We start from the raw sequence: 72,089 nt of genomic DNA on the forward strand, positions 1-72,089 counted from the left end.
GGTTCATCCGATGAGATCATCGTGGAACATGTGGGAGCCAACATGGGTATCCAGATCCCGCTGTTGGTTATTGACCGGAGAACGTCTCGGTCATGTCTGCATGTCTCCCGAACCCGTAGGGTCTACACACTTAAGGTTCGATGACGCTAGGGTTATAAAGGAAGCTTGTATGTGGTAACCGAATGTTGTTCGGAGTCCCGGATGAGATCCCGGACGTCACGGGGAGTTCCGGAATGGTCCGGAGGTAAAGATTTATATATAGGAAGTCCTGTTTCGGGCATCGGGACAAGTTTCGGGGTCATCGGTATTGTACCGGGACCACCGGAAGGGTCCCGGGGGCCCACCGGGTGGGGCCACCTGCCCCGGGGGGCCACATGGGCTGTGGGGGTGCGCCTTGGCCTTCATGGGCCAAGGGCACCAGCCCCAAGAGGCCCATGCGCAAGGAAACTTGGGGAGGGAAGAGTCCTCAAGGGGGAAGGCACCTCCGAGGTGCCTTGGGGAGGATGGACTCCTCCCCATCCTTAGCCGCACCTCTTCCTTGGAGGAGGGGGCAAGGCTGCGCCCTCCCCCTCTCCCTTGGCCCTATATATAGTGGGGAAAAGGAGGAGCAATCATACCTAAGGCCTTTGGTTGCCTCCCTCTCCCTCCCGTGACACATCTCCTCTCCCGTAGGTGCTCGGCGAAGCCCTGCAGGATTGCCACGCTCCTCCATCACCACCACGCCGTTGTGCTGCTGCTGGATGGAGTCTTCCTCAACCTCTCCCTCTCTCCTTGCTGGATCAAGGCGTGGGAGACATTGTCGAGCTGTACGTGTGTTGAACGCGGAGGTGCCGTCCGTTCGGCACTAGGATCATCGGTGATCTGAATCACGACGAGTACGACTCCATCAACCCCGTTCACTTGAACGCTTCCGCTTAGCGATCTACAAGGGTATGTAGATGCACTCCCCTTCTACTCGTTGCTGGTCTCTCCATAGATAGATCTTGGTGATTCGTAGGAAATTTTTTGAATTTCTGCTACGTTCCCCAACAGGCAGAGCCACCATCCCAGGCAGATCGTGGGCATCTTGCCGGCCAGCTCGCCCGAGGTCTCCGATGACAAGGACGACACCACGATGGAGACGGGCCTTGACAACACCGCTCCGGCTCCCACGCCTCCTGTGCAAGCCGACTTCACCATGGAGCAGGCACAGGCGCACTACAACGCCACTATAGCAGAGGTGCGGCCTGCACCGGCGCCTTTGTCGGCGTTCCAGCAGGCACGGGAGGAAAGCGGTACAACCTATTCCTCCTGGAGTAGGACCGGTTAGCGGAGGGCCAGATCTATGACGAGCACGTGAGTGAGGAGGCCATGGAGGCCATGGCTGCGGCGAACCCCAATTACATCGCGGAGCAGCGTGACATCTATGATGTCGTCCGCGCTCAAGCCGTCGTCGAGGCACAGCTCCGAGCGACCACAGAGGGGAACAACGCCAACTGCGCCTCCTAAGCGCCGCCGACGAACCATCCGGTGGCCCGGTGGGATGACGACAGCACGGGTGCCACCATTTCCATCGTGGACCTCACGTCCACCGGCGACGGACAAGTCGTGGGCTCCTCCGAGGATGAGTAGGGAACGAGAGGTGGCAGGGCCTTGTGTCCCATGTGGGCTGGTCTGTCTCCCATGTTCTACTCTTTCTCGCCGGAGACCGCTGCTTCACTTCACATGTCTTATCGCCGATGGTCATGGAGACAACGTATGGAGGACGACAAGGGGCTGGATGCCGACAGGACGCCGGCGTAGGATAGGTTTAGGGTCGGGTCGGTTTTTGTTTTGTTCTAAATGTTAGAAATCTCACGAAAATCCGTCCTGTTTGCAGGAATGTCGTCCGGTATGAATGAAATCCGTTGTGTTTGTACGAATTTCGTCTGTTTGTTGCCAAAATGTTCGAAATGTATGCGAACATCGTTGGATGGTGGCCTCCCGCATCCATGTGTGTGGACTGGTTCCTCCCGGCGCGCGGACAGATGCGAGAGAAAATTTGTGGGTTGCCGTTGAAGATGCCCTAACAACATAGTAATATGATGAGGTAATATCACCGGGAGTCATACAACTCGCACTGGATGTTTAGTTTTTTTTGCGGAAAAACTTCCAATCTATTCATCTTCAACCATGGCAGTGCAACGAATACCAGAAATTAAAATTACATCCAGATTCGTAGACCACCTAGCGACGACTACAAGCACTGAAGCGAGCCGAAGGCGCGCCACCGTCATCGCCCCTCCATCACCGGAGCCGGGCACAACTTGTTGTAGTAGAAAGTCGGAAAGTCGTCGTGCTAAGGCCCCATAGGACCAGCACCCCAGAACAGCAACCGCCACCTATGAAAAATAACGTAGATCGGAAAGATCCAAACCGAAAACACACGAACATAGACGAACAACGACGAGATCCGAGCAAATCCACCAAAGATAGATCTGCCGGAGACATACCTCCACACGCCCATCAACGATGCTAGACGCACCGCTGGAACGGGGGCTAGGTGGGAAGACTTTTATTCCATCTTCAGGGAGCCCCCGCCGTCTCGCCTTCCTGAGTAGGACACAAACCCTAACAAGATTGAAAAAAACGACTAAAAATGGAGCTCTCCCGCCGGCCCTTGCCAGGATCCACCGCGCCTCCATGGCCCTAGGGCCACCGGAGACGAGGCGGACCTGCGCCGGCGCCGGCGAGAGGCACGAACCCTAAGTTTCTTTCTTGAAGGAGGAGGAGGAGGAGGAGGAGCCGGAGCCCTTACAACTGTTTAGTTGGATGTTAAAACTTTGAAAATACGGATTTATAGTAATCTAACTTGACATCGCGTGCAATACGGTCACAAAACATGTATGCGCAAGTATAAGCCGCTTGTGTGGCATGCCACGTGCGTATGGCCAGACTGTCAGCCAGCGATGGCACATCGCGACTTATTTTTTCAGAAAAAAAACCCTCGTCTTTTTTATTAGCGCAAAAAAGCGCACCCTCAGGCTAGGAAAAATAGGAACTAAAAAGCTGCGACCGCCCAGATTCGATCAAACGACCCTCAGCGCATAGTACCTCACACACCAACCACTCGAGCAAAATTTTGTGTATAATTTAAATAATACAAATATTTCCAAAATTAAATTTCTGAAATATTATTTTACTTAGAAAAGCATTTCAATAATTACACACATATTTGTATAGCTCAAGCTTTATTTTTTTTGTTTACTAATCATCATTTTTATCTATAATATTTTTAACACACAAATTTTGAACATAATTTTATTAGTTAAATTTTACAAATATATTAGATGTTTATTACTTATGTTTTACTAAAAAATTACATAATATATTGGTTTAAATTTAAATATTTTATTTACAAATCATCGATTGTATGTATACTATTTTTAGCACACAAAAATTTGAACATAAATATATTACTTATGTTTTAAAATATCTTTGTAAAAATAGTGCGTGCATACTAGCCGCGGTACCTTAAGCCCATTTAAGGTCCAGATGCGTCCTAATCCATTACATATATTGTTGTTATCCATTCAATATATCGGACTATTGCTGGTAGATTGGCTAGGCTGACTTGTCTGGAAATTGTACGTCGGTGGTTCATCACCTAGTAACGCCTGTTTTTTTTACCAAACTAGTTACGTATTTTCAGAATTTTAATACCAAACTGAACATCAAACGCAAGTAGTGTGACTACTGATGATATTACCTCTAATATGATACTCCCGCGCCTCGTGGATTGTGCTATCACCCAGGTCTCGTGGAACTAAGCTACCCATAGTCTAAGGCCCTGTTCGGAACGTAGGTGCTCAAAACAGAGCAATAGAAAAATCTGCAGGAACAGGGTGAAGTACAAAGTGAAAACCTATAGGCTTGAAATTGGACGAAATTTTTTAACTAGAGATGTAGCTGTATAGAAGACAGGATGCGCTTACCGCCGGATTAAAGAAATCAAAAGCAACCTGCTGTGCATGCGACTAGGTGAATCGTTGTTACGTGTGGACATAGACCACATGCACCACCACCGTTTTAGCAGCACAGGTCCATCATCCATGCATGGTCCATGTAAACCAGGTCTACCTCACATCTGGAGCCAGACATGTCAAATCTGGAGCCAGACATGTCAAATCATGTACTACTGCACTGCGCCAGTTTGCCTCGGGCCTACGCGAAAAATGAGCTTCCCTCGGATGTTTTAGTTCCCCTGAAAAGCTCAGCATAAGAAGCCTTTCCTTAGGAATTGGCTGGACTGTTACCTTTGTACGGAACGCTTCTAAAGAAAAAAATTCCGCAGGAAAGGAAACCTCCACAATTCCCGTGAAATTCCTTCATCCCGAACAGGGCCTAATTTTAGGATAGTCCTAGATTTATGAACCTCATGAATGGCGTCATGGGCAGTAACAACACTCTCAAGTATAAATCTACACTTCACAAAAGCAAATTGGCAAGGGGAGAACAGCCTATGGCCAACAGGAGAAGTTCTATTAGTCATGGCCTTACTAAAGATTTTCACGGAGCAATTGCTTAGACATATAGGTCTAAAAAAATCGTGTGTTTTGGCATCAGTTTCTTTGGGAGTAAGGGTGTCAATAGAGTAATTAAATCTCTGGATATCTAGGGCACCACACTCAAAATCTCTAACTAAGGTCATAAAGTCTTTTTTATAACATACCAAAAAAGTTGGTAGAAAAGAAAAATTAGCCATCTGGGCTAGGGGCCCCACTAGCATAAGATCCCATGATGGTTTCCTTAAAAAAATTTCTTAGAAAAGGATTTTCAAGCATTTCATTTTCACTATCAATTACTAATTCTTCAGCAGACCAAAGTTGGTCACCCAGGTGAATAGTAGGTTTTGGTTCAAATCCACAAAGATTTTTGTAGAAATTAGTTGCTACGTCAAGTATATCTTTAGTGGAGTAAACACGTCCATCAGGGCCCTCAAGGACAGAGAGATGATTTTTCCTCCTACGCTGATTAGCGACAACATGAAAGCACTTAAGTTGTGTTTTAGTCCCCTTCCAGGATTTTTCTATCTCTAGATCTCTATCATGTGGCAGTGTTTTTCTTTCTTCCAAATATCACGAAGCTCCTCTTTTATCTCTTTCATTCTGAGGATATCCCCAGCAGAAACCTTATTTTGCAAAGAAAAACTTTACAAAAGTTGTAAAGAAAAACATATACATCTAGAATACCAAATATGTATCATTAGATACATCACAAGATGTACTATATATATATATATATGTATATATATATATATATATATGATATTGTAGATATATATAATTTTCTCTATAAACTTGGTCAAAATTTGGTAAAAAAATTTATATGCACTACATTATGAAACAAAGGAAGTACTAGAAGTAGTAAACTACAATAAAATGTTATCCTTCAAAAAACACCCTAGGTAACTTTGAATAAAGCAACAACGTTCCCGTAAAAAAAAGGTAGGTCTACGAAGTAAATGTGGCGAAACATGTATAGTAAAATGACGAGTTACGACCAAGCGGTCAGCTTGGTAAGTTACCAACAAAAATTGCAATCAATGAAAAAAATGACCAGCAGCAATGTAGCTTACCGTAGGCATGGAGAGCCGCGGCATGCAGTGCGTTCTGTCCATCTGGACCGGAGTAGGACAGGTTACCGCCACTTCTTCTGTACAACATCCGTGGGATGTCTGTGAATCCCAAGGAGACAGCTAGGTATAGCGGTGAGGTGCCCTGACCAGGTGGAGGATACTGGGCCAGCTCAGGATCCACCAGCATCAGGAACTCAGCCATGTACAGGTCTCCCTGCCATATCGCCCCGTGCAAGGCCGTCTCGCTACGACCGTTGAGCCTCCTCAGCACCTGTGCCACTCTTCCAAGGCCGTACGACTCATTGCCGATCAGACAAATGAAATGGAAAAGCATTTTGAAGACGATCTGGTCGACAGGCACTGCATCCGAGACACGGTCACCAGGTGATCCGGCGGTGTAGCATCTTCAACAGGCGTCGGAGGCCGGCTAAGATCTTCGAGCTGCCCGCAGTGCCCGCAGGCGACGGGCTTCAGCATCTGAGGGTGCATAGCATTGCCCTTGAGCTGACGGGCAATGCTATGCACCCTGATCATAGCATTGTCCGGCGCTGGTTCTTGATCTTGCTGGGGCTCGGGTTCTGCCTCCCCCGCCGTCTCTCTGTCTGGCTTTTGATTGGCCTTTGCCGCCGCATCAGCCGCTTGCTCGGGCTCTGCCGTAGCCGCCACCTCCTGCACGAGGTGCTGGATCTTGGCGCACTGGAAAGAGGAGGAGCTGTCCTCGAAGGGGTCCTGGTCGAGAAGCGACACGGGCGACAGTGTTGCATCCTCGCCACCGATGCCTTCCTGCTCCATAGTCAATTTGTCAGCCAAGCACGAGCTCACCGTTCCTCCAAGGGTACCCGCGCCCGGCCCGGAAAGGGCGGATGCAGGAGGCTTCGGCTCCGTCAGTGCCGCGCTGCCAGCTGGCCGGCACGGTGGATGATGGTGGTTGCTCTCCGCCTCCGGTGGGCGAGTGCGCGAGGGATGCTGGAGGTAGGTGCCCAGATTGACCAGTGCCGCTCAGCGCCATGTCTCAATTTGCTCTGCAAGCTTGCACTAGTTGACTCTAGCTTCGTGTTCAACTCTTCCTAGCTTTAGCTTATATCAGGTTCATACTACTGTAATTTTTGCCCCATGTTATGTTAGCAGGCTTACTGTAATATTTGCCCACCTAACGACCACACCGACAAGCACGCAGTATTTTATTTTATCTAGACTTCAACTCGATCCAGATTCAAACTCTAACCATGTGCGCCCACTTGTTTGTTGTATAGTATTTGTTTTGTTCTTTTTGTCTCCAACCATTTCTTTGCCTCGAGGCTGTCAGATTACAGCTTCATCCACATGCCTACCATATTTGTTTATGCCTCTGTCATCAGCCGCCTCAATCCACTGTCACTATCGTGTCTAGAGCAGATCACAAAGGCGTAAGGGCGTCTCCAACGCCAATCCTCAAACCTCTCACGTCTAGTTTTTGTTCGCGGTGCGATTCGGTCATACTTTCTTTCGCAAACTTAATACAAACGTGGGGGCTTCGCGGGAGTTCGGACTGCTCACATGCCCGTTTCTGACCGCCCTGTCACACCCCTCCTCCCTCGCCGCATGTGTTCTCGCACGGCGCCAGCTGCACGCATTCATACCGTTGTGCAGCGCGCCGCTCCATATTGAAGACGGCTCAGGCCATACACAACCTCTCACTGCCTCCGCGATTGGAGCGGCACGTCAGCCGATGGCGCTGCCCGCGACTCATCTCCGGTGTCCGCGTCCGTTCAACGTCGGAGACGCGTGATTGGACGGGTCGGGAAGGATATCTACCACGCTCGTTCAATGCCCTTATCCGTCCGTATGCTGCCATTAAGCAGGCTCGCTGGTCGAGAAATCCACTCCGGCACCGCGCATATTAACGCACCCGGACGCCTTGCTTCACCAGAATCCGCTATTTAAAGACGGCCATACTCGTCTAACTCCACACCAGAACACAAGTCGCTCCTCATCCTGCTCCCTTGCACTGCATCCGTCATGACTGCAGGCAACAAAGCTCTGTGGGAGAGTCTTTCCATACCAGGCGGATCGAAGTCGGCTTGCCGGCCAGCTCGCCTGAGGTCTCTGACGACGAGGACGACACCAGATGGAGACGGGCTCCGAGAACACCACCCCGGCTCCCGTGCCTCCTATGCACGCCGATGCACCATGGAGCTGGTGCAGGTGCACTACAACGCCACCATGGCGGAGGTGCAACCTGCGCTGGTGCCTTTGTCGGCGTTCCAACGCCTCCTATGCACACTGGTGCATCATTTCCATCATGAACCTCACGTCCACCGGCGACGGACAGGCCGCAGACTCCTCCGAGGATGAATACGGGAGGCGGCAGGGCCTTATGTCCCATGAGGGTCGGTTTGTCTCCTATATTCTACTCTTCCTTGCCGGAGACCACAACTTCACTTCAGGGGTCTTATTGCCAGTGATCATGAAGATAGCGGATGGAGGATGACACGGGCTTGGACGCCGGCCACCGCCGCCGTAGGATAGCTTTAGGATCGGTCTTTTTTTGTTTTAAATGTTGAAAATGTAATGAATCCGTTGTGTTTCTATGAAATCTGTCATGTTTATATAAAATCCTACGTCTTGCTTTGATTATATTGATGGAGTATCGAGTATAGAGTTAATCTATCTCGAGATCATATGTTATGTTCTAATGAATATAAGATTCCATCCCTTATCGACTAGCCTGGCCTCGACTTATATAATATGCTGGAGGCCTATGAGTTCTTGTCTTGATCACCAAGTTTTATGAAATCCTTCTCATATATGTCATGGGCTGCTCAAAGTGGCTCATTAGTGAACCGTCATGGGGGTCGAGAACCCGATCCACCTGATTGGGAGACGACGTGGTGGCCTAATACTACTGTATATGCTAATGGCCAATGGCCGTAGTTAACTACTCCAGTAAAAGAAATACATTAAGGCCCAAAAACTTCCGTAGCCTGAATCACTTACGTACCGAAGGCCACAACAGAGCCCATATTTTATCTTTGGAGTATTATTATTAGGCGATGGTGAATTGTGACCTAGCGCAAGCCGTTCAGATCGATAAGCGATCTGCTTGCTATGCTCGTCACCAGCCGTCGCGGCGTCATCTATCCAAGCCTGTCGCCCTTGCCTTTGCCTGAGTAGATCCTGCCGGGATGAGAAGACGCCGACGTCCATGCCATCGGGTATGAGTCCATCGATGAGCTTATTTATTCCTCAAGCAATCAGGCACCACATCCAGGGTAGTTATTTTTCTAATAGATTTCACAGTTTATTGTCTAATTAACTAGTGCTTCTTGATTCTGTCAAATTAAGGGGTTTACCACACGGCGCAAACTACCACTTGCATTTGTACGCCACTTTATTAATTTACATATTAGATGCGTTTCTTGGTTCATACGAGATGACTTACTTGGACATTATTGCTATACTCGAAAATAAATAACAACAAATTGTCATCGGGATGAGATTATCTCATTGTTAATGAGCACATAGTTATAATCTAATCATTTGAACCTTTTTCATATTTACCAACATATTTTTGCTATTTCTTTTATCTCAGTGGTATTGTTTAGATATATTTTGTTAGATGTTTTGTGCTTTATCATCAAAATAAAATTTTAATACTAAACGACACACGATTACTTATTTGTTTGGAAAAGAAAAATCTATTGTGTGACCCTCGCCCTCCTCATGTAGAAATCCTGGCTCCGCCCCTGACTCTGCTTATCCTTTTTGGTCAATTGGAACGTAAATTGGATGACACCATTACTGAATGTACTTTGTTTTCTTTCTGCCACCGAACATATGTTACCCAAGAGATTCCATGCCACAACTCCCAGATTAAAAAATGTTTAAAAAAGATACTCCTGGATAAAAAACATGTCCTACAGGCTACGGAGACACGATACGTGCATGCGAAGGCACCAGTGTTGACGAAGTTGTTCGTTGGCGCTAATAAAGTGGGGATCAAGCTGCGCTTGGCTTTCGCTTGGGTGAATAAATCGTGCTCCTAGCCTCGCACCTTCATCACACGCCGAGGAAAAAGTCTTCGACAAGGCGAGGAAAAAGTCTCTAGATTCTAGAATCCACGCCGTCTACTCCAACCCACTCCTGCGGCACGCCTCTCCGGCTCCTCCTCGTCGCCGCGAGCCCCAGGCTTTTATGGCCCCGTTCTCACATTCTCCATGACATCAGTCATAGTGCATCTCTAGCAGACCCCGTATAGTGTCGACCTGTAAAACTTATCTACAGTTCCTCGAAAACGGTTTTGCGGGCCGATGTAGGCTGCGGCCGACCAGACCCCGCGTAGCCGACCCGTAACACATGCTGTTTTACGGGTCGGCTACGCGATATGTTGTTTTAGGGATCGGCTACGCAGGGTCTGCTCGGCCGCAGCCCGCGTCGGTCCGCAAACCGAAAACTCCCGATTAGCGAATTTGACAGCGATTCCGACAATTGAGTTCAAATTCGAAGAATAAAATATAGTTCGCACGCAAATAAAAAGCATAGTTTTGTACGATAAATGCAAAAGGACTTCATGCAAAAGCTACGACCACGTCTATCATTATCTTGGTCACTTTTCACCCGTCGTCATGATCTTCACTCCGCACCACCCCATCAATGCCATCGCCGCCCCCGAATCCATCACCGGCACTTGTTCCAACTCCGACACCGAAAGCATCGCCGGGCGCACTGAATGCATCAGCGGCACTGATTCCAACCCCTGATGGGAAAACATCACCGGCACCGAAACACCCACCGGCCGCCGCTAGCATCCTCCTCTTTAAGGTTTCTCTCCTTGCCATATCATTGCCATTCTTTGGTGATGTCGTCCATGTCATCGCGGTTCAATGTCATGATCTTATTCTCTTCGGCAAGAAGCTTGGCCATGGCTTTGGTCTCAGCGGCATAGGCTCTTCTCTCCTCAATGGCCGCCTTGCGCAACCCCTCGTCCTTGAGCAATTGCCACTTCTCTTGCATCTCTCGTGCCTTCTTCTCGGCCAACTCTTTCTTTGCCTCCAATGTCTTCGCCAACATCAACTCATTTGATTGCACCATGGCATCTATCTTGTCTGCAAGCTCGATGCATCGTGTTCCCTCTTGATCTTCTCCCTTGTCTTTTTGTCTCCATCGGGCTTGTTCAAGTTCGTGGGCCATCATCATCTTCATCTTCATCTATGTTCGTAAGTGAACCTCTCTTCGGTGAGGATTCTTTGCCAATCAACTTCCACTTGTCACACCCTTTTAGCAATTCCCAATAATCCTTTAGTTTGAAAATTTTGCCTTCGGAAGCTTCCATGTCTTTGTATCTTCGTTGGGCAATTTTCCCCTACACAATTAAAACAATGTCAAATGATGCAATCACTTCAAATGGTACAAATGATTTGCACAACTTGGGACGTGAAAACGAACTCACATAGTCGGATTCCACGGTTCCACTTGGAGGTGCATTGCGAACTTGTTCCAAGCAAGCAGCCCAACGGCTACAAATTGGCTTGATCACGTCCCAACGACCTTGGAGTGGCCGAAAGGTGCGTGGAGTCCCATTGGGATGCTTTCCCATCATGCGAAAGTATTAATCTTCGATCCTTTGCCAATACCTCTTGGCGGTTTGAGATGTATCGGTGCAAGCATCAAGAGACACCGCACTTCAAGCCTTGATCAAGAATTGGTCTTCCAACATCGTGTAGTTCTTCGATCTCGTGCCTTTTTTTGCTTACGCTTGCTCATACACCCCCTCGTCTATCTTCTCCACTTCATATTCACCACCGTGATCATCCACGCCACCCTCCATTTCATTGTAATCAAAATCAGCAAACGGGGTTTGATCAATGTCGACAGTGTTGGTGTCCAACAAGTTGACGAACTCGGTAGTGGCATCGTTCGAACCACCGCTACAGTAAGTGACATCAAGTCACGAGCTACCACAATGGCGAAAAGCGAAGCAAGTAGAAGGAATCGAAGAAGCATACTTTCCGGTCATTCCATCGAGCACCCCGCCTGCGATGGAAGCAGCGCCGTTGAACGGCATCGCCGGGGTACCTCCTGCCGGGGCGGAGGGAGAGGATGAAGGCGCCAACCTTTTTGTAGGAACCTTCTTGTGCTTCACGCCTGAAACCTTGCCCATCTTCTCTAGCGGCGGTTGGGCAGATCGCGCAGCGGCGGCAGCGTCGGGCGCGCGTGCCCTCCCGGCGGGGCCAGCCGGATTTCCACCCTGCATGACCACGTTTCCCTGCCGCTTGCGGGCAGGCGCGGTGGTGCCTTGAGCGACGGTGGGGGCGACATGGCCAGCGATGAGATCTGCCGGAGGGGATTGCGCGTGCGCGACATCCACGGTTACGGGGGATGGCTAGGAGGCTCCCATGGCGGCGAAGAATGGCCGACGAAAACGAACCGGAGTGAGCGGAGGCCGAGCAATGATGGCGAAGGGGTGGGAAGCGGGAACGGCCGCGCGGAAATTTTCCTCGCGCCAAATCTCGCTGCGGATAGGGGTTGAGCTCGGGTCAGCCTCCCATCCCATGAATCTAAAGGTTGAGGGCAAACTTTTGCCGCGCCCCGCAAAAAAATTTACGGGTCGGACGCGTTTGCGGGGTCTGATCGGGCAGCATATTTCATGCAGACCCGTATTTTGGCGGTTATGTTATTGGTCGGGGCATTATATGGGGTCTGCTAGGGATGCTCTTAGGGCATCTATAACCAGACTGAGCAAATTTGACCCCTCAAACGTCTGCAGACGCATTTGACAAATTTGTTTTGACTCTTTATTTATCCGTTCATGTAATCATGTTTCTTAATTTTTTTCCTAGGCCTCATATGCATGTCATTAATGGAGGAAAGGGAAAAAATTAATAAAGAGAATAGATGCTCCGTGATGGGTCAAATCCTATGTGACGAACGTAGGACCACCAAACCGGACACTCCTAGGCGCTCCTCGTACTCATCTCATATGTGAGGGAAATATGAGAAGTGTTGGACAACCCGGATATTTAAGGAGGGTTTGAGGGGTCTGGGTGGGTCAACTTTTTTCTTCTCTCATGTCCAGTTAGTGGTCCTGCGTCCGTTCGGTCAATTTAGGGAGTCTATGTAAAAGCTACTCCCTCCGTTCCTAAATATAAGTCTTTGTAGAGATTTCACTATGGACCACATATGGATGTATGTAGATGCATTTTAGAGTATAGATTCATTCATTTTGCTTCGTATGTGGTCCATAGTGAAATCTCTCCAAAGACTTATATTTAAAAACGGAGGAAGTACATGGCTAAACATCCTACATTCCTTGTTTTTTCAAATAGCTCACCACCCAGGGAGAATGGTTAAAACAATTCGCGGTCTGACTTGGCTCTCAAATCTCAATAATGTTGCCTCCAGTCCTAATGGTATTAATTTTGTATTATAAATGCTGATATATTTTATATATGGTTGATCAAAGTTTTACGAACTTTGACTTTAGAAAAAATTATATACGAAATAAAAAGGACCGGAGGGAGTATATGTTGTGAAGTTGACCAAATTTAGAGAGAAGTATGTCACGAACACATTTTAAACTAGACGGTTTTTTGTTTTGTATTGCGAACAACGACCACGCGAGCATCAACACACCGCACCCCATGTTCTGTCAGAGGAAATTGCACAAACCACGAGCAATTGGTGCTGATTTTGCACAGAACATCACATATTGGTGTAACCTGTTACAGCTAGGGCTAGTCCAGCATTTCGGTACACGAACATGATTTCCGATAGGTGGGCCACGCTAGTTATTGCACGCATGGAAAGAGAATGGACATATAACTCGGCCACCTTTTTTTTTATCTTTTTAGAACGAAGACGTAGGAAGCGTCCGGCTTTAAATTAATAAAGTCCACCAACAGGCAGCATCCAACAAGTTCGACACAATACTACAGCAGAGGAAAATGGCCGAAGCCGAAGTACGGTACATGCAACCGGCCTGAGCCTGAAAAGATAGAGAAGAAACTACAGCTCCCAAGCAACCAGTCCAAAATAACACAGCTAGCAGTATCCTAGTGACGGGCTTCAATCTGAATCATGCGAATCCGCTCCATGGCCTCCATCATCCGGTCTGCATCACACCGTTTCCCGAACGTTGTTCATGTGTGGAGAAACAGTGACATTTGAAGATAATGTTAGCAGGGTGAGTAGGAAACTTGTGCTCAATAGTCATCTTATTGCGAGTATTCCATAAGGCCCAGCACAGCGCCCCTACGCATCTCCAAAGAACCCGCCCAAAACCACCCCTATGAGCGAGGAGGATCCCACGAAGGTCCGAAGCCGATTGCGGGTTCCAATTCTGCCCAAACGCCTTGCGTACGGCACTCCAATCAAATCAAGCAAGGTGGCATTTGAAGAAGATGTGATTAGCATCTTCGTGCGCACCACACAGCGCACATGACCCATCAGAAGGGTCGTGCCTTATAGCGATGTTGTTAGAGGAGGGAAGGCGGTCACGAAACATTTGCCAAAAAAAAACTTTGATCTTCAATGGAATAGACGCTTTCCATAGCCCCCTAGCTATGTCCAGTGTCGGTCCCTCAGTCAGCATGTTGTATAAAGACTAAACTATAAACTTCCCTGAGCTCAAAAGGGACCACAAGACCATGTCGGCCTCAGTTCGAAGAGCCACCCCATCCAAAGCAGTTAGGAGCCCGTCCCAACATGCCCGTTCGTGGTTGAGGAGAGGTCTTTTGAAAGAAATGGCGGGATGATTTGTTCTAAGCGCATCAGCCACAAGAATGTCAACGTTAGTGGCTAATTGGTAAATGACAGAATGACTGCGCCAAAGTGGTTCCGCACCGAGCCAATGGTCGAGCCAGAACCTCGTGGAGGTGCCATTATTAACGCATAACTTGGCTCCTAACATGAAGGCTGGCATAACGACCTGGATCCCATTCCAAAAAGGCGATCCCTTAGCCTTAGAGGAGAGGAAATTCCCATCGGGAAAGTATTTAGCACGGAGGATATCTGCCCAAAGCCCTTGTTCGTTCTGGGAAAGTTTCCAAATCCACTTGTGAGGAGCGCAACATTCATGAGTTTGGAGTTTAGGATCCCTAGGCCACCAAATTTCTTGGGGCGACACAATGCCGCCCACTTGATCAGGTGGTATTTCTTTTTTGTCCCAGTTCCCTCCCAAATGAACTTGGAGCGAGCAGTGTCGAGCTTGGCGTGAACCCCGTCGGCTAGCAAGAACATGCCCATAGTAAACATGGGTAAAGAGGACAGACTAGTATTAGTCAGAATCAGCCTAGCAGCTGAAGATAGAAACCTGCCTCGCCAAGGGCTAACCCGGTTCGCCACCTTGCCATACAAAGGTTGCCACTCTAGTATAGAAATGTGTTTGTCCGAGATGGGGAGACCTAAGTACTTAATTGGGAAGCTCCCTAGCTTGCAATTTAGCAGGTTGGCAATACGGGTGGCAAGGGGTGAGTCCATCAAAATGGCTATCACCTCACTCATTAGAAAGTTGATCTTCAGGCCTGAGATGATCTCGAAAGCGAGGAGGATGAGCTTAATCGAGGCTACACTATGGTCATCGGGCTCGAAGAGCAATAGGGTGTCGTCCGCATATTGGAGGTGCGTGAGCCCACCGGGGATGAGGTGAGGCACGACGCCACGGATGTGGCCGACGCCCTTAGCCTTGTTCACCATGGCCGAAAGGGCGTCCGCAACAAAATTAAAAATCAAAGGCGAGGAAGGGTCTCCCTGCCTGAGACCTCGTTTGTTGCGGAAGAAGTTCCCGACTTCTCCGTTAATCGACACCGCAGTCTGCCCCCCCCCCCCCCCCCGAAACTAGTTGCATGATGCGGTGCACAAAACCTGACTCGAATCCCTTCCGAATCAGCACCTCGTGAATGAACTCCCAGTTCACTCGGTCGTAGGCTTTCTCAAAGTCGAGCTTAAGGAGCACGGCCAGCTGTCGCGTGCGTTTAAGCTCATGGATAATCTCTTGTAATACTACCGGCCCTTCGAGAATGTTGCGGCCTTTGAGGAAGCCCGACTAGCTACGATCAATCACGCGCTGCGCTATCGAGGCAAGTCTCGTCGCGTAGGCCTTGGAGCAAATTTTGAACGGCATGTTAAAAAGGGTTATGGGACGGTATTGCTTGATAGAATCGGCCCCTTTAACTTTTGGGATGAGGCTGATGACACCGAAGTTAAGGCGCGAAATTTCTACCGTACCTAGCGCAAAACCATTGATAATATCGTAAAAAAATGTCTTTGAGCGCAGGCCAAAAGCGGCGAAAGAAAGCCACCGGCCAGCCATCCGGCCCAGGTGCAGTATCTATCTTCATCGAGACAAGCGCCTCGTCAACCTCCCCCGTGGAAAAGGACAAGGCCAAGGAATCATTCTCGGCTTACGACACTCGTGCCTCTTCCCCCCAGAAGTCAGCACGCAGACGGAGGGGCTTCTCCTCCGCTGTTCCCAACAGGTTATGGAAGAAGCCATAGATATGGGCCGAAATCTCGGCTTGACTGACCAGCAACCCATGCTCAGACTGCAGTCTCAAAATCGAGCACTTCCGTTTTCGACCGTTGGCGAAGGCATGAAAATAACCCGTATTCGCATCACCCTTAGTAATCCACTTGACGCCGCCCCTACGGCGCCAATGTTCCTCCTCTTCCCTGAGGATGGCAAGCACTTGGTTTTCGAGGGCGTAACGGTTATCCCACTCCGCTTTCGAAAAGGATCTGGAGTCAGCTTGCACGTCTAGGGCTTTAATTTCCTCGATGATAGCTTCCCTTGCACGTTTAGCTTCACTCCCATGGTTTGCACCCCACCCTCGGAGGAAACCACGCAGCGCACTGGCCGCCGAAACCCAAGTGTCAAGAGGACCCCTGGAGCGGCCAACCGCAGCCCTTGCTTGCTCCCAGCGCGCAATGAGCATGGGGCCGAAGCCATCTACCTCGAACCACCCAGTTTCAAAGTAGAAGGGTGGGCTTCGCTTGATCCTATCCTCCCCTGAGGCCAAGATCAGCGGAATGTGGTCCGACCCGATGCGCGTTTCAGCGACCAACGTACACATGGGAAAGAGCACTTCCCAATCTGCCGTAACAAAGACTCGGTCAAGAACGCTACGCACCTGAGCGAGTTGCTTGTTAGTCCACGTATATCTAGCGCCTGTCCTAGCAATTTCCCATAGTGCACAAGCCGCAATAGCATTGTTAAAGAGAGAAACTCTAGGCCAGTCGATGTTGCGGTTGTTTTTATCCGCTCCCGAGCGGATAAGGTTAAAATCGCCCCCTAGCAAGGTTGTCAGAATCGTGATTTTGAATCAGATCGGAGCTTCGATGGTAGGATCGCAAATCGTAGAATCTTCACTATCAGGATCGTAGAAATGTAGATTCTATGAACTAAAGTCGTAGAATCATAGGGGTTAGTTTGGATCTTAAAGTCATACAATCGTATAACAGAATCGCGATTCTGACAACATTGCCCCCTAGAACGATGGGGATATCAGCGGCTTGCTTGGCCCCAACCAAGTCTTGGATTTCACCCAAGAAATTTGCCGCGCGCGAGTGGTCTGTCGGGCCGTAAACACAAACAATTGCCCAGGAAGCCAAAGAAACTCTATGCTTGATCGTAACAGAAATGAAAAACGAGCCCACGTCCCAATTTACAACATCACACACACATCAGAATTACAACCCAGAAGGAGGCCGCCCGAGTGGCCACAGGAGGGAACCCAGCCCCACACAAAACGATGAAGGGGATCGTATGCCGCAAGGTCTCGATAAGAAAAATCAGCTTTGATCATTTCTTGTAGCGCCACAACATCAATCCTTTCCCGAGCAATATACTCTTTGAGTTGCGTGCGGCGACCCGAGTGCTTGCAACCCCGAATGTTCCAGAATAAATAGCGCATCAAATAATACGATTGCGGAGGCGAACCCCTTTGGAGGTCACCAGTTTTGCCACACATTTTTTAGCCGGGGTGCGGCTCGTCGAGGGTGCTGCCTCAACCTCCCTAGTTTCAGCATCCCCCTCCGACAAGTATAACGGGATGGAGTTAGCCACAATTCATGCAGATCCAGGAACAGACAATGCCATGGCGTTGGCCTCCCTGGCCTTGGCCACTGCAACTGCCTCAGCCAGAGCCGCTTGGGCATCCTCGCGAGCGTGAATAAGGGAAACAAGCTCACCACGCTCCGCACCTACCTCAAAACCGCTGTCGTCTAGGATAGACACATTTGCAGATCTGTAAACGCGTTCAAAATCTTAAAGGAGGGAGGGGGTTACCTGAAGTCTCAAGATTCTTGTCCGCCAAGCGAAGCTGCGCACTCTCCAGGGAGGACAGGTCGCCCAGTGCAGCCTTGGCCCTAGCACTTGGAGCACGTTGAGAGACTGGGGTGGCCCTGGAGCGCCTTGCCTTGGTCACGCGCCTGCAACACCCAGTGCAGCCTGCAGATCCACGCACACCGGCGCAACAGGCGAAGGAAGGGACAACACAGCTTGGTTGGCCGATGGCTTCCGGCCGACCGTCTTCTTGGGTGCCCGCCCGGAGCCCCCCGAGCTGCGCGGCTTGACAGCGGGGTGCCAATGGAAGGTTCATTGAGCAGCACTCCCGTGTCAGAGCCCAGCAGGCTGGGGAAGGCTGGGGCGACCGCAGAAACATCACGACCAACGACAGGCAGCGCCAACGAACCAACCTGATTGAAAACCCCCACCAAAGCACGAGACGGTGGCGGACTGCTTCCAGCCGTGTCCGCAACTGCAAGCGACCCAGGCTCCGTGCCCTCATTCACCGCGTCAAGAGCAAGCTCTTTGATGCCCAGTTGATTCCATGTTTCCGTGTCGACCGACATATCCGACATACTGTCCTTAGGCTCGTCCTCACGGCAGGCCATGTCCACGTCCTTAGAACGACCATCATTGCCATTGCTCTGCCCTTCCTGGGGCCCGGGGTCAGCCTGCTGCTGCCCAACTGGCCCCCCGGTCCCCAAACCAGGTGGACCAGCACTCTTGTCGCCCGGGTGGGAGGGTGCACTGCCAGAGCCAGGCGCCGCTGGCCCGTCTCCAGAGCGCTTCGGGAGCCTCTCCACCTCAACCCTGATATCGAATCCCTCATGGTTAAACCAAACTTGCACGAAACCGTTCATCTTGTCAGGGGCTTTGCATCCAAACTTCATCCTCACCGGTCCCACCCAGATGAGGGAAAGCTCATCCACCACGATAGGTCTTCCCAGCATCTTGAGCCCCTCCATCAGACAATCAACATGACGATGCCTCTTAGGAATGCCATGGAGGCGGAGCCACACCTCCGGCATGGAGAGGGGTAGAATTGTCTCATGGATCGAGTCACGCACCAGCACCGTAATGTCATTGATGGAGAGGAAGAGCTTACCACTTGATTTGGCCATATGCAGCAGATCCGCGGAAGGGAAAACCACCACAAAGTCATTGTCACCAAGCTGCACAATCTGGCAGTCCTAGTCGCCAGCCACCATGTGCTTCAGCTCCTGCTTGAGCGTACACAGCGAGAGCCGCCCTGGCTCCGCTGATAGGATGGCGCCGTTAGCAACCTTAAGGCCATCACCCTCCACCACCTCTTCTTCCTCAAGTTCCAAGCAAAAGAAACCTTCACCCGAAATAGCACTGCCCATGATCTGGAGGTGCATCTGCTTGCCCCTCGATGGGCAATAAGCCGAGGCATGGCCCTCTTGCTTGCAGATCACGCAGAGGGGGGGGGGGAGGTGCACTTGGCCTGAAAATGCCCAGTCCGACCGCACTTGAAGCACTCCCCGCCCTCTTCCTCAACCGGAATGGGCGCATCCGCCGACCCCCGCGGTGCCTCCGGCAAGGCCACCGCCAGCAGGACAGCCGACGCCCGCGGCTTCTTGGCCAGCGGATCCCCATGGCCCCACCGTAAAGGGGGTGCTCCTGCGACTTGCACTCCGCGTCCCTTGCTTGCGCTTCTTCTTCCTCTCTTGCTGACCCCACCAGGGTGGAGGAGGACCCAAATCCCCCTCACGCCCGTAAGGATCCAGATCCAGAGCCTTGACCCTGTTAGCCTCCGTAGCCACGACCGAAACCACCACCTTGGCCATGCTCGAAACCGCCGCCGCTGTCAACATGCCCCGCCGCCTTGGCCCTCTGGCCGCGCTTCGCCTACTCCCGTAGAGCCTTCTCATGCCGCCGCTCCTCCTCGAAGATCGGAGGCTCCATCGGCCGCTTGTCCGCACGCCTATCACCCATAGCCGTCACCGCAGCCAAGGACAGGGTGAGAGGGGGAGGAGGAGGAATGGGGGAGAGAGATCTGGCGGAGAGACGGTGGCGCCGCACCTCACTGGGATGAGCCGGAAACCCTAGTGAGGGGTCGCGAAGGCCCCTGCGCAACCATAAATAGCGCCGTCCAACCGGGCTCACGGGCTCACAGGCCCCTCCCGGGGCAGGCCGAGCGGCGCGGGAACAGGCTGGGACGGGCCCAGCAAATGAGCCCAAATGCCCCTCCGCAGCCGCCGAGGGCCCCACCCCAGGAGGCACGAGGGCCTCAGGACGGAACGGGGCCGTCCCAGGCCCAATGGCCGCCACCAGGCCCAGAGGAGGGGCGACGTACGTCAGTGCCAACCCTAGCGCATCAACCCATCTCTGCCACCCGCTCCGCCTCCACCGCCATCAACGCGGGCAAGGGCAAGACAGGGAGCGCGGGCCACTCCTCAGGCGCCACCGGAGCCGCAACAGGAGCAGATCTCAGAGGAGGCTCCGAGGCCGCCACCCCCCCCCCCGCGCGGGCAGATCCAAGGATGACGAAGGTCGCCAGCGGCGCACCGTCGTCGCCCGCGGACCACCACCGCCCGGAGCAAAGCGACGACGGCGTTCTCCCCGACCGGCACAGCCTTGCGCCACCACCAGAACGAAGTCGCCCAGCGTCGCCCCCGCCGAATGAGGAGCCAAACGCGGGGAGGGGATCCCATCCTCCTCATCAGACGCATCCTCCGCCAAGGCCCAGAACCGGCCACCGCAGGCCGACCGTCCCGACCCAGGGAGGCACACCGGGGCAGGGCACGTCGGGGCGCCATTCGGGCCCCGCCGCACCTGCACCCACGCTTCAACTGCACCAGGATCGCCGGGGAGAGCGAGGGTGCCGCCCGCGTCGCCCAGAGTCGCCCCCAACGGCTCGCACGATTCGAAAGAAACTGACATCTTTTCGTTTAATCCCCCTAACTCGGCCACCTAAATCTGTCAATATCTTCAAAACATTTGGTCTGATTGAGCTGGAATTTTTCAAGGTTAGTATTGACTAGAGGGTGATGCGCGCTTTGTCGTCGTTCAGACATGAGTTAAGACTTTCTTTTTGTCCAACATAATATTATGATTGTTGGCTTCGTTGTATGTTTCACATGAGTTAAGCTGACTTTTAATTACGATGATTTTCACTTTTGTTGGCTTCCCTGTTTCTCGATAGAGGCAATATCTATCTGTGAGGTGAACTAAATTGTTTGTTGAGTGTTTATGGTATTCTCATGTGTAACACAGAAATCAATGTATGAATGTCACGTTTGTTTTGGGGTGGACCTAGAAAAATCACGCATGAGCGATCCACTCTCTTATAGGTGGCCCTGCCAGCTCCCCAATGCCCTGATGGATCAGGAGCCAACATTCTTAGAGAGCTTAGAATCTTAAAAGATATGATAAAGTAACAGCAAAAGTATTTGAAAAAAAAAGTTCAGATCCGCCATTCAACATTCGGCAAAACATCTGAACAAACAAAGAAATTTGAAGTAGACATCAACATACGAGCAAAGAGCTATTGACGTCCCTTGCAACAAGCAGTTGTTGACATAGATTAGAGCAACTCCATCCTGCTGATCAAAACTATCTGCGTGTGTCCGTTTGCATCCAAATAGATAAAAACATCAGCCATATGCGATGAACCAAACCCAAAAGTATTCTGCTCGCTGTCCGTCTGGACGCATTTGCGGCCCAAAATTTTGCCCGATTTGCTTCCACGCTGACATGAGATGGATGCGCCACACATCCGCTCGGTGTCCGCCTCAGGCCCGCATGTCGGCGCCACAACTACCCCACATGGCCGTAGTGAATGTGTCCACCTAACCCGGGCCCGCATGGCAGCCTTTGGAAGACTCTGGCATGCTCGTCCTTTTTAATGCAAGCGTGGGGGGGGGGGGTAGCCTCATCTACTTCTCTTCCCCTTTCACATCTGGCCACGCCCATTCCCCTCGCCATCGATAGCGCAAACACTAGCGATGGGTATCTTCGGCAAGAGCAATGGCAAGCTCAACGCCAGCGCCAGCTCGGCCCACACGCTGCATCCGCCTTCACTGCCGCCAATGTCGCCACCCCCGTTAGCCTATGTGATGGATCAACGTGCGGCTAGTGGTTGCCGGCCATGGGACCGATTATACATGCTGGTGTACCAAGGGCACTGGCACTACCGTCAGCCGCTACCGTGGTCGAATGTTAACCCCCAGGACGGCTGGCACCTTGACCCGGACCGCATCCTAGTGCCGCGGTCGACGTGAGCGTACGCATAGGAGGTGTGCAAGCATCGCGCGCTCCTGACGCCCGAGCAGCGACACGACCCTGCCTACGTGCCAGACTCCCCAACTGGGAGGCCTGGTTCACCACGGAGCATGACGTGGCCCGCTGCGGCAGCGTGCAGCTCAACCCTGGTTTGTGTCGCCGCCCTCGGAGGTGGTGCCGGAGGAGGAGGAGGGATCCTAATAGCCGCATTGGAGGCGGCGCTCTAGCGTGCCCTGAAGGAGAGCCAGCACGAGGAGGACACGCGTTGGGACAGCTTGGAGGAGGCCCTCGCGCTGTCAGCGGCGGGGGACTGTGCCTATGCTTCTCCGCTGCCCGAGCCCAAGGCCGAGCCCGAACACATGTTGGCACTCATGCTCACACCCACACCCACGCCTACGCCCATGGAGCCGGAGCCAGAGATGTATGCATGGACCGACATCTCCGCGAGTGGGTGAGCACGCTGGCCATCACGTTGGACGCCATGCCAGAGCAAGAGGGCTTACCTGGAGCACTAGCAACAGCTCCACCTGTCGGAGGAGCGCGTCCATAACGCGCGCCAGATGCCAGCCGGGTGCGTAGAGGAGGAGGAGGAACGTTGTGCTCGCTGGGCACGGGATGTGGAGGAAGAGTGTCGGGAGCAGGAGAAGGAGGAGCGCGCACGCCGCACAACAATGCTGCCGGCAGAGCTGACACTCGAGGCGTGTGTCACCACATTCCCGCGGGCTTGGATGCCGTCAACCTTTGTCGTCCTCACCGGCGATGACGCCTAGGGCAGCGTGCGGGGTGGTTGGGAGGCGTAGACTTTGACCGGCGGTTGACTGGCCATTTAATGTTTAATTATTTTTAATTTGGATGCATGTTTTCAAAATTATCTTTTAAGTGGGCTGAAAAAAATGTGTCAGCCAAAGTTGGACGACCCGGCCAACCCAGATAAAAAGGCGGATAATCCGGTAAGAAAACCAGCTTCCCTTTTGCTTCTACTAAGGGCAACTCGAATGCTAGAGCCCAAATCGTCCGCGTACGGCGGCGGTTTGTGTGTAAACATACACATGTAACGACCCAATACACATGAGCATTCTCATTTTTCGTCTGACCCATGTCAGTTCTGCTCCATTTCCAGACCAAATTCGATCTAGGTTTGCGTCCAAAGCGAACACTGTCGAAGGCTTTCTGGGCGTTCCTCGTCCGTTACTTCTCCGTCTTGACCCGCCGTCCATACACCCACCCACCTCCCACCTTTCTCTCTCTCCCCAACCACCCACCCACGGGAAGCTGGCAAGCGGGCACCGGCTTTGACTCGGCGCTGCTGCGGGCGCACTGGGATGGGGCAGCCGGGGCTCTAGGGCGTCGGAGCAGGGCACGAGCGAGCGCGGGCGGCACAGCGGGCGTTGCATACAGCGCGGCGCAGGCGGGACGGGGAGGGCACGAGCGAGGCGCGGGTGGCACAGCGGGTGTGGCATAGAGTGCGGCGCAGGCGGGACGGGAGGGCACGAGCGAGGCGTGCGTTGGCCGCGCGAGCACACAATTGCGGCCAGCGGTTGCTGCAGGGCAAGGAGCGTCTGGCATTGGTGCACGCACGGGCGGACGACGGCCAGGGAAGCGGGGCATGTCTGCAGGCGCGACTGCGGGTGGTGCGGCGACAGATGGGGGCGGGGACGGAGCAGGCGGGGCGGGGAGGGTGCAGATGGGGCGGGGCGCGCGGCGACCGAGCGTGGCGGCGGGCCTGCGCATGCGTGGTGGGGCGCACGGCTACCGGGCGTGGCAAGGGGCGCGCGGCGGTTGGCGTAGCGGCGGGCGCGCGCGCAAGGGAGCACCGATCCGTGGTGGCGGTGGCGCACGGGGGCACGATGACTATCATGGCGCGCGGACAGTTTGGGATGAGTCTGCTGTGTTGAGTGCACGCATGGTTTCCGAACTAAATGCGGACACAGACATTCATTTTCCTGCCTAAAACGTATAAAATGCAGACAAAACGGACATCCGTTCTAGGTCTAGCGTTGGAGTTGCCCTGATACGTTGCCACGGAGTAATCATTGGCTAGGCAAACAATCTGTTGCACACGCTCGAGCCACAGATACACAGAAAGGCAAACGGATCATTTCTCTTTTCTTTTGGCGGGGTCCATCATTTGACCAAAGCCCACGATCAACCAGACTGCTCCATTTCATGTAATTGTATAGATTACATGTATGATCTATTTTCTAGCATGTTTTAAAAGATCTCAAATTTGAAAAAAGTAATGAGCTAACTAAATTTTCCACGTTGATGTGGCTAGTTTTCTTTGGCACGCGTACACTTACAAGCAGGACCCATCCAACAGAAATTATACCACCGTGCCTAAACACTGGATTAGACGTTGCTAAACTTGACAAAAAATAATAACACAAAACTTGCGCGTGCGTGTCAGAAAAGAATCCAAACTCAACACTCGTTTTCAGTTGGTCCTTGGCCGATCGTGAAAAGCACGGGCACGGCAGAAGCGCCACAAAGGGAAAAGGGCGACCGTCGCGCCAAGAAAGAAATGCCGACGGCCCCACCCACCTGACCAGCCGAGGCCCGCGCCACCCCCCTGGCAAAATTTCGTGTTTTAACCCTTTTCACGTCTAGAATCGGGGTCTGACTCCGGTTTGAAATTATTTCGACATTTGACCATTTTGCTACCGCCGGGCTCCGTGGCGGTAGATATGTGCAGGCTACCGCCGCTCCTCGTGGCGGTAGGTTTCCTGACGCCGTCTGGCCGTTAACGGCCGTGTACACGTGGCAAAGGGACCTATCGCCACACCCAACGGCGGTAGGCTATTTCAACCTACCGCCGAGATGGCTGACGGTAGGTTCCTGGATAAGGTTGTGAAGGAGGGGGTTGTACTGCTCCCCCACCCACTCATTCACCCCACTCTTCTTTCGAGCTAAAGCTCTCTCCCCCTCTTCTCCCCCACCAAATCACCCACTAGATCCCCCTCCATTGCTTGAGATTTGGCCGGTAGATCGAGCTCATTTGCATCACCCAAGGTACCTCCCCCATCCCCCCTTCATTTGGTTGGTTCAAATCATGCATTTTGCTCATTTGTTGGAATCACTAGTTCATGATTTTGTTGTGGTGAAATCATTGTATATGATGCATTTAGGGTAATGTTTGTGCTTTGACAATGTATTGTGTCAGTAGCATTGTTTGGGTAGTAAGAAATATCATTTAGGGTTTTGTTAGGGTTAATGACATGGTTAGGGTTAAGGTTGGGTTTATGGTTATGTTTAAGTAAATGCCTATATGACAAACGTTATGGTTATAGTTTAATTAGAGTTTTGTTAGAGTAGTTTGAATTATAGCTCGATCTACTCCTAGGGTTCAAGTTTTTGTCGAGACACGGTTAGGATTTTTACCTTGGATGACCGTTATAGTAATACCTCGACTTGTAGGATGGGATCGATCATCTTTGTTGAGAGTTCCGCGGAGGCGGCGGTGAAGCGTGAATGTGCAGTCATTGAGGAAAAGATGGACTTGTGGGTCAAAGCCGTTGATGCATTGAATGTGGCTTGTAGAAATTTTTCAAAGTATTATGTGTCGAAGTGTGACAATGCCAGAGTTAAGTTATACCAAGCTAAAGAGAAAAACATAAGCAACCTCAAGAAGGAAGAGAAAATTCATAGACCCGCTCTTGCAAGGCAAATTGCATTGTGTGGAACAAGGAATGAAGTGAATGAGATGGACTTTAACAACCCTGGCCAGATCATTGATTGGCTAGTTAGGCAACCATCATCGGCGATACTTAGTCGGGCAACTCGTTGGGCTTGGGTCCGTGAAAGAAATGATGTCATTTGTTGCAACCCCGGGCCATACGATGAAGATGTCTTATTGATGGACTAGTAGAGGGAGTTGAAACAAATGATGTTGTAGTGTCATTTAGACTGTAATGGCATGTACCCTTATCGTTTATGTAACCTATGTCATTTGAACCAGTGAGAACATTATGTAGCCTAAATAAGTCATGCTTTGTGTTTGTATTGTATCATTTGATTTGAGTTTTGGTTTGTTCCATTTCATGTAGCATGGAAAACATGATGGAAAACATGACCCCGGAGCAATTGAAGAAAGTATATGAGAAGTGTTGTGGCATTGCATCTAAGAGTTTGGCTGCAGCGTCTAAGAAGATTGTACCGGAGCGAGAACTTGCTATCAAGAGGGAGGTTGAAGCATGGTTCAAGAGCAATGATGAGGAGTTTGCTGCCATGATGGATTTCCAAAAGTATCCATTCATGGAGGAACCTTCTGATCTTAAGGAGAGAAAAGTTTTTTGTAGGGTTGTGAAAGAAAAACAGAAGATACTTGATCTGCTGCATGAGAAGGCATATGCTAGCAGGCATTCTTTGGCAACGGAGATCTTTTTCTCTGTGAACATAGAAGAATTCCGCGAGCTGGACTTGAGGAAACCCGGACAGGTCATTGGATGGGCAATCACACAAGGCAAGTCAGAGATTCCGGAACGCCGTGCTCGATGGGCCTGGTTCGGCGAAACGAAAGGTGTGTTGGAGAATTGGGCGGGATCGTCGGATTATCAACTGAAGCCTAATCCTGATCGTGACGCACAAATTGAGTGTGTTATGAGTTTTAGATCTTATTTTCCGAAGTAGAAAGTGTATGCTCGTGTTTGAGCTTTGTATTTTGAACTCATGTCATTCGAGTCTCTAGATGTTTGAAGTCAGTTGAACTACTGTCATTTGTGGATGTAATGAACTATGCTCAGTTATGTATGTCTTTGCTACTCCATAACTTTTGCATGTCATTTTGGATGCTTAGGTCACAGAAATTTGTAAGAAATGCAAAGGCAAAGGGCTAAAAAAGATAAGAAGAGGGAAAAGGAACAAATTGCCCGATTTGGCCACAGAAGAAGCAAAGCAGCAGACCAGGCGTTTGGGTGCCCAACCCTACCGCCATAGGCACCGGCGGTAGGGTGGCCAACCCTACCGCGGAACAGGGGACCGTTTCGGTCACAGAACATTTCGCCACCCTATCACCATAGGCTACGGCGGTAGGTTGACCAACCGTACCGTAAAAACAGTGGCCGAATTGGTCACAGAAAAAAGGCTGCTAGGATGGCCAACCCTACCGCCATGCTCCCTGGCGGTAGGGCCTACCGCCAAGAGGGCCGGCGGTAGGGTGGCCAAACCTAACGCCAGCAAATTTCCCATTCCGGTCACAGAAGATTTCGCCAACCTACCTCCGTAACCTCTGGCGGTAAGGTTTCAAATCCTACCACCATGGGGTCTGGCGGTAGGTGGCAAAGCAGAGCAGTGTTTGTTCTGTATTTCCTCTTCTTCACTTGAAGACAAATCAAGTCACAACAACAGCAAGTTTCATCTAATCGAAGACGTAGTTCATCACAAGTTTCACAAATCAAAGACGTAGTTCATGACAGGTTTCACAAATAAAGTACATAGTTCATGATAGGTATCACAAATCAAAAACATAGTTCATCACATGTTTCTCGAATCGAAGGCATAGTTCATGACTAGTTTTTTGAAACGAATGTCTTATTGGGTCACACGAGGCCATTTTCCTTTTTTGTCGTGTGCCTCATCCTCCTCTTGGGCTTCACGAGCCCTTGCAAGCTTTCTTGCTCTCTCCTCTTGACGAGCAATCTTCTCCTTGCGTGCCCTCTCCTCTTCACGCTTCTTGCGCTCCATCCTCTCCTTTTCACGACGCTCTTCATCCAAGCCTCTCTGAAATGCTTCTTCAAACAACCGCTGCCTCCGTAGACAATCTCGAAGTTGATCTTTCTTAACATCTTCTGGCACATTTTGATCTATCCATGTGAAGTACTTACAAAGTGGAGGCGGCGACTAGGTACGAATAAAGAACAAATGTGGTCATTAGTAAGATAGATTCAATGGTTGACGACATGTTTGAACTTGAACAACTCACCGGCGGTACATCATAGGCGTGAGCTGGACGAGGATGATCGTAGGAATAGTTGGGACAAACAAAATATCTTCTTCCTTCCGTCCATGATTTGTTGCGGTCGGTGGATACCTTAACTTTGCAAACATCTCCACACCAACATGATGGAGTTCTCATATCTTTATCCTTCACCTTATCCAACTCGGCGTCTGTCCACTTGTCTGGCATATCCTCGCGGTTAGCACACGGTGGCCTCATCACGGAACCGGAAGAATCCATGCCTATAAAGACAAACTTGGTAGTTAGTAAAGTAAAAAACATGTATGTATGCAAAAAACAAATAAACAAGACCAAATAACAAATACCATTCACCTTATTTCAACCATGTGGGTTAAGCAAGATGTCAATATGCCTTCCTCTATCAACCCTTCTCGTCCTACGACCACGGCCAGCGGTACCCGACCGCCCCCACGCCCTCTAATACTGTCTCCTCATCCACTACCGCCAAGATTTGTCCGTCCTCCACGCGCACCACTCCTGCCTCCTCGTCCACTACCACTCCTACCTCCTCGTGTGCCACCGGTACCTCCTCTTCGGGCACCACTTTGACTAGGATCCGGAGTGTTGGCATCGGTCCGTGGCTTTTTGGTGCATTTCCTAACATTGTGTCCCGGCTCGTCACATTTACCACAACTGTTGATCTCTGGTGCCTCCATGAAATGGCCGCTACCAAATTGTTTCATTCCGGTGTATCCAGCTAGGTCATCCATGTCACCCCTAAACCTCTTCTTTCTTCTTCTTCCCTTTGTAGGCACCATGAGTTCGGGGTCGGGGACGATGTGTGGCCCATGATACTCAGGCCACTGTGACTGATCTAGGAAGGGATGAAACCTAGGAGCCCATGTCAACCTCGTTCGTTCCAATGTGAACTCATGCAACCGAAAGGTGGTACCATCGGATACTTTCAAGTTTCTGAACCTTGTGGCGGTCATCACATGCGAGCAAGGCCAATGATACCTGTGAGGTCTCTCGCACTGACACCACCGGGTCTTGAGGTGCACCTAATATGCTACTCCACCGTATGTCATGCCATCCCTTGTTGTGCCACCCGGCTCATCGACTTGGTAGATTTGTTCTTTTTCATTGAAACTAATGATTTGTTGACGCCAAGACTTGCGCGCTTGATGCTTCAACCAATCCTCAACTTTGAAGGGAAATTCCATTTTCTCACCTATCCATTTGGCCGTCTCTTCTGAATGCCTCAGAAAGTACTCGTTGAGCTTGAGGAAGGTATATTTCACTATTGCAGTGACCGGCAAAGAACGGACACCCTTGAGCACATTGTTGAAGCATTCCACCATGTTAATTGTCATGTCTCCGTATCGCAAACCTCCTTCGTCGTAAGCACGTGACCACTTATGCTTCTCCGGAAAATTCCTTGTCAAGAATTCTCTCCCTCCTTTGTTCTTTTTCAAAGCCTCGAATAGCTTATCATAGCGGCTTTCGAATGTGGCGGTGTTGAATGCCACACAAACATGGGTAAGATCTTTGCAAAACTCCTTACTCTTGCATGCACGGTAAAAGTTTGCCACGAAATGCCTCATGCACCAATGTTGTTGGAGCTTTGGATAGCCTGGAATATCAACTTCTATTGCTTTGAGAATCCCATGATGGCGATCCGATATGATGCACACCTCTCTTTTGGGGCCAATCACCTTCGTCCTCACATGATCCATAAACCACTGCCAATTATCATCGTGCTCGGAAGGCACCAACGCAAATGCCACCGGCAACACATTGTCATTGGACGAGTGGGCCATTGCTACCATCAACGTGCCCTTGTACTTTCCGGTCAAGAACGTGCCATCAATTGATAACACGGGGCGGCAATGCCTAAATGCATCGATGCATTGACCAAAGCTCCAAAAAGCTCGATGAAACACTCCCTCAATTGACTCCACCTGATGGCGCATTCCCGGGTTCCGATGAGCAATGGCTGCCAACATCTTGGGAAGAATGTTATATGCGGCCTCATAATCACCATGCAACATCCTTATAGCGTTTGCCTTCGCCATCCACGCCTTTCCATACTTGACCGGGTACCCGAATCTTTCGAAGACCGAACTCATGAGGAACTTCACCTTCACGGTTGGGTCATGGGATATCTCATTCAACAATTTATAGCCTAGATACTCGGACGTGAGTTGGCGGTGTCCCTTGCTTCGGTCCGCTTTCTCCGGCAGTATGCACTTGTGGGTGGCCACACAACTCTTCAACTCCCATTGTCCGGTTTCCTTGATCTTTCTTCCACGGACCTTCCATGGGCAACCTTCTTTGTCACATTTGATTGTGTAGCGCAATTTTTTGTTGGAATGACCAACAACGAACGGCCTATGATTCCGAATGGCATAGTCACTCAACCATATCTTGAACTCTTGCAAACAACCAAACTTGATCCCTTTCTTCAAATGAGCATTCTCGTCCTCACCCGGTGGCCTTGGATCACCCATCCTCGGGCAAGGCGATGGTTCAATCAAGCCCAACCTCATGCCACCATCAACAACGGCCTTGTCGGCAAGGCTTAGATCACGGAACAAAGAGGGTCCTCTTTCCTTGCCATTGACCTTCTTGTAAATTTGATTTTCTTGCGGCGTGAATCCATCCTCATCCAATTCTTCCGGTGGACCCTCATCATCCGACTCATACCTACACATACGGCTATAAGGTAGGTTCCGGTCCATGTCTTGTTGATGCACAATGACATCCAAGTCACCAATGGGATTGTAATGAATCTCTTCTTCTTCCGCATACACATCATCTTGAGCAATAGCATCTCCATCAACATGAGCAATGGCATCTCCATCAACATGAACATTTGCATGTTCATCAACATGAGCAACGGCCTCATCTTCAACATGATCATCACCTACAAGAACTATTGCTCTAGCATTGATGATGTCCTCTTCATTTGGTTGGCTACTTGGTGGTTGGCTAGCCGCATTGTGGTCAAACACCACGACAGCATCATGTATTGGGGAGGACACATTCCGGTTCAAGTCAAGTAGTGGCCGAGGAACTTAAACCTTGAATTGTCTTGTGGCAAATAACTCAAGTGACTTGTCTTGTGATCCCTCAACTTTCTCCTTATACACATCCCAATGCAATTGAGAGGTGATGGGCATACTCTTTAATCGGGATCTTACTCCCACTCCCACATCATAACGTCCAATAAGCTTCACACCATCACTTGGGTTAATCCAATTAAGGACGTTTCTCACTTTCACGACAATATCATCATAGCTCGGGCTTGTGTCAAAAACCATGGCCTCCTCCCCTTCATCGGCATTTCCATGCATGAAAGCCGCCTTGTCCAAATAATGCACATTCACTAGTTTATCCATCTAAAAACAATGGAACAAAATTGAGTCATCCATGGACCGGTCATTTCATATGGATGAACTATCTAAAATATAAGGTTTTGAATCTAACAACTAGTTTACCTTAATCATAGCACTAACCCTAACCCTAACCCTAACCCTAACCCTAACCTAAATATACCCCTAACCCTAACCTAAATATACCCCTAACCCTAACTCTTAAGCTAGCTTGCCACAACAAAGAGTGACACATATTACTTAGATCAACCATGAATACACCATAAATGCCCCATAAATGTGCCATAAATGCACAATAAATGCTAAACTAGAGGAAGAACTAGGGGGTTGCAAAACTAGTTCATTCCAACAAAAGTAGATGATTTGAACCAACCAAATGAAGGGGGGATGGGGGAGGTACCTTGGGTGATGCAAATGGCCTCGATCCACAGGACAAATCTCAAGCAATGGAGATGGATCTAGTGGGTGCTTGGGTGGGGAAGAAAAGGGGGAGAGAGTGTGAGCTCGGGAGGGAGGAAGAACATGAGTGGACTGGGTGGGTGGTGAGTGGACCCCACCAAACATTATCTCCAGGACCCTACCCCCGGGGACCTCGGCGGTAGGGTGTTGGAGCCTACCGCCGAACCCTGCGGCGGTATGTCCCTTTGCCACGTCAGTCCCCCGTTAACGGCCAGACGACCGTCAAAGTACCCTACCGCCAGCTAGCATGGAGGTAGCCTGCACACATCTACCGCCACGAAGCCCAGCGGTAGCTAAAAGGGTCAAATGTCGAAATAATTTCAAACCGGTGTCATATCCCGATTTTAGATGTGAAAAGGGTCAAAACACGAAATTTGGCCACCCCCGTCTCATCGCGCGCTCCTTGGAAGGAAACCACTGTCCACTGTCCACCCAAACGCTGCACCGTCGTACTACTCTCGACAAAAACGGCCGCCGCCACCTCCTCCCCATCCATGACCTCCTTCCGCCCCGCGTCCGGCAGCCGCCGCGATGGCGCGCGCCCCGTCGCCTGCTTGGCTCGCTCGAGGGTGGCCGCGGCGCTCCTCGGGGCCGTGCCGCTGATGCGGGTGGTGCCCGAGTCGCTGCAAGCCACGAGCGGGTCCCTCGTGGGCTGCGGGGCTGGGGAGCAGGATCGGGTCGCCGACCTGGACGGGCCCGGACGAGAAGAGGAGCTGCCACCACTGTTGGATCCGGAGCCACCGGATGGCCCGCCGAGCCCATGGACGGCGAGGACCGTGGCCGGGGCGTCGGCGGTGCGCTGAGCGAGGTTTTCCTCGGCGAGCTTCAGACGCGAAAACACGGTCTCAAACGGGGGCAAGGGAACCGTGTCCCCCAGCACGACCCGGATCGTGTCAAGGCGGCCGTCGATGCCGTGGAGGAACTGCGTGGTCAGATCCACCTCGGAGACCGCATGGTCGATGTCGGCGAGGCCCGCGGTGAGCAGTTTCATGCGGCGCGCGTATTCGTCGACGAAGAGGTCGCCCTTCTTGAGGTTGCGATACTGACGATTGAGCATCATGTACCGAGCCGCGCGATTTGCGAGGAAGTAGTCCCTGATCCGAGACCAGAGATCGAAAGTGGTGGTGGCGCCGATCACGTGGTCGACGATCTGATCCGAGAGGGTGGCATACATGGCGAGGGCGACGTGGGTGTCGGGCTCGAGGTACTGGCTGTTGGCGTTGGGTGGGGGTGGGTGCTCGATGAGATACATGACACCGTAACGAAGCAGAACCATAAGGAAGAAGGATTTCCACTTGTGATAATTGTGCTCGGTGGGATTGAGAAGGAAGCGGATGTGGTTGGTGAGGTCGACGTTGAGGATAGGGTGCTTGGCCGGGGGCGGCGGCGGCGGCGCGGTGGAGGAGAAGAGGGGGGCGAATTGAGAGGAAGCGGGGGCAGAGGCGCTAGGGTTAGCCGGGAGAGTGCCAAAGATGAACGGGGAGGTGCCCGCGCTGGAGGAGGCCGAGGAGGGAGCAGTGCCGGAGAGGGAGGGCGACGAGGTGGCGGAGAGAGTCGCCGCGGAGGAGGAAGAGGAGTGCTGCTCCGACATGGCGGCGGCCTGGAGACTACTGATACCAAGTTGGAGAGTAAACTTGCTCTCTTGTATTGATTATCACACATACATCAGTGTTACATATATACACCCCATGGACAAGGCACGCAGGCCGGGATAGTTAGTTCAGATCCTACAAACTAGGAGGCGACGTGCGCACTACATACATACATGTTAACAATTTACATACCTAGGTAAAATTTGTTTCTTATATGCATAGGCATTTTCATTCAAGTTGAGGGGTGCATATAATATGATGGCAAAGCTCTCCCAAGAGCAGTTAAACAACGGCGTTATCTGCTCCTCTGCTGGAAACCATGCTCAAGGAGTTGCTCTTTCTGCCCAAAGATTGGGCTGTCATGCCGTTATTGTCATGCCTGTGACAACACCAGAAAACAAGGTTATTGATATCTCGATGACTTTACCTTAAATATGCCGTTTGTATGGTATATCTAAGTTATTATCAGCAGCTATTAACATATAACTTAATCCAGTGGCGATCAGTGGAGAAACTGGGTGCGACAGTCGTTCTCAAAGGAGATTCATATGACGAAGCTCAATCATATGCAAAACTATGCTGTGAGGAGGAAGGCCTCACATTCATAGCTCCTTTTGACCATCCCGACATTATTGCTGGACAAGGAACTGTTGGCATGGAAATTGTTCGCCAATTGCAAGGTCCATTACATGCAATATTTGTACCTGTGGGAGGTGGTGGATTAATTGCTGGAATTGCTGCCTATGTGAAACGGGTCTGCCCTGAGGTAAGCTTTCAAACACAGGAGTGTTTTCTTTTTCTATGTAAAACATTACAAGACACCGAAGTTCTTTTTAAATGCCATTAAAGTAAATGGCCCTATTTTAAGTGCATTTGGGAATCAATTGTTTTTCATCCAATCACCTAACTGTAACCCTTCTCCAGATTGAATACAATACTCATTCAGGCTGTCCTTTCTTGTATGTTTACAACAATTCTGGTGCAGGTCAAAATAATTGGAGTGGAGCCCTCAGATGCAAATGCCATGGCATTGTCCTTGTTTCATGGCCAGAGGGTCATGTTAGAACATATTGGAGGGTTTGCTGATGGTGTAGCTGTCAAAGTTGTAGGCAAGGAGACATTTCCCTTGTGTCAAGATTTTGTAGATGGCATTGTCCTGGTCAGCCAAGATGCTATCTGTGCTTCAATAAAGGTGAGAGTGATCAACTTATTATATGTCTGATCCGCCTTGAATAGAAGTTTTCAGTTTCATTTGAATACAAGTGTTATAATGGTGTGTATTATGTGATAATGTGGCCTTGTTTTCTAGTTTTCAGTTCTTGCTGTGGATATTGGTATATTTTTAATGTCTTCTTTAAAATTTACTACACATAAGCATTGTGATGACATTGCTCAAAAATAGGATGGTAGAAATTCTAGCTCTGCAGTTTGTTCTATGCCAATCTTACCGTCATCATGCTTGTGGATTGTTGTGGATGTTCTGCACTAACAATATTATTCATACTGAAAATGTTGGTTTTCATGGGCACAGGATATGTTTGAGGAGAACAGGAATATCCTTGAACCTTCTGGGGCCCTTGCCTTGGCTGGGGCTGAAGCTTACTGCAAATACTATGGTTTGAAAGGGGAAACTGTGGTTGCAATAAGTAGCGGTGCAAATATGAACTTTGATACACTTAGATTAGTAACCGAGCTTCCTGATGTTGGTCGAAAACCAGAAGCGGTATTACCTACATTTTCGCCGAAGGAGCAGGGAAGCTTCAAAGAGTTTGCAGAACTGGTATGCATCATGATTTTTCAACCAACACATGATAGTAGATATTCTATTTCTTTTCTTGTGACTTCTTGTTGTGCAGGTTGGCCGGATGAATATTACCGAATTCAAACACATATATGATTCTCATGGAAAAGAAGCCCTTGTTCTACACAGGTACTCAAAGTCAAACAACACTTTCAGTAAATACATTGTTCCTGTACCGGGTTATTATTTCATGATTACTTTTTCTAGAACCTTTGGTGGGAGAGGAATACTCATACATAGAAAATGTGACTTTGTACATTCTCCTGTCTAATCTCAGTAGGCAAAAAAACTAATTGAACGTCTGTGTTCTATTCATCATCTGTACTCCTGTGGAAACAGTTTGAGACCGATTTGTTTGTCATGTATAACCCTTGTATTTTTATTTTATTTTGCAGAAAGTAACCCTTCTAATAAATTAGCTTAACTTGACACAGAAATCCTGCTCGAGTACATTCAGATAGATATATACAGTTTTTAATTTAAGGTAATTTGAGATCCCTAACCATTGGTCGTCTTTTTGTTCCAGCGGAAGTGATGACGTCGGAGATGAACCGGTCGAGGTATTACTTGGATAAATTTGATATTTGTTTCTTGTTACTGCAACTGGTTTCCTTTTCTTTTCCAGTTGTTAATTTATTGCTACTAAACGACATCATGGCCCCGCAAACTTGTAGACCAAACTTGTAGAAGTTGGAGACGATGGCAAGGAATGTGAGGATAGCTGTAGACCGTACGGAGAGGGGGAAAAGGTGATCATTTCTGCCTCAGTTAATATTGATCGGATCCGAGGGAGTAGTATATATTGTTTAGAAAGAAGAAAGAAATAAACATGTGATGAGTGACGGAGATGACGGAGCACCACCCCTCATCGTGTATGTGTATAACTGGGGCATGACCCAGAAGGCAAAACATGTATAAGAATATATATAAGTGGGGCGCCCACGCTGCAATAAGAACTACAGTCGTAAATCTCCTCACTTGTTTGTCTCTTTCCTTTTCATCATCATTTATACAGTAACTTACTCCCTCCGTCTCATAATATAAGAACGCTGTTGACACTATAGTAGTGTAGAAAACGTTTTTATATTATGGGACGAAGGAAGTATCATTTGTTTGTCTCTTTACTTTTCATCATCCCACAACACGTGCGAGCACAGCGCTTCGTTCCTCTGCACACCAGAGACAGCTCTAGGCCTAACTGAATGGAAGGCTCGCCGCCAGAGCTATTCTAGTGTAAGTATTACTCAATAATTTGATCTGTTCATGCCAACAGGTTTGATTCAGATACATGCTCATTCATGCCAACTTTTCTGTTCAGTTCAGGTTAAATACCCAAAGAGACAGGACTTTAAAAGAGAAAGAAGATGAGAGACAGAGAACAACAGGTTAGGTTAGATTCAGATACACGCGCATCCATGCCAACTCCTCTGCTCGATTCTGTTGTGGGTTGCACGAGACGTCACAACGATACTGTATCAGATTATATAGTGTACACAAGGTAAGCACGAGACGACACACGATACTATTGGTTTATACTATCGTTCTACCCGGCGTTTCTTCTTTAAAAAGGTTACCCGTGAATTATCTTGCACAGCACAAGACGTGACACAATACTATTAGTTTATTCTACTATATGAGTGATACTTGGTCAAAAGATCAATCAACAAGGCCGGCAATTAAGAAAGGAGCAAAGGAGACCGATGTTGAGAGAGTAGCAAAGCAAAGCAGCAGGAAGGGAATGGCCGGCTGCGGAGAGGACCTGAAGCTGTTGGGCATGTGGGCGAGCCCGTTCGTGGTGCGGGTGCAGATCGCGCTCCGCCTCAAGGGCCTCAGCTACGAGTACATGGAGGAGGACCTGCAGAACAAGAGGGAGCTGCTCCTGAGGTCCAACCCTGCCCACGGCGGCAAGGTGCCGGTGCTCATCCACAACGGCAAGCCCGTCTGCGAGTCGTCCGTCATCCTGCGGTACATCGACGAGGCCTTCTCCGGCGCCGGGCCCTCCCTCCTCCCCGCCGACGACCCCTACGGCCGAGCCGTCGCTCTCTTCTGGGCCGTTTTCATCGACGACACGGTAGGTACATATTGCTTGAGTACTACCTCACTCTCACATGGCCGCGTTCATGTATACCGTTTTCAATATGCAGCTGTTGAAGGCGCCGAGCCAGGCGTTGAGAGTCGCGACGGGCGAGGAGAAGGAGGAGGGGAGGAAGAAGGCGGCCGCGGCCATGGAAACCTTGGAGGGGGTGCTGAGGGATTCCGAGGCCAAGTTCTTCAGCGGGAGGGACTGCCCTGGTCTCGTGGACGTCATGCTCGGCGGCCTCCTTGGCTCGATGCGCGCATCTGAGGAGATGGGTAGGCTCCAGACCTTCGACTCGACCACCACCCCGCTCCTGGCCGCTTGGGCGGAGCTCTTCTGCACGCTGGACGCGGTGGCGCCGGTCATGCCGCGCGTGGAGAGGCTCGTTGAGTATGCCGAGGCGATGCAGCAGCCTCGCACCGCCGTGTCCCGCACCACCAGCTGAAAGCGGAAAGATGAGCTCTGCGCACAGTCGTCTGTTTGTCCTGCAATAAGCGCGGCTTGTCAAGAAAATAATGCTCTCTTATTTTTGTATGGATGAGTGTTGGTATAAAACTATTGTGTTCTCAAAATACTTTAAATCTCTAGTACTTATAAAAAAACCGTAAGGTTCTGTTTTATCTTTCTTTCCATCTCTCTTTTGTCCAACTTTTCCCGTATAGTAATCAATCATCTTAATTTACTTACTTTTTGAATCAGTTTTGATTTAATTTAGTTACCCAACTTCTGATCAAAATATAAGGCAAATCATCGGCAGAATTTGATAAGTATTTAGTTAAACAATCGCATACTATGGGCAGGTAAGGGGCTGTTTGGTTTTAGGCCTAGCATTGTCACACTTCGCCACACATTTTTGCTAACCTTGCCTAACCTTAGTTCATCAAAATGAAAGCCACAAGTTGGCAAGCCTAAGGAAATCTTACCACACTTTTTGTGTGTATGCCATGTGGGGCTCAAGTGTGGTCTGCCTGTGGCTTGAACCAAACACTCACCTAAGTTAGTCAAACTTGCCTACAACCTTTGGCAAAGTTAGTCACAAACCAAACAGCCCCTAAATCATTTCTGACTGAAATATAAGATAAATCACGGACATAATTTGATGAATATTTATTTACACAGTCATATATTATGGGCAGGTAAATCACAAGCTAACACACTAGAATATTTATATTCCGTTGCAAGCACAGGCATTATTCTAGTTGAAGAAAAAAGAGATACATAAAGCAGATACATTTCTTTCACACATTTTCACTTCCATCTGCCCCACATACGTGTGTCTGTCAGTATATATTTTCCAGATGGACTGGAAAATCTTCATGACCCCAAGTGATATGAGCATGCCACGTCGCATGAGCAGAGAGATTGGACAAGTCTTCGTTTATCGACAAAATTTGTTCTTTTGCTGGATATATTTTAGTGAGAGGACGGCATGCTGCCCCTGATTAGCGGACGCGGCTCCTCTGACGTACGGCCCACACACTGCCGTGTGGGCCTGAACCCACCTGTCAGTGGCCCCACGTCAGGGGGCCACGTCAGGGGGCCGTATGTCAGGGATCCTGCTCCCTGATTAGCACGGTGGCTTGATGCGTACGTATGCAGATGGATGGCTGTCGTGATACAATCCTGCGGTATTTGCCACCTATGGGAAATGGTGCTTCGTATAATTGTCGCGTTGCGGTGATGCCCGGTGTGCCGCTACGGCCGAATAGCACTTGCGGCGTTGCCTTGTGGCATTGACATGTAACATGTCTGCTGCTATCAAGGCAACCTTCCTTCCGTTTGCCGGAATGCATTTATGGAGACCAAAATTGCATTAAAGAGCATGAGTTAATTGCATTCGTAATATACAAACTTACATAGTGGGTTTAGTTTCACAAATAAACATTATAATGGTGCAAAAGGGGCCCATGAACTTATTTTGCTGATTCCAATAGGTACAAAATCATCCTAGAGACTCGTCGCTGCTCTTTTCTGCCATAACCATGACTTTTCACCTTTTTGTATTGGAAAGAGTGTTAGACAAAACAAGAATAAACGAGACACAAGTTTTTACGTGAAAATCCTTGCCGGAAAAAACTACGGATGCACGAAGGCGTAATCCCTCTGATGAAGGAGTATTAGAAGAACGTGACAACAGACCGTCTTTAGGTGCGCTACATGGGGTATATATGAAGGCAATACATAAGCATCCTCGAAGAACAAGTAAAAGAGTTGTATCCGTAAGCGTCGACATCAACGCAACGCCCACATCGGTTATACTGCGTCTAGTTCAACACGGTACTAGAATTCAGATCACAATTTAACAATGTTCACCTTGAGCCAAATTTCCTCTACTAATCGAAGAAACTAAATAACACTATCCAAATCAGCATAAACACCTTGCACGTCAAAGTCCATAGGACAAGATCCGTTGACCCTGAGCTCATCCCACGCGGCCCCGAGGAGGAGATGATCGTCCGGCTTGCGCTCCGCCGCTCCCGGAAGGAGGCCCGTGCGAGGCAGCGCTCGGACTCCTTCCATCGGGAATCCATTGTGACCGCCCAAATGGCACATGGATCCGGCACTAGGTGTGTCGTCATTGGCTCACCGGAGGCGTCGCGGTCCGTCCGGCGTCCGAATGCAGTGGCGGACGCGCAACCCCTTTGTTGGCGCGACACGGCCACAAACGCAGCAGGGGCGTCGTCCGACGTAAACATGGATGCCGCGTGAGGCAGCGGGCGCGGGAGGCGGCGACAACCCTCGCGGCAGTGGACGTTGGAGAGGCGGAGTTGCATTCTCCGGCGCCCCGACAGATGGACTACAACCCCACGCGCCACAGCCATGTCGTGGTGGGTGTTGGCGGCTCCTCCCAGGACGAACCCATCATCAATCTGACGTCCACCAGCACCATCAGGGTTCCGGGCTCCGACGAGGAAGAGTATGGCATGGGAGACGGAAGCTCCTTGAGTCCTGTGAGCCGGGCCGTGTCCAATGTCCTACTCTATCTCACTGGCGACCAGAACAACACTCTGAGGGGCGCAACCAACCGCCGGGCATGGACACGGCGGAGTCGGACGAGCTCTGCTGAAGATTAGGTTTACGTTGCATGTAATAATATGATTTTGAGATTTCTAATTTGAGGTATCCGCATGTGGAATCAATTATTTAAGGTGTGACCGGTCACTATCTGCACACGCGCTCGGGCATTTGAGGTCGGATTTGCCAAGTCCGGCTGTAAATGCTCTAAAGCCATCAAACAACGCTTCGACCACTGTGTCAGGCCGGCTCGGACTTTCCCTCTAGTGATCTGTAACTTAATTAGCTTACAACTTATTTTTAGTCTATTTGGCTACCAGCAGGGACCATATATATAATAATAATTTGAGGTTACACGTGTACGACACAAACACCCTAACCCTTCGCTAATTACAATTTCAACTGTAGCAAAACTCGTACACATGTATTCGACACATAATTTTTAGAGCTGTTTTACGGTGATTGGGTTAGTACTCGGAGTACTTAGCAGTACTTATGATCACGTCTGATTTTTATTAGCCGTCAGATCTTGCGGGGAATTTTAATTGATTAAATTTAATATATTAATTGCGATAAGGGCATAATGGTCAAGGGGGAAATATTTTTTTTTGAACCGATCACCTGAGGACCAGATCCATGTCTACTCGATCCAGTTCAGAATCCTCCTCCGATATATTCGTCGCCGCTCGCCACTCCTGACCTTCTCCGTCCTCGACCTGCCCGACGAGAGGAATAAATTCATCATCCTCGTCCTCCACCCAACCAACCCCAGCCCCCCACGCCGTCACCGAAGAAGAAAAAGGCCGGATCTGCGGCGGCTGAATCGGCGGCGACCGCGGCGGGCGATCCCATCTCTTTGCGCGTATCATCCTTAAGGTATGAATTCGGCTTGGCGTTCTGCTCGTTCTCTTGGCCGTTGCGCCCCTCCACCGTGCATGCAGTACAACCTCAACCCCACAAGATCCGGGTACGGACTAGAACAACGAATGGAAAGCTTCATCGTGGCATAGTTTCTCTTGAGCTAATCGCATCATGTTCGTTTAAGTTAGATGTTGAGGGCATTGCTTACTTCCTTTGGTACCGCAGAAAAAAAAGTGACTTACTTGACGTTTGAGATGAGATATACTAAAGGAAGATGAGATACTGGTTCCATAGTTCACTTAATTTAGTTTATTAAAGTCATCATCACTTTAGGTTTGCATAGCGCATGAAATATAGTTTAAAGGAAGATGAGATACTACTTGTTGGACGTTGATGATTGGTTTCCCTCACATGTCAAACCAGCAAAGTCTTTTCCATGCACTTGTCTTTGCCTATGAGCTATTTTACACCTGCAACATTGATAAACAGAAAGATGTTGATGATTGGTTTCCCTCACATGTCATATGCAGGAAGACATGGCGTATGCAAGTGATGAGAGTATGTTCGAGTATCTAAATGTTGTCAGCAAGATGTTTGATAGTGAGGCTGAAGACTATGAATTCTACAACAACTCTTGAAAAAGGTTTTAGTGTGAGGAGAAGCTACGTTGAGTGGGATGGATCCAACAAATACATAATTTGAAGGAAAATTGTGTGTAGTCGTCAAGGGTTTCGCGAAGAGAAGCACATGAAAAGAAAGATGGAAGATAGAAAGAGGAGGCCACGAAGTTTAACTCGTGTTGGGTGTAATGCTAAATTGGCATTACGAGACAGGAGGAAACCGGTCGGTGGTTTGTCAAGGATTTCATCGATGAGCACAGCCATCCTCTAGCCCCACGAGATCTTTCTTGTTTGCTGCGTTCGCACAGACGAATTAGCGATGAGCAGAAAGCGGACATTGCGGACATGGAAAAATGTGGGATCCGCAAATACCGTATTATGGATATTTTGTGCTTTCAATACGGTGGATTTGATAAGGTTGGATGCATAAAGAGGGACATTTATAATTTCTGCCATGCTAATAAGCAGGAGACAATCAGTGCCGGTGATGCTAATACGGTGATCATGCACATGATGGCGAGGCGAGAGCGAGATGTGGATTTTTTCTTCAAGTACTTGGTAGACGAGCATGGCCATCTGAAGGGACTGTTCTGGGCTAATAGTCAATCGCGACTTGACTACGAGGCTTTCGGAGACGTCATTGTTTTCGATAGCACATACAGAACCAACAAATACAATCTGCCATTCGTGCCGTTTGTCGGGTTGAATCACCACTGCGGCACTGTTATATTTGGCTGTGGTATAATTTCTCATGAAACAAGCCAGGCATACGAGTGGATGTTGCGGACCTTTTCTGATTGCATGGCACAGAAGCATCCGATATCTGTGATCACAGATGGGGACCTTGCAATGCAGAGAGCAATAAGGGTGGTCTGGCCAGACTCAAACCATTGACTATGTATATGGCACATTCAGCAGAACATTGTACGCCATCTGCATGATGACGACGTAAAGGAGGAATTCAGATCTTTCATTTATGATACTTCTTCCATTGAAGAGCATGAGATAAAATGGATACAATTCTTACAACGGAATAAAGTAACCAGTGAGGAGTATTGGCTGCATCAGATGTATCAGATGAGAAAGTTGTGGTGTGCTCCATATCTTGAGGGGCGTTGTTTCCTAGGATTGAGAAGCAACCAGAGGAGTGAGAGCTTGAACTCTGTGCTACATACGCATCTTGAGGGTAAGATGTCGTTGTTTGAAATGCTAGAGCACTATGAGCGTTGCCTTGCGTCGCGACGGATTAACGAAGCTCTCCATGACGTCGAATCCTTGCAGTCCGTTCCATTTACAGAGAAAAATGCTTCGCCGCTTGAGAAACACGCCACAACAGTTTTCACACCTAGTGTCTTTAAGATGGTCTTATGGAGCATAGATGTTGTCAGCAAATGTCAGATCAGAGAGATACTAGATGGATCAGAAGATTCCACTTATGTTGTGTCCAAGCAGGAAAGAATGGATAAAAAAGTTTGGAGTGCACATTGAAGAGCAAGGAGGTCTTTTGCACAGGGTGAGTTGTTCTTGCCGTAAGCTGGAATGCGCAGGCACACCATGTTTCCACATTTTTTACATATTGGGGATTTTAAAACAAACAATTCTGCCCGGTTGTTGCGTTCCCACTAGGTGGACTATGAATGCAAAATGTGCATATGCACCTACCAGAAAAAACCAGATGTATGACTATTCGGTAAGCCTGCAGAGGTACCGCGAGTTGCGGAATTGTAGTCACGCCGCCAGTTTCAAGGCATGCCACTCTGATGAGGACTATCACCGTCTAAAGATGCTTTTGCAAGCACAACATCATGGCAAGCAATCAAGTTTTGAACAAGCTGACAGCAAGGAGTCAACTAATGCTCAGTATAACAACATTAGGTTTGGCCCGTTGATGCCGCACTCGCAGAAAGTTGATAAGGTTCTGGATCCTGTGCATGTGCCAGGATGAGGTGCACCAAAGAAAAGACTGCAGGCAAAGACAAAGAAGTCAAGATCACAGAATATCTGTGGCTATTGCAAGAAACCAGGTCACAATCGATGTAAATGCGCTAAATTGCTAGAGGTACGAAATATGTTCATATTTTTTTGCATGAGTTTTACTCATAATTGATGTCCATGTGATTTATTGTATTCTTCTGTGTAGAATCTCGAGGCTGAACTGTGACATCTACATACAGCATGAACCGACGATGAGCCAGAGAAAGTCATGTGCCATTCAGCTTTGTGTGACGTGGTCTTTACATTCTATTTCATCGTGACAGTAATTTAGTGAAGTGCGGTTGTACTGCCATGTTACTATATTAGTTCGACATCTTTCGTTTCCATTTTCTGTGTGTATCATTTGATGTCCAACTTTAAGAATGATGATGTATTTCGACAAATTGGGCACTATGATTCTTCACCCTTACTATGGTTGTCATGCATATTCATAATCATCATGCATATTCTTCATTTACACAACAATAATGACTGACGTATTTTTTAAATAAGCGGGGCCCACTGGGGTGTGCTTGGAAATCTTTGAAAAACTTACATGCACGTTCATCTTCGCTGCATGCAAATCGGGCGGCAGCCGCTGTGCCGGTAGCTGTCAAGGCCTTGATGAATCACTATTCACATGCAGGTCCCCGACTCTTGCATGCAGGTCACCGACTCTTGCATGCAGGTCCCTGACTCTTGCACATTTCTGATATTTTCACAGGTTACAAAATATATTATTGGACAGAATATAGACAGCAGCACACAGCAACAACACATTCATCGAATACAATAGAAGATTAGTCTCCGAATACAATTCATCATATTAGTCTCCGAATTCAAAAGACCGAACAAAGATAGAACATTACAAGTCTCGAGACCGCGAGTAGCGAGTTTGTATTCACATTACAAGTCGATATCGATCATCTAAACTACCATCACATAGAAGAGAGTTGCGGTCATCACGATGAGCATCATCGCGATGAAACTGGTCTTCATCCGGTTCCTCCAACGCTCCCTCCTCTCTCCCGCTAGATAGCGGGCGTATCTAGATTCCGCCTCCGCCCTAGTGGTGTACCCTTTGTAACTGTTACCGCTGAAACGGTGAACCTGTCTCCGACACTCCTCCCAGTCGTCGTAGACTCCGGGAACCTTACCCTTGTACACGACATACGACGGCATCTCTATGCACAAGCCAAACAACAGACAATACATAAGCAATACATAAGTATGCAACAAAAGGATCGGAAGAGAAAAGCAAGACATTAATAGCATAATTCATGGTCCTACTAATAAATAGCATCGATTACATCTAAGTTGAATGACTGTCCAATCAATGTTTCAGAACTACACATAGCATCACTACTTTCGACTCGACTCATGGGACCGGAGCGTGGATGAAGCCGCCGTCTGTCCTGATGGTGATGAAATCGCGGGCGTTGTCAGCCTGCATTTGTAGTGTTGTGTCTATCTCACTTCACAGAACACGGAATGTTAGAAAAAAAAGAACGATCGAAATCTAAGAAATCATATGTTACGGGCCGGATGATCCTGATGTGATCCTGATGTAGTTCCTCTACTACAATTCTCTCTAGGTAGCAAAATGCATGAGACTTTGGTTATGAAGAGGCAGATGGTGAAGATACAATGTAAAATCTGGTGCCATTTTGGCTGATGGTGAAGATACAATGCATTAAAACTCTGGTGCCATTTTGGCTGATACTTTGGTGCAATTTTGGTGGCATTTTTTGCTGTTTTGGCTGATGTTGTTTTGGTGTTGTTTTGGTGCCATTTTGGATGGATGCAGTGACTTTTTGGTGCCATTTTTGATCTCTTAATATGGTTGCAGTGGTCATTAAGTTTAGAGCAAAATATGGCTGTTATTTTTTTGTTTTGTTTCAGAAACAAGACAAACCAAAGGGCCCATGTCTCCCCTCCAGATTTTTCGAGGGCCAAAGAGCAGGACGTTTGAGTTTTCGAGGCAACTCCCCACGTCTCCCCTCCACTGGCAACTCCCCACGACTCCCCTCCACTGGCAACTCCCCACGACGCAGGGAACTCCCCTCCTATTCCATTGCCGCTCCATCTGCCTCCCTCTGCCTCCCTCCTCATTCCATTGGCGCTCCATCTTCCTCCCTCTGCCTCCCTCTGCCTCCACCATCAAGCAACTCCCCTCTGCCTCCACCATCGCTGGCCAGGAGGGCAATGGCGGAGGAATCGTGGAGCAACTCCCCTCCGTCTACCAAGAGAATGGCGGAGGCATCGTGGAGCAACTCCCCTCCGTCTGCCAAGCATCACGTAGGTGAGGCGTCTGGCAAGGAGCCGCTGGTGGTCGACGACGACGTTCCGGTTCTCGGGCAGAAGCAGGACTACACCGTGCCGCTCATGGTTGATATCCACCTGAAGAAGGAGAAGCTGGATGTCGTATGCACCAGCAATCCAGACGAAGCCGACAAGAGGATCCGCGAGATCAGGAGGAGGCTCGGCGGCATGCTTTCTTGGTCGATCGGTGTTGATGTCGAGTATACGAGGGAAGACGAACCTCCACAAATGGCTGCAGTTCTGCAGTTATGCATGGAGGATCTCGTCCTGGTATACCACATCACCACGGCAACCAAATGGTAAAAACATCCAGTTCTGAAGTTTCTGAAGTTCTGACATTTCTGTCTAATTAGTAGTTTCTGAAGTTTGTGAAGTAGATGCAATAGTTCTGAAGCTGTGAAGTAGATGCAATACTAGTTCTGAAGTTCTGAAGTTTCTGAACTTCTGAAGTTTCTGTCTAATTAGTAGTTTCTGGAGTTTCTGAAGTTTCTGAAGTAGACGCAATAGTTCTGAAGTTCTGAAGTAGATGCAATACTAGTTCTGAAGTTCTGAAGTTTTTGTCTAATTAGTAGTTTCTGAAGTTTCTGAAGTAGATGAATAGTTCTGAAGTTCTGAAGTAGATGCAATACTAGTTCTGAAGTTCTGAAGTAGATGCAATACTAGTTCTGAAGTTCTGAAGTAGATGCAATACTAGTTCTGAAGTTTCTGTGTAATTAGTAGTTTCTGAAGTTTTTGAAGTAGATGAATTTGATGCACCAAATTAATTTGATGCAGGCCCAAGGAACTCCGCCCGCTCTTGCAGGAGAAGAAGCTGTACACCTTTGTTGGCTTCTCCATTGGAGATGACAAGGAGAAGCTGAAGTTGTCTGGTTTGGAGATCAACCCCGACAAGTACGTCGACATACGGTGCAAATGGAGAGTTCCAAACAATGGAAAGAAGTGGCAGTCTTTGGCTGAGTTTGTAGCCAGCCTCGTCCACTCATCGTATAAGGAAATGAAGCAGAAGATCAACAAGAAATTGGACCACAAACTGTGGGGAGACAGCCCACTACCAAACAACCTCATCGAGTACGCAGCGAAAGATGCGTACATCACCTACGAGGCAAGGAAGAAAATCGAAACCATCAAAGAAGGTTTGAAGCAATGGCAAGAGGCAGAGGATCATTGGGATGACCCCTACTACTGGGGATATTGAGTTGTTTGTGGTATTATGTGTCTCAGTTTGTAGTTATGTGGTTGAACAAGTTTGCTTTTGTAATGATGAACAAGTTTGCTTTTGTTATGTTGAACAAGTTTGCTTTTGTAATGATGAACAAGTTTGCTTTTGTTATGTAGTTATGTGATTGTTATGATGCTGGTGCAGAACACTTATGGTTGTGATGTGATGCAAAATCCTTCAAGTTTTGGTGATCATTTAGTTCAAGTTTTGGTCAGATCATACAGAATGTTGTCTAGAAGTTTTTGTGATCATTTAGTAGTTTTTTTATACAGAAGCCTTTCACTATAACTGTCTGATCCTAGCAAAGACATGCATGAAACATAACTACTCCCACAAAACCTGTAGAAGTGCAATAACTGAAAAAGCTGAAGTTCTCAGCATGAAGAATCACACAACACAACACCTACATTATGATGATACACTATCAACTGCAGACCTGAATGCATCCAATTCAACCTTTCCCAAGCAGTGATGGTAACTGAAAGTATGACAACTAAAAACGCTGCTCTACTGTATGTGTCCAATAGTGCCATCATAACAGAACTTTGAAAAGTCCTATATTATACAGTAGCAAGCATGACAAGTTTCAGATGGTTTTCTAGCAAGTATTTTCCAGAAAAGTGGATTGGTGGCACGAAATTGCTACACGCAGTCGATCTACCTAGCATTATCAGCATGGATACCATTGAGACGTGAACAGAAACTGGGGTACCTGCGCTGTCCTGCGGTGGTTGACGAGATGGATCCGGCAACGCGCTCGGCCGATCCCGTTCGGGGGGCACGGGGGCGGCGGCGGTGGAGTCGCCCACGGCGTGCAGGCACGGCAGACAGAGGGGGTCGAGTGGGGGATCTGGCGATGGAGGGAGGGAGGCCACAGTGCGAGGAGAATAGGTGGAGTGGGGGGAGGGTTCTAATGGCCTAATTCGGATTGACCCTAATTCGGATGGGTCGTCCCACGCCAGCCTCACCCGCTGGGTCGCTGGATGGACCGTTGGGCCATCTCGTTGTCTGCGCCCGAGGCATGCATGCATGGGAATGGCGGCGACGTGGGTTTGCATGCGCGGGTGGCGGACGTGAACTTTATATATCCGAACTATGTTATGATTTCTACCCGAAAACAAGCTCCTGTGCAACGCGCTCCCGTGCTCCAGTGGGTTGTTTTTCATGTTGGTTGTGGGTTCTGTTCCGTTCTGTAATGTCTAGTACTTTGTTATGATTTCTACCCGTCTATTTGATATGTCATTGGTTAACTAGAATTTTTTTTTCAACGTTGTATGGTTTTGTAGGCTATAATGATCACGCACACGTGTAGATGAAAGGCACGAAAAAATAGTTTGAACAAAGACAACATAAATGAATTTTTACAAGTTTTATAGATGGAAACTTCTTTAGATGCAATGCCATCTCACAAACAACTGTATGATTGATCATAAAACACATGCATTGTTGTTCAAATAACTGTCTCATGAATAAATTGTACCATAATTGCGAACATAGTGTGAAACAGAAAAAAAGTGTTTGTTTGCAACAAAATAATCCTGGTTTGAAGCTTAAACTGGTCTTGTAGTCCTAGGTGCTAGTACTATATTACAAGTTTTAGAGTGGTTGGGCTTTCTTAGAATTGTTTTCGACTCCGAAAACAATTGAGCCTACTCCATATGGTCTTCTGCACTGCCAAAATCCAGTGACCTCTTGCGTTGCGTCGTTGGAGATTGCGGCGGGCTTGGCGACGACCCATATGCTTCAATCTTTTTCTCTTTAACATCAATGTAACCATACAACTGAAGTTGTTCTTGGTCTTTCTCCGCCAACTCTCTAGCAAGACCCTCCATTTCTTGGATTCTCACTTCCTGTAGAAAACAATAGGAATTGTATTAGGAAGAACTCAAAAAAGACGTAGCCATAAACTAGATGCATGTAACATTTAAAATTTAAACCTCTGGATCAATGTCATCCTCGGGAAAACAACCCGTAGTTCTATTGTACACAATGTACAGGTGACATGTCTTGCTGCCATTCAGATCAGAAAGCATTTTTTCTACATCATCTGGTCCTGCAATCAAGAACATTCCTTTTGGCAGCTTCCACGCGGACCCGGCTAAGAAGTAGTACAGTTCTGCTCCCATTTTGCAACCAAGAATCTCTCATTTCACTCATAATGAGATCGTAGGTCACTTTGGCGGGTTCAAAAATTCTGACTTCTGCCGGGTGTTCATCAAAGTATGCTCTCGGGACATGTGACATCTCATCATCCCTACTAACAAAAAATTCCATGACCAACACCTAGTATCTCACATCAGAGTAAATACATTCAATGAGTAAAGGGGCAAACATAATTTTGTATGTGCATAGCAACATTGCGGCGTTGTTACCTGCTTTTGTGGAATGTATCCTTCATGTGGAGTGACTGGGGATTGTGTCATCTCAAACCTTTTCACCTTGTTATGTGGAATGTATCCTTCATGTGGTGTGACTGGGGACTCTGCCATCACAGGTTTCTTATCCTGCGTATGAAACGTCGACAGTGGGTTTACACACAAGTTTTGAAAGGTCATACCATATCTTGGGTATGCATCGTTGCGAGGTACTTACAAGGGGAGAATTGACGATATGTTGTTGGGGTGGACTGATGTGGCATTGAACGGGTGACTCTATCGCACTGTCTCGAGTGAATGGCGACTGTGCCGTCTCATGATGCTTAGCCTACATACAATCGCCGACATAAGGTTGCCACAAATTGAAGATGTTTGTATCATAGAATACGTAGGTCCTTAATATATAGAATCGGTGCGGGATACTTACAGGGGGAGAATAATTGAAGACATGTTGTCGGGGTGGCCGTGAGATCGCACGGTCTTCTAACATATGTCCTTCCAAGCGGACCTTCTCCAGCATGGCCTTATAATCCATGTCCGACCGCTGCTGTAGCAGCTTACTGTCCATATCCGCACGTGCCTGCAACACATAGGCATCCATCCTGACTCGCTCTGTCTGTATAATACTGTCCACAAGCTTCCGGTCCTTCTGCAACGTTTGATGCATTTCCTTATAGCCGAAGACAAACTTTTTTTCCATGTACTCACAGTCCCGCTTATACTTTTCTTCAATCTCAAGACGCATCTTCGTCATCTTACGGGAAAACTCCTCACGCTCCTCCTTTATCATCCTGTCCATGTATGAACGTTCTTTTTTCAGTTACTTATCTACCTCAGCGCGATCCTTTTGCACCTTCAAGTCGATCTCCCGACGCGCTTCATGCAAAGACTTGTCGTACTCCGCACGGTTGTTATGCGCCTCTGAGACCATGGTCCCTACAGCAACACATATTGTTGGGGAACGTAGTAATTTCAAAATTTTCCTACGCACACGCAAGATCATGGTGATGCATAGTAACGAGAGGGGAGAGTGTTGTCTACGTACCCTCGCAGACCGCAACGGAAGCGTTGACGCAACATAGAGGAAGTAGTCGTACGTCTTCCCGATCCGACCGATCCAAGCACCGTTACTCCGGAACCTCCGAGTTCTTAGCAAACGTATAGCTCGATGACGCTCCCCGAGCTCCGATCCAGCAAAGCTTCGGGGATGAGTTCCGTCAGCACGACGGCGTGGTGACGATGATGATGTTCTACCGACGCAGGGTTTCGCCTAAGCACTACAACGGTATGACCGAGGTGGAATATGGTGGCAGGGGGCACCGCACACGGCTAAGGAACGATCACGTGGATCAACTTGTGTGTCCTAGGGTGGCCCCCTGCCCCTGTATATAAAGGAGCAAGGGGGAGTCCGGCCGGCCCTTGTTTGGCGCGCCAGGAGGAGTCCTCCTCCTACTAGGAGGGGGAAAGAGGTGGAGAGGGAGAAGGAAAGGGGGGCGCCGCCCCCCTCCCCTAGTCCAATTCGGACCAGGGAGGAGGAGGCGCGCGGCCCACCTCTGGCAGCCCCTCTCTCTCTCTCCACTAAGGCCCATATGGCCCATTACTTCTCCCGGGGGGGTTCCGGTAACCCTCCGGCTCTCCGGTTTTCTCCGAAATCACCCGGAACACTTCCGGTGTCCGAATATAGCCGTCCAATATATCAATCTTTATGTCTCGACCATTTTGAGACTCCTCCTCATGTCCGTGATCACATCCAGGACTCCGAACTAACTTCGGTACATCAAAATGCATAAACTCATAATAACTGTCATCGTAACGTTAAGCGTGCGGACCCTACGGTTCGAGAACAATGCAGACATGACTGAGACAAATCTCCGGTCAATAACCAATAGCGGGACCTGGATGCCCATATTGGCTCCTACATATTCTATGAAGATCTTTATCGGTCAGACCGCATAACAACATACGTTGTTCCCTTTGTCATCGGTATGTTACTTGCCCGAGATTCGATCGTCGATATCCAATACCTAGTTCAATCTCGTTACCGGCAAGTCTCTTTACTCATTCCGTAATACATCATCTCGCAACTAACTCATTGGTTGCAATGCTTGCAAGGCTTATGTGATGTGCATTACCGAGTGGGCCCAGAGATACCTCTCCGACAATCGGAGTGACAAATCCTAATCTCGAAATACGCCAACCCAACATCTACCTTTGGAGACACCTGTAGAGCACCTTTATAATCACCCATTTACGTTGTAACGTTTGGTTGCACACAAAGTGTTCCTCTGGCAAACGGGAGTTGCATAATCTCATAGTCATAGGAACATGTATAAGTCATGAAGAAAGCAATAGCAACATACTAAACGATCGGGTGCTAAGCTAATGGAATGGGTCATGTCAATCAGATCATTCAACTAATGATGTGATCTCGTTAATCAAATAACAACTCTTTTGTTCATGGTTAGGAAACATAACCATCTTTGATTAACGAGCTAGTCAAGTAGAGGCATACTAGTGACACTCTGTTTGTCTATGTATTCACACATGTATTATGTTTCCGATTAATACAATTCTAGCATGAATAATAAACATTTATCATGATATAAGGAAATAAATAATAACTTTATTATTGCCTCTAGGGCATATTTCCTTCAGTCTCCCACTTGCACTAGAGTCAATAATCTAGATTACACAGTAATGATTCTAACACCCATGGAGCCTTGGTGTTGATCATGTTTTGCTTGTTGAAGAGGCTTAGTCAACGGGTCTGCAACATTCAGATCCGTATGTATCTTGCAAATCTCTATGTCTCCCACCTGGACTAAATCCCGGATAGAATTGAAGCGTCTCTTGATGTGCTTGGTTCTCTTGTGAAATCTGGATTCCTTTGCCACGGCAATTGCACCAGTATTGTCACAAAAGATTTTCATTGGACCCGATGCACTAGGTATGACACCTAGATCGGATATGAACTCCTTCATCCAGACTCCTTTGTTTGCTGCTTCCGAAGCAGCTATGTACTCCGCTTCACATGTAGATCCCGCCACAACGCTTTGTTTAGAAGTGCACCAACTGACAGCTCCATCGTTTAATGTAAACACGTATCCGGTTTGCGATTTAGAATCGTCCGGATCAGTGTCAAAGCTTGCATCAACGTAACCGTTTACGATGAGCTCTTTGTCACCTCCATATACGAGAAACATATCCTTAGTCCTTTTCAGGTATTTCAGGATATTCTTGACCGCTGTCCAGTGATCCACTCCTGGATTACTTTGGTACCTCCCTCCTAGACTTATAGCAAGGCACACATCAGGTCTGGTACACAGCATTGCATACATGATAGAGCCTATGGCTGAAGCATAGGGAACATCTTTCATTTTCTCTCTATCTTCTGCAGTGGTCGGGCATTGAGTCTGACTCAACTTCACACCTTGTAACACAGGCAAGAACCCTTTCTTTGCTTGATCCATTTTGAACTTCTTCACCGAGGTCTAATATGTAAGCAGCTTCACCGAGGTCTTTCATTGAAAAACTTTTATTCAAGTATCCCTTTATGCTATCCAGAAATTCTATATCATTTCCAATCAGTAATATGTCATCCACATATAATATCAGAAATGCTATAGAGCTCCCACTCACTTTCTTGTAAATACAGGCTTCTCCGAAAGTCTGTATAAAACCAAATGCTTTGATCACACTATCAAAGCGTTTATTCCAACTCCGAGAGGCTTGCACCAGTCCATAAATGGATCGCTGGAGCTTGCACACTTTGTTAGCTCCCTTTGGATCGACAAAACCTTCCGGTTGCATCATATACAACTCTTCTTCCAGAAATCCATTCAGGAATGCAGTTTTGACATCCATCTGCCAAATTTCATAATCATTAAATGCGGCAATTGCTAACATGATTCAGACAGACTTAAGCATCGCTACGGGTGAGAAGGTCTCATCGTAGTCAACCCCTTGAACTTGTCGAAAACCTTTTGCGACAAGTCGAGCTTTGTAGACAGTAACATTACCATCAGCGTCAGTCTTCTTCTTGAAGATCCATTTATTCTCAATTGCTTGCCGATCATCGGGCAAGTCAACCAAAGTCCATACTTTGTTCTCATACATGGATCCCATCTCAGATTTCATGGCTTCAAGCCATTTTGCGGAATCTGGGCTCACCATCGCTTCTTCATAGTTCGTAGGTTCATCATGATCTAGTAGCATGATCTCCAGAACAGGATTACCGTACCACTCTGGCGCGGATCTCGCTCTGGTTGATCTATGAGGTTCAGTAGTATCTTGTCCTAAAGTTTCATGATCATTATCATTAGCTTCCTCACTAATTGGTGTAGGTGTTGCAGAAACAGGTTTCTGTGATGTACTACTTTCCAATAAGGGAGCAGGTACAGTTACCTCGTCAAGTTCTACTTTCCTCCCACTCACTTCTTTCGAGAGAAACTCCTTCTCTAGAAAGGATCCATTCTTAGCAACGAATGTCTTGCCTTCGGATCTGTGATAGAAGGTGTACCCAACAGTCTCCTTTGGGTATCATATGAAGACATATTTCTCCGATTTGGGTTCGAGCTTATCAGGTTGAAATTTTTTCACATAAGCATCGCAGCCCCAAACTTTAAGAAACGACAACTTTGGTTTCTTGCCAAACCATAGTTCATAAGGCGTCGTCTCAACGGATTTCGATGGTGCCCTATTTAACGTGAATGCGGCCGTCTCTAAAGCATAACCCCAAAATGATAGCGGTAAATCAGTAAGAGACATCATAGATCGCACCATATCTAGTAAAGTACGATTACGACGTTCGGACACACCATTACGATGTGGTGTTCCGGGTGGCGTGAGTTGCGAAACTATTCCGCATTGTTTCAAATGTACACCAAACTCGTAACTCAAATATTCTCCTCCATGATCAGATCGTAGAAACTTTATTTTCTTGTTACGATGATTTTCAACTTCACTCTGAAATTCTTTGAACTTTTCAAATGTTTCAGACTTGTGTTTCATTAAGTAGATATACCCATATCTGCTTAAGTCATCTATGAAGGTTAGAAAATAACGATATCCGCCACGAGCCTCAATATTCATCGGACCACATACATCGGTATGTATGATTTCCAACAAATCTGTTGCTCTCTCCATAGTGCCGGAGAACGGTGTTTTAGTCATCTTGCCCATGAGGCACGGTTCGCAAGTACCAAGTGATTCATAATCAAGTGGTTCCAAAAGTCCATCAGTATGGAGTTTCTTCATGCGCTTTATACCGATATGACCTAAACGGCAGTGCCACAAATAAGTTGCACTGTCATTATCAACTCTGCATCTTTTGGCTTCAACATTATGAATATGTGTGTTACTACTATCGAGATTCATCAAAAATAGACCACTCTTCAAAGGTGCATGACCATAAAAGATATTACTCATATAAATAGAACAACCATTATTCTCTGATTTAAATGAATAACCGTCTCGCATTAAACAAGATCCAGATATAATGTTCATGCTCAACGCTGGCACCAAATAACAATTATTTAGGTCTAATATTAATCCCGAAGGTAGATGTAGAGGTAGCGTGCCGACCGCGATCACATCAACTTTGGAACCGTTTCCCACGCGCATCGTCACCTCGTCCTTTGCCAGTGTTCGCTTAATCCGTAGTCCCTGTTTCGAGTTGCAAATGTTAGCAACAGAACCAGTATCAAATACCCAGGTGCTACTGCGAGCTCTAGTAAGGTACACATCAATAACATGTATATCACATATACCTTTGTTCACCTTGCCATCCTTCTTATCCGCCAAATACTTGGGGCAGTTCCGCTTCCAGTGACCAGTCTGCTTGAAGTAGAAGCACTCAGTTTCAGGCTTAGGTCCAGACTTGGGTTTCTTCTCCTGAGCAGCAACTTGCTTGCCGTTCTTCTTGAAGTTCCCCTTCTTCTTCCCTTTGCCCTTTTTCTTGAAACTAGTGGTCTTGTTGACCATCAACACTTGATGCTCCTTCTTGATTTCTACCTCCGCCGCTTTCAGCATTGCAAAGAGCTCAGGAATAGACTTATTCATCCCTTGCATATTATAGTTCATCACAAAGCTCTTGTAGCTTGGTGGCAGTGATTGGAGAATTCTGTCAATGACGCAATCATCTGGAAGATTAACTCCCAATTGAATCAAGTGATTATTATATCCAGACATCTTGACTATATGCTCACTGACAGAACTGTTCTCCTCCATCTTGCAGCTATAGAACTTATTGGAGACTTCATATCTCTCAATCCGGGCATTTGCTTGAAATATTAACTTCAACTCCTGGAACATCTCATATGCTCCATGACGTTCAGAACATCGTTGAAGTCCCGATTCTAAGCCGTAAAGCATGGCACACTGAACTATCGAGTAGTCATCAGCTTTGCTCTACCAGACGTTCATAACATCTGGTGTTGCTCCAGCAGCAGGCCTGGCACCCAGCGGTGCTTCCAGGACGTAATTCTTCTGTGCAGCAATGAGGATAATCCTCAAGTTACGGACCCAGTCTGTGTAATTGCTATCATCTTTCAACTTTGCTTTCTCAAGGAACGCATTAAAATTCAACGGAACAACAACACGGGCCATCTATCTACAATCAAACATACATAAGCAAGATACTATCAGGTACTAAGTTCATGATAAATTTAAGTTCAATTAATCAAATTACTTAAAGAACTCCCACTTAGATAGACATCCCTCTAATCCTCTAAGTGATCACGTGATCCAAATCAACTAAACCATAACCGATCATCACGTGAGATGGAGTAGTTTTTAGTGGTGAACATCATTATGTTGATCATATCTACTATATGATTCACGCTCGACCTTTCGGTCTCCGTGTTCCGAGGCCATATCTGCATATGCTAGGCTCGTCAAGTTTAACCTGAGTATTCTGCGTGTGCAAAACTGGCTTGCACCCGTTGTAGATGGACGTAGAGCTTATCACAGCCGATCATCACGTGGTGTCTGGGCACGACGAACTTTGGCAACGGTGCATACTCAGGGAGAACACTTCTTGATAATTTAGTGAGAGATCATCTTATAATGCTACCGTCAATCAAAGCAAGATAAGATGCATAAAAGATAAATATCACATGCAATCAATATAAGTGATATGATATGGCCATCATCATCTTGTGCCTGTGATCTCCATCTCCGAAGCACCGTCATGATCACCATCGTCACCGGCGCGACACCTTGATCTCCATCGTAGCATCGTGGTCGTCTCGCCAATTTTATGCTTCCACGACTATCGCTACCGCTTAGTGATAAAGTAAAGCATTACATCGCGATTGCATTGCATACAATAAAGCGACAACCATATGGCTCCTGCCAGTTGCCGATAACTCGGTTACAAAACATGATCATCTCATACAATAAAATTTAGCATCATGTCTTGACCATATCACATCACAACATGCCCTGCAAAAACAAGTTAGACGTCCTCTACTTTGTTGTTGCAAGTTTTACGTGGCTGCTACGGGCTTAAGCAAGAACCAATCTCACCTACGCATCAAAACCACAACGATAGTTTGTCAAGTTGATGCCGTTTTAACCTTCGCAAGGACCGGGCGTAGCCACACTCGGTTCAACTAAAGTTGGAGAGACTGTCGCCCGCAAGCCACCTATGTGCAAAGCACGTCGGGAGAACCGGTCTCGCGTAAGCGTACGCGTAATGTCGGTCCGGGTCGCCTCATCCAACAATACCGCCGAACCAAAGTATGACATGCTGGTAGGCAGTATGGCTTATATCGCCCACAACTCACTTGTGTTCTACTCGTGCATATAACATCAACATATAAAACCTAGGCTCGGATGCCACTGTTGGGGAACGTAGTAATTTCAAAATTTTCCTACACACACGCAAGATCATGGTGATGCATAGCAACGAGAGGGGAGAGTGTTGTCTAAGTACCCTCGTAGACCGCAACGGAAGCGTTGACGCAACGTAGAGGAAGTAGTCGTACGTCTTCCCGATCCGACCGATCCAAGCACCGTTACTCCGGCACCTCTGAGTTTTTAGCACACGTACAGCTCGATGACGCTCCCCGGGCTCCGATCCAGCAAAGCTTCAGGGATGAGTTCCGTCAGCACGACAGCGTGGTGATGATGATGATGTTCTACCGACGCAGGGCTTCGCCTAAGCACTACAACGGTGTGACCGAGGTGGAATATGGTGGCAGGGGGCACCGCACACGGCTAAGGAACGATCACGTGGATCAACTTATGTGTCCTAGGGTGCCCCCCTGCCCCCGTATATAAAGGAGCAAGGGGGAGGCCGGCCGGCCCTTGTTTGGCGCGCCAGGAGGAGTCCTCCTCCCAGTACGAGTAGGACTCCTACTAGGAGGGGGAAAGAGGTGGAGAGGGAGAAGGAAAGGGGGGCGCCGCCCCCCTCCTCTAGTCCAATTCGGACCAGGGAGGAGGAGGCACACGGCCCACCTCTGGCAGCCCCTCTCTCTCTCCACTAAGGCCCATATGGCCCATTACTTCTCCTGTGGGGGTTCCGGTAACCCTCCGGCTCTCCGGTTCTCTCCGAAATCACCCGGAACACTTCCGGTGTCCGAATATAGCCGTCCAATATATCAATCTTTATGTCTCGACCATTTCGAGACTCCTCGTCATGTCCGTGATCACATCTGAGACTCTGAACTAACTTCAGTACATCAAAATGCATAAACTCATAATAACTGTCATCGTAACGTTAAGCGTGCGGACCCTACGGTTCGAGAACAATGCAGACATGACTGAGACAAATCTCCGGTCAATAACCAATAGCGGGACCTGGATGCCCATATTGGCTCCTACATATTCTACGAAGATCTTTATCGGTCAGACCGCATAACAACATACGTTGTTCCCTTTGTCATCGGTATGTTACTTGCCCGAGATATGATCGTCGGTATCCAAAATACCTAGTTCAATCTCGTTACCAGCAAGTCTCTTTACTCGTTCCGTAATACATCATCTCGCAACTAACTCATTGGTTGCAATGCTTGCAAGGCTTATGTGATGTGCATTACCGAGTGGGCCCAGAGATACCTCTCCGACAATTGGAGTGACAAATCCTAATCTCGAAATACGCCAACCCAACATCTACCTTTGGAGACACATGTAGATGTTGGAAATATGCCCTAGAGGCAATAATAAAAGTATTATTATATTTCATTGTTCATGATAATTGTCTTTTATTCATGCTATAACTGTATTAGCCGGAAATCGTAATACACGTGTGAATACTTAGACCACACTATGTCCCTGGTAAGCCTCTAGTTGACCAGCTCGTTGTGATCAACAGATAGTCATGGTTTCCTGACTATGGACATTGGATGTCGTTGATAACGGGATCACATCATTAGGAGAATGATGTGATGGACAAGACCCAATCCTAAGCATAGCATAAAAGATCGTGTAGTTCGTTTTGCTAGAGCTTTGCAAGTGTCAAGTATCTCTTCCTACGACCATGAGATCGTGTAACTCCTGGCTACCGTAAGAGTGCCTTGGGTGCATCAAACGTCACAACGTAACTGGGTGACTATAAAGGTGCATTACAGGTATCTCCGAAAGTAGCTGTTGGGTTGACACGGATCGAGACTGGGATTTGTCACTCCGTATGACGGAGAGGTATCTCTGGGCCCACTCGGTAATGCATCATCATAATGAGCTCAATGTGACCAAGGTGTTGGACACGGGATCATGCATTACGGTACGAGTAAAGTGACTTGCCGGTAACGAGACTGAACAAGGTATTGGGATACCGACGATCGAGTCTCGGGCAAGTAACGTACCGATTGACAAAGGGAATTGAATACAGGGTTTGATCGAATCCTCGACATTGTGGTTCATCCGATGACAACATTGAGGATCATGTGGGAGCCATCATGGGTATCCAGATCCCGCTGATGGTTATTGACTGAGAGTGTCTCGGTCATGTCTGCATGTCTCCCGAACCCGTAGGGTCTACACACTTAAGGTTCGGTGACGCTAGGGTTATGAAGATAAGTATATGCAGAAACCCGAATGTTGTTCGGAGTCCCGGATGAGATCCCGGACGTCACGAGGAGTTCCGGAATGGTCCGGAGGTAAAGAATTATATATAGGAAGTGCTATTTCGGGCACCGGGACAAGTTTCGGGGTTATCGGTATTGTACCGGGACCATCGGAAGGGTCCCGGGGGTCCACCGGGTGGGGCCACCTGTCCCGGGGGGCCACATGGGCTGTAGGGGGTGCGCCTTGGTCATCATGGGCCAAGGGCACCAGCCCCTATAGGCCCATGCGCCTAGGGTTTCCCCCTAGGAGGAGTCCTAGTGGTGGAAGGCACCCCTAGGTGCCTTGGGGGGGAGGGAAACCTCCCCTAGGCCGCCGCCCCCCCTAGTAGATCTCATCTACTAGGGCCGGCGCCCCCCCCCCCTTGGCACCCCTATATATAGTGGAGGGGGAGAGGAGGAGAACACACCAGCCCCTGGCGCCTCCACCTTCCCCCGTTACGTCTCTCCCTCGTAGTCTCGGCGAAGCCCTGCTGCTGTGACGCCCTGCATCCACCACCACGCCGTCGTGCTGCTGGATCTTCATCAACCTCTCCTCCCCCCTTGCTGGATCAAGAAGGAGGAGACGTCTCCCGTCCCGTACGTGTGTTGAACGCGGAGGTGCCGTCCGTTCGGCGCTGGTCATCGGTGATTTGGATCACGTCGAGTACAACTACATCATCACCTTGCAAGCTTCCGCACGCGATCTACAAGTGGTATGTAGATGCAAACTCTCTCCCTAGACTCGTTTCTTAGATGAACTCATAGATGGATCTTGGTGAAACCGTAGGAAAATTTTTAATTTTCTGCAACGTTCCCCAACAGTGGCATCATGAGCTAGGTCTATGCGTAGTTCTCTTTGCACGAGTAGAACACAACTTTGTTGTGGGCGTGGATTTTATCATCTTACTTGCCTCTACTAGTCTTTTCTTGCTCAACGGTATTGTGGGATGAAGCGGCCCGGACCAACCTTACACGTACTCTTACGTGAGACCGGTTCCACCGACTGACATGCACAAGTTGCATAAGGTGGCTGGCGGGTGTCTGTCTCTCCCACCTTAGTTGGAGCGGAATCGATGAACAGGGCCCTTATGAAGGGTAAATAGAAGTTGACAAAATCACGTTGTGGTGATTCGTAGGTAAGAAAACGTTCTTGCTAGAACCCAATTGCAGCCACGTAAAAGATGCAACAACAATTAGAGGACGTCTAACTTGTTTTTGCAGCGATTGATCATGTGATGTGATATGGCCAGAAGTTGTGATGAATGATGAATTGTGATGTATGAGATCATGATCTTTGTAATAGGATTCACGACTTGCATGTCGATGAGTATGACAACCGGCAGGAGCCATAGGAGTTGTCATTATTCTTTTGTATGACCTGCGTGTCATTGAATAACGTCATGTAAACTACTTTACTTTATTGCTAAACGTTAGTCATAGAAGTAGAAGTAGTCGTTGGCGTGAAAACTTCATGAAGACACGATGATGGAGATCATGATGATGGAGATCATGGTGTCAAGCCGGTGACAAGATGATCATGGAGCCCCGAAGATGAAGATCAATGGAGCTATATGATATTGGCCATATCATGTCACAACTATATAATTGCATGTGATGTTTATTATGTATTATGCATCTTGTTTACTTAGGACGACGGTAGTAAATAAGATGATCCCTTATAAAATTTCAAGAAGTGTTCTCCCCTAACTGTGCACCGTTGCTACAGTTCGTCGTTTCTAAGCACCACGTGATGATCGGGTGTGATGGATTCTTACGTTCACATACAACGGGTGTAAGACAGTTTTACACAGCGAAAACACTTAGGGTTAACTTGACGAGCCTAGCATGTGCAGACATGGCCTCGGAACACGGAGACCGAAAGGTCGAACACGAGTCGTATGGAAGATACGATCAACATGAAAATGTTCACCGACGATGACTAGTCCGTCTCACGTGATGATCGGACACGGGCTACTCGACTCGGATCGTGTAACACTTAGATGACTAAAGGGATGTCTAATCTAAGTGGGAGTTCATAATTTGATTAGAACTTTATTATCATGAACTTAGTCTAAAACCTTTGCAAATATGTCTTGTGGATCAATGGCCAACGCTAATGTCAACATGAACTTCAACGCGTTCCTAGAGAAAACCAAGCTGAAAGATGATGGCAGCAACTATACGGACTGGGTCCGGAACCTGAGGATCATCCTCATAGCTGCCAGGAAACAATATGTCCTAGAAGAACCGCTAGGTGACGCTCCCGTCCCAGAGAACCAAGACATTATGAATGCTTGGCAGTCTCGCGCTGATGATTACTCCCTCGTTCAGTGCGGCATGCTTTACAGCTTAGAACCGGGGCTCCAAAAGCGTTTTGAGCATCACGGAGCATATGAGATGTTCGAAGAGCTGAAACTAGTTTTCCAAGCTCATGCCCGGGTCGAGAGATATGATGTCTCCGACAAGTTCTACAGTTGTAAGATGGAGGAAAACAGTTCTGTCAGTGAGCACATCCTGAAGATGTCTGGGTTGCACAACCGTATGACCCAGCTGAACATTAACCTCCCAGATGAGGCGGTCATTGACAGAATCCTCCAGTCGCTCCCACCAAGCTACAAGAGCTTTGTGATGAACTACAACATGCAGGGAATGGAAAAGACCATTCCTGAAGTGTTCTCGATGCTGAAGTCAGCAGAGGCTGAAATCAAGAAAGAACATCAAGTGTTGATGGTCAATAAGACCACTAAGTTCAAGAAGGGCAAGGGTAAGAAGAACTTCAAGAAAGACGGCAAAGATGTTGCCGCGCCTGGTAAGCCAGTTACCGGGAAGAAGTCAAAGAATGGACCCAAGCCTGAGACTGAGTGCTTTTATTGCAAGGGGAAGGGTCACTGGAAGCGGAACTGCCCCAAATACTTAGCGGATAAGAAGGCCGGCAACACCAAAGGTATATTTGATATACATGTGATTGATGTGTACCTTACCAGTAATCATAGTAACTCCTGGGTATTTGATACCGGTGCCATTGCTCATATTTGTAACTCACAGCAGGAGCTGCGGAATAAACGGAGACTGGCAAAGGACGAGGTGACGATGCGCGTCGGGAATGGTTCCAAAGTCGATGTGATCGCCGTCGGCACGCTGCCTCTACATTTACCTACGGGATTAGTTTTGAACCTCAATAATTGTTATTTAGTGCCAAGTTTGAGCATGAACATTGTATCTGGATCTCGTTTAATACGAGATGGCTACTCATTTAAGTCTGAGAATAATGGTTGTTCGATTTATATGAGAGATATGTTTTATGGTCATGCTCCGATGGTCAATGGTTTATTCTTAATGAATCTCGAGCGTAATATTACACATGTTCATAGTGTAGATACCAAAAGATTTAAAGTTGATAACGATAGTCCCACATACTTGTGGCACTGCCGCCTTGGTCACATTGGTGTCAAGCGCATGAAGAAGCTCCATGCCGATGGACTTTTAGAGTCTCTTGATTATGAATCGTTTGACACGTGCGAACCATGCCTCTTGGGCAAAATGACCAAGACTCCGTTCTCCGGAACAATGGAGCGAGCAACCAACTTGTTGGAAATCATACATACCGATGTGTGCGGTCCAATGAGCGTTGAGGCTCGCGGAGGATATCGTTATGTTCTCACTCTCACAGGTGACTTGAGTAGATATGGGTATGTCTACTTAATGAAACACAAGTCTGAGACCTTTGAAAAGTTCAAGGAATTTCAGAATGAGGTGGAGAATCAACGTGACCGAAAGATAAAATTCTTACGATCAGATCGTGGAGGAGAATACTTAAGTCACGAATTTGGTACACACTTAAAGAAATGTGGAATCGTTTCACAGCTCACGCCGCCTGGAACACCTCAGCGAAACGGTGTGTCCGAACATCGTAATCGCACTCTATTGGATATGGTGCGGTCTATGATGTCTCTTACCGATTTACCGCTATCATTTTGGGGATACGCTCTAGAGACAGCTACATTCACTTTAAATAGGGCACCGTCTAAATCCGTTGAGACGACACCGTATGAATTATGGTTTGGAAAGAAACCTAAGCTGTCGTTTCTAAAAGTTTGGGGATGCGAAGCTTATGTCAAGAAACTTCAACCTGAAAAGCTCGAACCCAAGTCGGAGAAATGCGTATTCATAAAATACCCTAAGGAAACTATAGGGTATACCTTCTACTTAAGATCCGAAGGCAAGATCTTTGTTGCCAAGAATGGATGCTTTCTGGAAAAAGAGTTTCTCTCGAAAGAATTAAGTGGGAGGAAAGTAGAACTCGATGAAGTACTACCTCTTGAGCGGGATAGTGACGCAGCACAGGAAACCATTCCTGTGATGCCCACACCAACTGAAGAGGAAAACCATGATAATGATCAAGGTACTTCGGATCAAGTTACTGCTGAACTTCGTAGGTCCACAAGGACACGTTCCGCACCAGAGTGGTACGGCAACCCTGTCCTGGAAATCATGTTGTTAGACAACAATGAACCTTCGAACTATGAAGAAGCAATGGCGGGCCCGGATTCCAACAAATGGCTTGAAGCCATGAAATCCGAGATAGAATCCATGTATGAAAACAAAGTATGGACTTTGACAGACTTGCCCGATGATCGGCGAGCGATAGAAAACAAATGGATCTTTAAGAAGAAGACGGACGCGGATGGTAATGTTACCATCTATAAAGCTCGACTTGTCGCTAAGGGTTATCGACAGGTTCAAGGGATTGACTACGACGAGACATTCTCTCCCGTAGCGAAGCTAAAGTCCGTCCGAATCATGTTAGCAATTGCCGCATACTATGATTATGAGATATGGCAGATGGACGTCAAAACAGCATTCCTTAACGGGCATCTTAAGGAAGAACTGTATATGATGCAGCCGGAAGGTTTTGTCGATCCTCGGAACGCTAACAAAGTATGCAAGCTCCAGCGATCCATTTATGGACTGGTGCAAGCATCTCGGAGTTGGAACATTCGCTTTGATGAGATGATCAAAGCGTTTGGGTTTATGCAGACTTATGGAGAAGCCTGCGTTTACAAGAAAGTGAGTGGGAGCTCTGTAGCATTTCTCATATTATATGTAGATGACATACTCCTGATGGGAAATAATATAGAATTTCTGGACAGCATTAAGGCCTACTTGAATAAGTGTTTTTCAATGAAGGATCTTGGAGAAGCTGCTTATATATTAGGCATCAAGATCTATAGAGATAGATCGAGACGCCTCATAGGTCTTTCACAAAGCACATACCTTGATAAGATTTTGAAGAGATTCAGAATGGATCAGTCCAAGAAGGGGTTCTTGCCTATGTTACAAGGTATGAGACTGAGCTCAGCTCAGTCACCGACCACGGCAAAAGATAAAGAAGAGATGAGTGTCATCCCCTATGCTTCAGCCATAGGATCTATTATGTATGCCATGCTGTGTACCAGACCCGATGTAAACCTTGCCGTAAGTTTGGTAGCAAGATACCAAAGTAATCCCGGCAAGGAACACTGGACAGCGGTCAAGAATATCCTGAAGTACCTGAAAAGGACAAAGGACATGTTTCTCGTTTATGGAGGAGACGAAGAGCTCGTCGTAAAGGGTTACGTCGACGCTAGCTTCGACTCAGATCTGGATGACTCTAAGTCACAAACCGGATACGTGTATATGTTGAATGGTGGAGCAGTAAGCTGGTGCAGCTGCAAGCAGAGCGTCGTGGCGGGATCTACGTGTGAAGCGGAGTACATGGCAGCCTCGGAGGCAGCACATGAAGCGATTTGGGTGAAGGAGTTCATCACTGACCTAGGAGTCATACGCAATGCGTCGGGGCCGATCAAACTCTTCTGTGACAACACTGGAGCTATTGCCCTCGCAAAGGAGCCCAGGTTTCACAAGAAGACCAGGCACATCAAGCGTCGTTTCAACTCCATCCGTGAAAATGTTCAAGATGGAGACATAGAGATTTGCAAAGTGCATACGGATCTGAATGTCGCAGATCCGCTGACTAAACCTCTCTCGTGTGCAAAACATGATCAACACCAGAACTCTATGGGTGTTCGATTCATCACAATGTAACTAGATTGGTGACTCTAGTGCAAGTGGGAGACTGTTGGAAATATGCCCTAGAGGCAATAATAAAAGTATTATTATATTTCATTGTTCATGATAATTGTCTTTTATTCATGCTATAACTGTATTAGCCGGAAATCGTAATACACGTGTGAATACCTAGACCACACTATGTCCCTGGTAAGCCTCTAGTTGACCAGCTCGTTGTGATCAACAGATAGTCATGGTTTCCTGACTATGGACATTGGATGTCGTTGATAACGGGATCACATCATTAGGAGAATGATGTGATGGACAAGACCCAATCCTAAGCATAGCATAAAAGATCGTGTAGTTCGTTTTGCTAGAGCTTTGCAAGTGTCAAGTATCTCTTCCTACGACCATGAGATCGTGTAACTCCCGGCTACCGTAAGAGTGCCTTGGGTGCATCAAACGTCACAACGTAACTGGGTGACTATAAAGGTGCATTACAGGTATCTCCGAAAGTAGCTGTTGGGTTGACACGGATCGAGACTGGGATTTGTCACTCCGTATGACGGAGAGGTATCTCTGGGCCCACTCGGTAATGCATCATCATAATGAGCTCAATGTGACCAAGGTGTTGGACACGGGATCATGCATTACGGTACGAGTAAAGTGACTTGCCGGTAACGAGACTGAACAAGGTATTGGGATACCGACGATCGAGTCTCGGGCAAGTAACGTACCGATTGACAAAGGGAATTGAATACAGGGTTTGATCGAATCCTCGACATTGTGGTTCATCCGATGACAACATCGAGGAGCATGTGGGAGCCATCATGGGTATCCAGATCCCGCTGATGGTTATTGACTGAGAGCGTCTCGGTCATGTCTGCATGTCTCCCGAACCCGTAGGGTCTACACACTTAAGGTTCGGTGACGCTAGGGTTATGAAGATAAGTATATGCAGAAACCCGAATGTTGTTCGGAGTCCCGGATGAGATCCTGGACGTCACGAGGAGTTCCGGAATGGTCTGGAGGTAAAGAATTATATATAGGAAGTGCTATTTCGGGCACCGGGACAAGTTTCGGGGTTATCGGTATTGTACCGGGACCACCGGAAGGGTCCCGGGGGTCCACCGGGTGGGGCCACCTGTCCCGGGGGGCCACATGGGCTGTAGGGGGTGCGCCTTGGCCATCATGGGCCAAGGGCACCAGCCCCTATAGGCCCATGCGCCTAGGGTTTCCCCCTAGGAGGAGTCCTAGTGGTGGAAGGCACCCCTAGGTGCCTTGGGGGGGAGGGAAACCTCCCCTAGGCCGCCGCCCCCCCTAGTAGATCTCATCTACTAGGGCCGGCGCCCCCCCCTTGGCACCCCTATATATAGTGGAGGGGGGAGAGGAGGAGAACACACCAGCTCCTGGCGCCTCCACCTTCCCCCGTTACGTCTCTCCCTCGTAGTCTCGGCGAAGCCCTGCTGCTGTGACGCCCTGCATCCACCACCACGCCGTCGTGCTGCTGGATCTTCATCAACCTCTCCTCCCCCCTTGCTGGATCAAGAAGGAGGAGACGTCTCCCGTCCCGTACGTGTGTTGAACGCGGAGGTGCCGTCCGTTCGGCGCTGGTCATCGGTGATTTGGATCACGTCGAGTATGACTACATCATCACCTTGCAAGCTTCCGCACGCGATCTACAAGTGGTATGTAGATGCAAACTCTCTCCCTAGACTCGTTGCTTAGATGAACTCATAGATGGATCTTGGTGAAACCGTAGGAAAAATTTTAATTTTCTGCAACGTTCCCCAACAGCAGAGCACCTTTATAATCACCCATTTACGTTGTGACGTTTGGTTGCACACAAAGTGTTCCTCTGGCAAACGGGAGATGCATAATCTCATAGTCATAGGAACATGTATAAGTCATGAAGAAAGCAATAGCAACATACTAAACGATCGGGTGCTAAGCTAATGGAATGGGTCATGTCAATCAGATCATTCAACTAATGATGTGATCTCGTTAATCAAATAACAACTCTTTTGTTCATGGTTAGGAAACATGACCATCTTTGATTAACGAGCTAGTCAAGTAGAGGCATACTAGTGACACTCTGTTTGTCTATGTATTCACACATGTATTATGTTTCCGGTTAATACAATTCTAGCATGAATAATAAACATTTATCATGATATAAGGAAATAAATAATAACTTTATTATTGCCTCTAGGGCATATTTCCTTCACATATACCCATAGTATGAAAACTGTATCTACAACCTCATCCAACTAATTCGAAACAATACGACCGTGAAAAAATATTCATAATCAGTTCGTACGATCAACTACTACAAACTATCAATCAAAAAGATCTTGCATGACATCCTGTACTCGAATTACACCAGAACTACTCAATTATGGCAAAAGCTGGATTTTCTAATCTCTTCGGAAATTACTTCTTGGTCGAATCAATGGAAAAAATAATCAGCACTGCAATCGAAGATGAGAGGAGCCGTGGAGGAGACCTTTTTAATCCGGCGTCAGCGTGGTCGCTTGAGAAGCGATGGCACGATCCCGGCGATGGCTATGTGAGGAGAAACAAGGTAGATGGGGGTGGTTAGGATAGGGTAGATATGCGGTAGAATGGGAAGGTATATATCCGTGATTGTAGGGTTAATTAGTTATTTTGAAGTAATGCACTTCGATGCAAGTTTTTTTAACGAGCGCGGTCTTTTCGGGGCTTCCAAAACATGTGCACTGACCGCGGGTCGAACCACATATCACACAAGCCCGAGCCATTGTCGTGCCCGTGCCAACCCGCGGCCCACCATTCTAACTTATTGTTCTCTAAAAAAGGAAGATCAATAAATTCATTCCAAGAAATTCCAGAAATAATTGTCAACCCATTTTCGTTGGTAATTACGAGATATGTTTGGCGCAATTAGTGGCTAACTGGGTTTTGTTTTTGAGGAATAGTGGCAACTTGGTTTGATACATGCCAAATGTTACGTTCAGATTAGTTGCATTATTTCGTTCATTTTTTACCAAAAAAATCTATACAAAGTGTTAATTGGACAATGTGAACAATGTGGCACGAAGGTTGTCGGCCCAGCCAGTGGATGGAACGGATGGTACATGTACACGCAAGTACGATCTCTGACACGCGCATTTCGGGTCCCTGTACATGTACATGTAAACCAACCCAACATCGATCCGGTTCAGTGGATGCATGCATGCTCTATGTGGCACGAAGTATGTCGGCCGAGCCAGTCGACGGACCAGATCGATGCTACAAGAGGGAATCCATTGTAGAACAATGCTCCATCAATGTCCGGTGTGTGTGCTACGTCCACCGTAAGACAAACATAGTTCCGTCAACCCTAAAACCCTTAAACCCTAAACCCTGATAACCCTAACCCCCCCCCCCCACTAAACCGTAAAAACATTCAAATTTTTGCCCCACATGGAAACCATTATGCATGCATTCTCTATGGGGTCATGGGATGCCATGAAAAAAGTTTGGGATTATACACGCAAGTACGATCTCTGACACGCGCATTTCCGGCCTAGCATGTCAACACCCCGAAAGCACTAGCTGGTTTCCTCACCTATATGAAACCAACCCAACATTGATCCGGTCTAGTGGATGGATGCATGCTCTATGTGGCACGAAGTTTGTCGGCCGAGCCATTCAATGGACCGGATTGATGCTACCGGAGGGAATCCATTGTAGACCAACGCTCCACCAATGTCTGGTGTGTGTGCTACGTCCACCGTAAGACATACATAGTTCCGTCAACCCTAAAACCCTTAAACCCTAAACCCTGATAACCCTAACCCCCCCCCCCCACTAAACCGTAAAAACATTCAAATTTTTGCCCCACATGGAAACCATTATGCATGCATTCTCTATGGGGTCATGGGATGCCATGAAAAAAGTTTGGGATTATACACGCAAGTACGATCTCTGACACGTGCATTTCCGGCCTAGCATGTCAACATCCCGAAAGCACTAGCTGGTTTCCTCACCTGTATGAAACCAACCCAACATTGATCCGGTCCAGTGGATAGATGCATGCTCTATGTGGCACGAAGTTTGTCGGCCGAGCCATTCAACGGACCGGACCGATGCTACCGGAGGGAATCCATTGTAGACCAACGCTACACCAATGTCCGTTGTGTGTGCTACGTCCACCGTAAGACAAACATAGTTCCGTCAAGCCTAAAACCCTTAAACCCTAAACCCTGATAACCGTAACCCCCCCCACTAAACCGTAAAAACATTCAAAATTTTGCCCCACATGGAAATCATTATGCATGCATTCTCTATGTGGTCATGGGATGCCATTAAGAAAGTCTGGCATCATTAGTACATATACATGCAAGTACGATCTCTGACACGCGCATTTCCGGGCTTGCATGTAAACACTCAACCCTAAACCCTGATAACCCTAACCCCTGATAACCCTAAACACTGAACCCCTAAATCCCTAAACCCTAATAACCCTAAACCCCTAAACCCTAATAACCCTAAACCCCTAAACCCTAAACCCCTAAACCCCTAAACGAGTTGACAAGATTTTCTTATTTCTTTATATCATTTATCCAAATCTCACATAACTCACGCGGCCCACCCCTCCCTAAATCCCACGATTCCAGCTCCGCATTCTAACCACCCGGGTCGTCCGCACCTCCCACGACCGCTGCAAGATCAGATCGGAGACTCCGGTCGCCCACGGAATACAGGAGTCGGCGGCCACCACTCGCCGCCCACCGCCAACGTGATCTGAGGGCTCGGACGTCAGTGTTCTTCTCACCGCCTCCTCCTCGCGTGAACGTGTCGTTTTTCCTTTGCGCCGTCGACCGCGCTATACCGGCACTTATAGTTTCCGACGCACTAACCGCCGCCATCTACTCGGTGGCACCGTCTCCGAGTTAAGGTATTAGCTGATCGTAACTCTTTATAATCGTTGTCCGCCACTGCTTTAGTTGTTTAACCCTCATAGGTTTTGCACCCAAATAGGTTCTGTGCTTAAACCCATAAGTGGATCATATGTTAAATGAGCCAGTTAATTTTGTTAAAATTAATTGTCTGCTAATTTTGTTATACATTTTCCAATTTTGTTTAGATTAATTGAGCCAGATTTTATCATTGCATACGAGGCAGCAATGTCAGTTTCAGATACAAACCTTCATAATGGAGAAAAGCCCATCTCCGAAACTACTGATGCAGTAAGTAATTGACTGTTTGTGTACAATCGTTTCGTACACATAATTCATGTGTACTCAGTATAATTTAATGGAATGTAACTGGAACTCGCCGAAAAGCATGGTCATATGAAGTTAGTATGCTCACAGACAAGGTTCGGAAAAACCATGAAACTGTTGTCACAAGACCACAAAAAGTACATCATATCAGAAACCAGTCTTGGCGGTCTAACCCAGATGCATGAAGTGACTCTACGGTGCATAATGTTGGTTAGACTAGCCAAGAGCATAGATATGGACACGAAATCCATTACCATCAGACGAAAGAGGACGTGCAAGGTATATTTGGCATTCCGATAGAAGGGGAGGATATAGAGCCACATCTGGAAAATCAAACCGACACAGAATTGTTTACTGCATATGCAAACAATGGGAAAATTTTGATTTCTGACCTTGAAACGGCGATCCGAGCTTCCAAAGCCCCAGACGGCGATTTCCTGAGACGGTTCATTCTGTACGCAATTGGTACTGTTCTAGCACCAACAACACAACATTATGTGGACTCAAAATTTCTCAACCTTGTTACAGATCTTGAAAACCTTCGGAAATTTAACTGGGTATGTTTCACACTTAATCACTTCTTCAAGTCCGTTCACAAGTTTAGAAATCGAGATCACATAAATCTACAAGGAAATCTAACTCTGCTCCAGGTTAGTGCTAGATCACTACTTAATGTCCTTTAATTATTGTTCTGTTGCATATCTGTATGGTGATGAAATAATTTAATGTGTAGTATTGGTATTGGGAGCACGTGCGTAGTGGCCGTTTAATGTATGCTTCTAGACCCCCTCCATTGATCGCACGATGGGACGAAATGATGGCTACTTTAAGAAGCGATGCTTACGAGAAAGGAGGTCTTCATAACGGGCTGGTACCTATCTACAATTGAACTTTCTATATCCGATTTTTTATTTGGTACTAATGGTTCATTATATTTTATAAAAATAGGCTGTCATGGAAATTTGTGCTCCTCAACGACCGTCCGAGAATTCTAATAATTTTTCAAGAAAAAAAGATGAACATGTGCATCAACATGATTC

The 72,089-nt window shown here is 48.0% G+C and overlaps 2 protein-coding genes and 1 long non-coding RNA gene across 3 annotated transcripts; all 3 read left to right on the forward strand.

The window, feature by feature from the left end:
* Nucleotides 1–33,538: 33,538 nt before the first annotated feature.
* On the forward strand, nucleotides 33,539–35,297 carry LOC123101145 (threonine dehydratase 1 biosynthetic, chloroplastic-like; the record flags this gene model as incomplete). Its single annotated transcript, XM_044522735.1, has 5 exons — nucleotides 33,539–33,547; nucleotides 33,665–33,844; nucleotides 33,939–34,208; nucleotides 34,428–34,634; nucleotides 34,974–35,297. Coding segments are annotated over exons 1-5 (990 nt in total), but the record flags the coding sequence as incomplete, so codon positions are not given.
* A 24-nt stretch (nucleotides 35,298–35,321) lies between these two features.
* LOC123106377 (uncharacterized) lies at nucleotides 35,322–36,081 on the forward strand. The gene is made up of 3 exons (XR_006451310.1): nucleotides 35,322–35,372; nucleotides 35,770–35,803; nucleotides 35,918–36,081. It is a non-coding gene; the product is annotated as an uncharacterized lncRNA (long non-coding RNA).
* Nucleotides 36,082–36,929: 848 nt separating this feature from the next.
* Nucleotides 36,930–37,959, forward strand: LOC123106378 (glutathione S-transferase U18-like). The gene is made up of 2 exons (XM_044528566.1): nucleotides 36,930–37,314; nucleotides 37,388–37,959. Exons 1-2 carry the CDS (start codon nucleotides 36,982–36,984, stop codon nucleotides 37,763–37,765), a joined length of 711 nt encoding a protein of 236 aa, XP_044384501.1. The 5' UTR covers nucleotides 36,930–36,981; the 3' UTR covers nucleotides 37,766–37,959.
* Nucleotides 37,960–72,089: the final 34,130 nt, after the last annotated feature.

The sequence above is a fragment of the Triticum aestivum genome, chromosome 5A (genome assembly GCF_018294505.1).
Source record: "Triticum aestivum cultivar Chinese Spring chromosome 5A, IWGSC CS RefSeq v2.1, whole genome shotgun sequence".
NCBI lineage: Eukaryota > Viridiplantae > Streptophyta > Magnoliopsida > Poales > Poaceae > Triticum > Triticum aestivum.

Excerpts from the sequence above, each read along its gene's own strand:
- LOC123106378 (XM_044528566.1), top strand. The coding sequence starts at position 36,982 with ATGGCCGGCTGCGGAGAGGACCTGAAGCTGTTGGGCATGTGGGCGAGC. Across the intron at positions 37,315-37,387 it reads CCGTTTTCATCGACGACACG|CTGTTGAAGGCGCCGAGCCA; the intron begins GTAGGTACATAT and ends TTCAATATGCAG.